We start from the raw sequence: 71,811 nt of genomic DNA on the forward strand, positions 1-71,811 counted from the left end.
AATCCTACAACACTCAGTGAGATAGATATGGTTATTATTATTATTACCTCCATTTTACAGATGACATATGAGAAAACCCAGAGAGGTTAGGTAATTAACTCTATTTTGCACAGCCAGTTTTGGATGAGTCCAGTCATTGAGGCTCTAGGGTCCACCTACTTAATACTGTTTTGTAATTGTCACCTGGTGGAGCATTTATTAGCCAAAAGAGCATGTCATCTAGAATTCTTAAAATTTATCATGACATCCCCCATGTGTGTCGAGTTGTATATTCCCTCCTCTTGGGTGGGGCAAGGAGGGACGTGAAGAGCGCAAAACTGAGGAAGAGAAGCAGCCCAGGTTCCAGAGAGGGCCTCATCTGTGTTCCCGTCCTCACTGTTCTGCGCACTGCTGTGGGACTTTGGGCTGGTGGCCTCACCACTCTGAACGCATTCCATGTCTAAAGTGGAGCAAACACGGATGGACAATGGGGGCTGTTGGGAGAGTGAGCCCCTCGGTGTCAAGTGCCCGCCCGCCCACGGCACTCGCCCATCTGTGGAACTACTTGTGATTCTTAACCAGGCATTGTTTTCCATTGAGGGCAGCAGCTCTATTTTCTTCATGCTAGTTTAGTTCAGGGCGGGAGTCAAGTGGTTCAGGAAGCTTCTCCAATCAGTGCTTGAGGGATGTGAGGAGAAGACCTGCCTAAAATGTAGCTGTGGCTGCCCCTCTGGGGCAGTGAGAGGAGGCAGCAGTCGCATCCTGCCAGGGCACAGGTGGGGCCCCCGGGTGCTGGGCAAGGGGGCGGAGGCCTGGCCACATCCTGGGCTTTCACCGGGAATGTCTTCCTTCTCCTCAGTATAGCTCTCGGCGATCACTACTTGTCCTGTTCACATTGCTTTCCTCCTCAAGACCATAGGGGGAATTATTTCCTAGAATTCACCAAGTACTGGTTTTTAGTGGGAATCTTAGGCTTGAGGGGGCAGTAACTAGCTCAGGTCACCCAACCAGGAGATGGTGAACTGAGTGCTGGAACTCTGCCCCTTCTGCTGTGTGGGGCTGTCACATCTCCCCCCATGACATCCCTCCTCACACACGCTCCCTCCATAGACACAGACACCTGCAAAAGCACACTCTCCCCTCAACATACACACACACACACATACACACACACACAACCCTCATAAATACCCTCAATGACAACATGGACGCCCAGGGCCACACCTCCTGAAAATAGGAAGCATGCATCCACCTCACACAAAAATGTCACATGGACACATGTGACACATATGGACACATTCAAACATATATGTCCACAAATATTTCAGACATTTCAGAGACACCCTCAAAAGTCACACAGCCACCACACATAGGCACAACCCCCCACAAATTCAACACTCAGATGTCTACCATGCATGCCGCATCACAAGCCTGCACACCGAACATCCACGATGTGTACACAGTGCGTATATCTCCCATGCAAACACCAGTCACAAACTCTCCACACACATCACCCACAAACATACTTCATATCCCAAGTATACAGTGAAGACTTTGAATACCCAGACTCCCAAACTCCCTGTGCACACACACAGGACACAGTGCACAGATAAACACACCATATGTGTGTGTGGAGGTGCCCATACACAGACCCAAGCGCCCGCGTGTGCACACACTCATGGGGCAAGACTGTGATCTCAAATTGCTCACAACACTGATTTTCTCAGAAGCAGACCACACACAAGTCGAGTGGCTCACAAGAGCGCTGATTCCCGGGGGTGTGAAAGGGAAGAAGGGGGAAAGGCACAGTGAGACTGCTGTGGCGCCCCAGGGATCCTGTGATTCATCCCTGTGGGCTGCTGTGGCCTCAGGACTTCAGGAACTTGGAGGCTGGGCTGGGGCTCCAGCGTGCAGAAGGCTGGATCCTGCCTCCTGAGGAGGGGATGCCCGGCCCTGTTTCCAAATCCAGCCCCTCTCTCTAGGTCTGGAAACTTGGGAATGGGTGTTCAGCCTTACAGACTCCTGCTCTCTGGCCTTCCTCTGGGCTGTGTGGCTTCTTCCCGTTCGCCATCTCTAGCCAGGGGGCAGGACACTTGGGTTTGAGACCTGAACTAGACCCTAAAAATCAACCTCACTTCTCCTGCATCAGGGCCCACGTGGCCTCCTGGGGGATGGGCTGTGCTCTCTGCTGACGGAGGCTGACTCTTGGGAAATCTGAACAGCCCCTCTCCCTGCAGTTTCTCCCATCAGCATGGACACGCCCTTATTTCACAACTCCCTGTTCCAATCCAAAAGAGGGGCAATGCCAAAGAATGTTCAGACTACCATATATAATTGTGCTTATTTCATATGCTAGCAAGGTAATGCTCAAAATCCTTCAAGCTAGCCTTCAGCAGTACATGAATAGAGAACTTCCAGATGTAGAAGCTGGATTTAGAAAAGGCAGAGGAACCAGAGGTCAAATTGCCAACAACTGTTGGATCATAGAAAAAGCAAGGGAATTCTGGAAAAACATCTGCTTCACAGGCTAAAGACTTTGACTGTGTGGATCACAAGACACTGTGGAAAATTCTTAAATAAATGGTAATACCAGACCACCTTATCTCTCTCCTGAGAAACCTGTATGCAGGTCAAGAAGCAATAGTTAGAACCAGACATGGGACAACAGACTGGTTCAAAATTGGGAAAAGAATACATCAAGGCTATATGTTGTCACCTTGCTTATTTAACTGATATGTAAAGTACATCATGCAAGATGCCAGGCTGGATGAATCACAAGCTGGAATCAAGATTGCCAGAAGAAATATCAACAACCACTGAAATACAAACGATAGCACTCTAGTGGCAGAAAGAAAAGAGGAACTAAAGAGTCTCTTGATGAGGGTGAAAGAGGAGTGAGAAAAAAGCTGTTCGTGTCAATGTATGACAAAACCCACTGAAAAAATAAATAAATAAATTAATTAAAAAATAAAATAAAATAACAAACCTCAAAAAAAAAAAATAAATAAATAAATAAAACTCAGCAGTCAAAAAACTAAGATCATGGCATCCAGTCCCATCACTTCAGGGCAAATAGAAGGGGAAAAAGTGGAAACAGTGACAGATTTTATTTTCTTGGGCTCCAAAATCACTGCAAACAGTGACTGTAGCTATGAAGTTAAAAGATGCTTGCTCCTTGGAAGAAAAGTTATGACAAACCTAGACAGCATATTAAAAAGCAGAGACATCACTTTGCCGACAAAGGTCCATATAGTCAAAGTTTTGTTTTTTCCAGTCGTCATGTATGCATGTGAGAGTTGGACCATAAAGAAGGTTGATGCTTTTGAACTGTGGTGTTGGCGAAGACTCTTGAGAGTCCCTTGGACAGCAAGGAGATCAAACCAGTCAATACTAAAGGAAATCAACCCTGAATATTCATTGGAAGGACTGGTGATGAAGTTGAATCTCCAATACTTTGGTCACTTGATGCAAAGAACGGACTCTTTAGAAAAGACTCTGATGCTGGGAAGATTGAAGACAGGAGCTGAAGGGGACGACAGAGGATGAGATGGTTGGATGGCATCATCGACTCAGTGGACACGAGTTTGAGCAAACTCCAGTAGATAGTGAAGGACAGGGAAGCCTGGCATGCTGCAGTTCATGGGATGGCAGAGTCGGACTCAACTTAGCAACTAAACAACAACAACTACAGGCCTCCCAGATCCCCGCCAGCCCCTGCCCACCCTTCCTCTAGTCTCCTCCTGGCTGAACCTATCAAGGCTGTTATCTACTCTTGTGACCTCCATTTCCCCCACTCACCTCACTGCTTTCTCCACTGTCTCCAGCCCTATCATTCCACCCAGCTTACCCCCAGCCTCCACATCTGGAACTGATATGGACAGACACTCTTCCATCCCTAGCTCCTTTGGTCACTTGACTTCATTCTTCTCTGCTGCTTGCTGAAGTGGCTCCTTGTAACACCCTCTCCTGGTCCTTTTCCCGCCTCCCCATCACCGCCTCCTGTATCTTTTTGTGGCAACTCATCCCCACCCCCTCCTCCCCCTGGTCTTTAAATGGGTCTCCCTCCTCCTTGGCCTCGCTCATTTCTCTTCTCACCCTTCTCTCAGGAGAGCTTCCTGTCCCAGGGTCTCCTTTTCCTGTTCATCCAGCCAGCGGTTCACCCGCCACATGGCGGCCAGATGGAGTCTCTCTAAAACACAGGTTTGACCAGGTCACTCTGCTGCTTGAAACTCTTTGATGGCCCTGGGGGTCCAAGCATATGTCACATTTCCCGTTTTCCTGTCTCTTTCACTACTCATGAGGCCAGAGTCCCTATCAAGCGGCCACATACATCCTCCGTTGTCCTCTCTCTCCTTTCCGGTTTTCCCAACTGTGTGCAGTCATCCGTCAAACTCACTATCCTCGCCTCTGTCTTCTCCCTTCTCCCTCCCACTTCCATTTCTCCCCTCTGTCTCTGTCTCTATCGAAGAGCTGGCAGAGGGGAGGACTGTAAGAACTAGCTAAGGGGCTCCCATACAAAAAGAAGGGGCTTCCCAGGGGCACAGTGGTAAAGAATCTGCCTGTCAGTAAAGGAGACATGGATTCGATCCCTGGGTTGGGAAGATCCCCTGGAGTAGGAAATGGCAACCCACTCCAGTATTCTCACCTGGAAATTCCATAGACAGAGGAGGAGACTGGCGGGCTACAGTCCATGGGGTCACAAAGAGTCAGACACGAATGAGCATGCACACGTGCATACAGAAAGAAAAGGGGGGAAAAAAAAGCTAAGCCTGACTGAAAGGGTGCTTCATGTCCGTGAAATACAAGTCCAGGGGCCAAGAGAGGAGATATTGTGGCTGCAGACGTGAGAAACCCATGCTCTCTTGGGTTGCTCACAAGGGGAGCCTTGAAGACAACCTGTCCAGTGCCCAAACTGGCTCTTTAAAAGGCTTCTGGACAGTCAGAGTGAATTCACTCTCCCTCTGCCCCACTCACACTGCAGATTCCAACCTTGACCTCTGTCCACAAAACACTCAGCTCCTCCATCCACCATCCAGACCCCTGGCTGTTGGTCTTGGCTTCACCCGGGTCCCCAACCTCAATGCCTGCCCCTCTGGACCTCACCCCAGGACTCACACCACTTCCTTTGGTTGGTCTCACCCTGCGGCTGGTGACTGAGGCTGTCACTGTGTGTGCGTCACTTTTTTCCATGTAGTGTGTGGCTGCGGCTGACAAGGAAATCAGGATGGCGTGTGTTCCGGGGGCTTTGGAGTTAAGGTCCAGTCCCACCACTGACTTGCTGGGTGACCTTGGGCTGATTTCAGTAGCTTCATTGAAAATATGAGGGGAATGTGTCTACCTTGCATGACTGCCTCAGGTCCTTCTTTACAGTGAAGTATGGCATATTAAAAAGCAGAGACATTACTTTGCCAACAAAGGTCCATCTAGTCAAAGCTATGGTTTTTCTGGTAGTCATGTCTGGATGTGAGAGTTGGACTATAAAGAAAGCTAAGCGCTGAAGAACTGATGCTTTTGAACTGTGGTGTTAGAGAAGACACTTGAGAGTCCCTTGGACAGTAAAGAGATCCAACCAGTCCATTCTAAAGGAAATCAATCCTGAATATTCATTGGAAGGACTGATGCTGAAGCTGAAACTCCAATACTTTGGCCACCTGATGCAAAGAACTGACTCGTTGGAAAAGATCCTGATGCTGGGAAAGATTGAAGGCGGGAGGAGAAGGGGACGACAGAGGATGAGATGGTTGGATGGCATCACTGACTCAATGGACATGAGTTTGAGTAAGCTCTGGGAGTTGGTGATGGACATGGCATGCTACAGTCCATGGGGGTCACAAAGAGTCAGACACTGAGTGACTTAACTGAACTGAGCTGAAAGACCCTCCTATGGGCTGCCTGCAGGGGAGCCTTGAAGACCTGCCCAGTGTTTAGAAGGCCTGAATCAGCCCTTCAAAAAGGCTCCAGGCTCTGGTCCTTTGATTAATCTTGCAGTTGCTCTTTGGGTAATTACCAGTGGAGCAGGAAGCTGAGACTAGGTGCTGGTTGACTGGGAGCAACAGGGAGGGACAGCGGAAAGAGCGGGCAGCTGCCAAGGAGGGGCCTGGGAGAGAGAACTGAGGTTCAGAGGAGTTCATGAAGCTTGGCTGCATGAAGGGTGAGGACATACTCTCTTCTCTGGCTCCCAGGAAATCTCCAGCAAACTCCACATGTCTCATTGCTGCACTGGGAGGTTTGGCCTGATTTTAGGGCTGTATCAAGTACTGAGTGTGGGCTCAAGGTGGACAAGCAGAAGAACAGAGCCTGTGCCCATGACTTAGTTCCCCCCAGGCCAGGCACCTGAAGACAACTCTGGAAATGGGCCAAGTGGTTGTTGTGATGTTCCTCAGACTGGAAGGGTTTTGCCCCTGGACACAGTGGTGACAGGGCAAGGTTACAGAGTTTCCAAACTATTGATCCCCGGTCTTAGGGGCATTATTATAATGACTAATAGGAATGCATTTACAGTAAAGATCCTTTAGGTTGAAACTGGGGGTCTGAGCAGTTTAAGGCGACAAGACAGGACTGGGCATGGGGGTGGGAAAGTCTGGGCATTGGGGGAGATGGTGGGAGGGTCCCCTGGCAGGAGTGCGAGGAAGAGCCCTGGTCATCAGCGGTGGAGGGCATGCTAAGTAGGAAAGCGACATGGTGCAGGCTGCCCAGGGGGTCAACTGGGGTCGGCACGGGCTAGTGGGAATGGAGGCCAGAGGGTGACGGGGAGGCTGCAGCAGTTGCCAAGGACCCAGATGATGGAGCCTAGACTAAGGCAGACTTCATCATGGTAGGTGGGACAGACTTGAGGATTGATTATGAGGGGTGAGGCAAAGGGTCATGGGAAGGACAGGAAAGTGAGGGTGGTCACCTATGGTCCTGGGCAGGGAACAGAGAAGGGTATAGTCAGAGTGATCTGCAGCTCACTGGGGAGCTGCCTGACAGGTGGCCAGGCACTAAGCTGAAGCCCAGAAGGAAGGCCTAAGTCAGCAGTGGAAGAGAACTGGCAGAATTGCCACTCACTCTCATCTGAGGGCGTGGTAGGCTGCATGAGGCCGCGTCCAACAGAGCCCTGGATGAGGTTAGCATCAGCTTTGTGTTATTTAACAAGAAATGCAAATGGCTAGAGACTAGACAAACCTCTGACACATGCCGACTTGGGCCGGGCCTTTCTGACGGTGACAGATGCTGAGATCAGTTGTCCTGTCCATCCGTCATCAGGGAGATCCTCTAGCACGGCTTCTCCGTGTGGTGGGGTCCTGCCCATCACTCCCTCCTGGGCTGGAGGGCTGAGCCTAGGGACCCTGGGCTTGGGGAAGGGCTAGGGATCTTGGGGTTGCAGCAGGGGCTCTGGTTCTTTTGGGAACAGCTTGCCTGCCCCCTAGTGGACTTCTGAAGAGTCTCGAGGACTCAGGGAAACCGGGAAAGGAGTCTACCATCCATGTCTTGACCGGGAGACTGGAGCCCCAAGTAGGAGTGGCTTCTACAAGCAAGTCTGGAGACAGAGCCGGGACAAGAGGCAGCATGGCCGGCCCGCCAGAAAGCACCCGGGCTTTGTGGTCCCACAGTCCCAGATGAACTCAACAGCCACTGTGGTGAAGGCACCCATTTCCTAGGGCTGCAAGGACAGCTCCTTGAGACAGTGCACACACAACATGCCAAGTACACGTGAGGCCCTTCCCTCTGCTCTTGTCACTTCATCCCCCACCCCCTTGTAAGAGTGTAGACTCATCTCTAGTCTTTGAATGAATATGAATTTCCAGGCAGGTGTATTTCCTTAAAGCAATGCTCACCTGCCATCACTGTGGCCTTCTTTACCTCCCCTGCCCTGTTATATCTCTTCTTCCGCTGAAGTCACAGAAAGGGGGCTTCAACCCAGCCCTGCCCTCAGGAAGCCCCCATGTGCAAGGACAGGGCTGGTGACTTGGGGGATGCTAAGAGGGCAGAGGAGGTGCCCTTCCTACAGTACACAGGGGTGGAAGGGAGGGTTTCAGGGAAGGCTTCCTGGAGGAAGTGGCAGAGGAGCAGAGGCATGGAGGGTACAGAGGAGCTGGCCAGACGGGGTGGGAAGCAGAGGGGCTGGGGAAGAGCATTCAGGCCAGAACTGAGGCTGGAGGTAGGGAAGAGAGACAGGGCAGCCAGGGAAGCCACGGGCTGACACACTGCCCATACCTACATAGTGGGGAGGATCCTGCCTAAGCATTAGACTCAGCAAGCCCAGATGCAGACAGAGCAGAGGAGAAACTAGGCAGGAGACTCGGGAGCTGGTATTGCAGGAACAGAGATTGTTCACTGAAACCTCTGGGCTAACTAGTTCATCAGTTTATTCATTCATCGATTCAGCCTCCCAAAGCACACCTCTGCCTGGGCATTAAAGGAAAGCAGTGAACTAGATAAGGTTCCTACTGACGTGAAGGTCAGGCAAGGCAACTACTAATTAAACACAGAGGGAAGTTAGGAAAAGGTTCTAGTTCTTTTTTTTGCCAGGCCACGCAGCCTGTGGAAACTTACTTCCCCCACCAGGGTTGAACCTGGACCCTCAACAGTGAGAGCATGGATTCTAACCACTGGATAGCCAGGGGATTCCCAGGAGGTAGCTTTTTAGGTGGACACTGAAGGATGTGTTCACCAAATGTTGAAAAAGAGATAAGGTCATTTAGGTAGAGGAAACAACAAGAGGTGGCATCGTGAAGGGTTTGGGGAAGAGTAAGAGGCCTGACGTGGCCAGAGCATCAGAGTACAGGGAGCTGGTACGGTAAAGACAGCCTGAGGAGAGCCTTGAATGCCAGGCTAAAGCATTTGTTGTTTCCAAGGAGACCATCCCAAATTGTGCCTGCCTGAAGGACCACGAACTGAACCACTCCAGACCAGGCCCCGCAAGGACCTTCCAGAGCCCCGTGGCCCCATCTGTCATATCAAGAACCCCAGTCCCCAGAGAGGCCAGGGGTGTCCCATTGCTGGGAACTGACCCCGAGGGACAGAAGGATGGCCCCAGGGTGGTGGGGGAGAGGAGGGGACTTCAGGGGGACCAGCTGGCACTGATTCATCATGAAAGTCATGACTTGGGGCCCCATCTCTGGGGTTCCATCTGAGCTTATGCACGGAAGCCCCATGCAAATGCTAGGCCAGCTCCTCAAGAGGGGAGGGCCAGCTCTGAGCACCTCCTCAGCCTCACCTCATCCACAGAGAAGACAATTGCTTGCCCCTGAGGCCACCCCTTCTGCATGTTCTCCAGGGACCGTTGCTATCTCTCCTGGCTTCTGTAGCAGCTGTTCTGCCGCCTTGAATCAGGAGACAGAGGTGGCCTGAACAGGTCCTTTCACCCCTCTGAGCCTCTGTTTTTACTTCTAGAAAGTGGGTAAACACCTCCTGTCCCAAGAGTGGCTGTGGTTAAGATAATGTGTGTGGAAGCTCCAGGCATAGGGGCTGGCCCACAGCAGGCAGCTCGTGACTGTAAAGTAAATAAGCCCCAAAGCCTCTGGGACAGAGGAAACCAGCCCAGCCCAGGAGGGACCACAGCGCAGGAGCCAGGTGGGTACTGGCTGTCCCCCTGGGTGACCACATCTTCTACTAATGGGGGAGGCTGGGGAGAGATGAGGACCCCAGAGTCACGGGGTCTATTCATAGGCAGTGTGTTGGCTTTAGCACCAGAGTTTCTCCCTGGAGCCCCCAGGTTCTACCCTGGAGCGTCTGAGTAGAGGCCTCCAAGAACAGAGCCACCTTAGCCCTCCTCAGCATGGGCAGCTCTGCTCTTCCCACACTACCATCCTGGAGGGCCCAAGAGCAAGGACACCCACCCAAGGCTGGATCCAGACACCCCCGGACATACACCCACCTACACACAAGGCAACACACACCAGCAGACCCACACATTGTGGGCATGGACACAAATATTGGAAGTTTGGCCGCCATTCCCAGACTTTGGTGCCCAGACAGACAAACGTGGACACGTGATGCACACAGCAAAGGCAGCATGCATGCAGACACACCAAGGCACACACATCATCAGAGTACATGAACACAGATGCACAGCTCACACACACACATCCGTAGACAGGCACACACATGCAGACACAGTCACGTGCATGGAAACACAGTCACCTGCCTGCTCGGGGCCCCCGAGTGCTGACATCCACACAACGTACATGAAGCCACCAGGTCTGTTTGCACAGGTGCACCCTGAGTCACGGCTGCAGCACCCTCCCGGGGACCCCAAGCTTTCACTGCTGCCTCCTTTGACCTTCAGCAGCCTCATAAGGCAGGTGGGGTGATCCCCAATGTGCAGTGAGGAGCTAAGGGCATAGAGGTGCCCACAGACCAGCTTCTGGGAGGAAAGTGGAATGGAATCCTGGTTTGAATTCTGGTCTTGTGTCTCTCCACTGCTAGCCCTCCACTGACCACCTGTGTGCCCATGGGTACGCACAGAGGCTCACACCGAGGGGCCTCATGGCGATTAGGCCAGAAGCTTTTTACATATGAAGAGGCTGAGGCCTGGAGAGAAAACCCACAGGCCTTCTGTGGGCTGTGGAGAGTTCAGTGGAGGAACCCGGCCATGCTTCTGGCCAGGCCACAGGGGCACGGCACGCGGAGACACAGTCATGCACAGAGCCCTGGGCACGTCCCAGGATGGGCACGTGGACACCCTCCCTTCTCAGCCCTCCCGCAGGCTTGCTGGGGCCCAGTTGTGGCGTTTCCAGTCCTTTCCATGAATTCTCACAACAACATGGGAGGTGAGGGTGACCCATCCCGTCTGGCATTTGAGGAAATTGAGGAGTAAAAAGATTAGGCCCAAAGTCGTGCAGGTCAGGATGGCAGGAGCATCTCCCAAAGCGGAGTCTAATACTTTCCACCACACAGCAGCTCATGGCTCCACACACATCACCCACATCCCTCTCACATCTACACACACACACACACTCACACACACTCGGCACAGCCCCCGGCAGAACATTCTCCCCACTACTCCCAGTTCAGTTTTAGTACCAGCTCTGCCCTCCCAAGGGGTCTCTTGAAGAAGGACGAGTTTGTTCAGGGCTTAACCTGTCCCCTGGCCCCCACCCTCTCCCCTCAGTCAAGGAAATGAATTCCATGTGTGTCTGGTCCGGCTGCTCTGAAATCAGCCTCGGGGGTTTGGAAAGTAACCCTTTGATGTTGGAAGCCAGTTTAATGAGCTAGTTGTGGTTTGGTTTTTTTTTTTTTTCCTGTATGACAGAAGTCTCATTTTCCTAAGAGCCCAGGAATTATCACTCTCCTCCTTACCCTTCCCTGAGATCTTGGGAGCCCAAGACCTGGACTCCCAACACAGTGCTCACAGAGGTTAGGCAGGCTAGGGAGGAGAGGCAGGGAAGGAGGCAGCTCGCTCTGAACATTTGCTATGGACGGAGCCCTGTGTTAGGAACGAGCCTCGTGTGGGCCTTCTCCAAACCCATTTTAGAGATGACAAAGCAGAGGCTCTGAGAAGTGATGTGACAGGAGCAGGATGACCTCCTCTCTCTGGGCCTGGGCACCACGACTGTACGACAGTGACAGCGTTCTCGATGGAAGGAATAGTGAGCTCCATAATGAGCTCTGAGAGTCAGAACCGTTTGTCAAGAACAAGGCACAGCATGAAAGGAAGGGACTATTTCTATTTTTTATTGTTTCTGTGTCAAGAGGCAAGCTTACCCATAGGATTCACAGAGGAAAGCATCAGTGGCTATCGCCCTAGGGCACATATTAGTGAGAACCTGTTAGCTGCCAGAGAACTCAGCAAGGGAGTTCGTTGCAGGGAGTGGAGGAAGGAGAGGGCCTGGGGGTGTCCAAGCACAGGAGTCTCTGGGCTGGTGCTGGCCCCTGCCCATCTCCATCCTGCTCCTCAGGGCCGGGTCAAGGCCCTCCCCGCACCCCAGGGTCCCGCTGTGCTCTGGCGGGCTTTGGCAAAGACCACCTTGATCTCTTGGTTTATGAGCTCCTGCCAGGCATCCCTAGGGGAAAAGGATAGACAAGAATAGTAAACCCAGCACCCAGAACAACAGTGGTGGGCATTCAGAGCCCACAGCCGATTACAAGGAGCTCCCTCACTGTCCTTGGCATCTCCTGATCCCTGCAGCAGCCCAGCCACAGGCACACCACTGCTGTCCACACTTCAAACTGTAGGGCACGGGGCCCAGGGAGGTGAAGAGCCGCTCACTCATTTACACGTGGGTCCAGAGGCCTCCCAGGAGCTGGGCAGCTCGTCCCAGCCCTGTGCCCTAATGCTTTGGGGTGAGGAGCTCTTTGGCTCTGGGGTTCTAACACAAGTCAGAGCGGGGACACTGGCTCCCCAGCCTGCTCACACTTTCATTTTCTCACCTGCTTCCCACAAATGCCCAGAGGAGTGTGGAATGGGGTCATTGGCTGTGCACAGAGAAGGGAGCAAGGTGGTGAGTGAGAGCCAGGGCCTCACAGCAGCTTGGCAGAGCTAGTTCTGAGCACAGTTGTCAGGGGCAGAGCAGAAAACAGGTCCCGGTATGGAGTGTCTCTGTGGCAGGTGACAGGTGGCCCTTCTGGGGCTCTGCTGCCTAGGTCATGGCTAAACCAAATCATGAGGTGGGGGGTTCCCCATCCCCTGATCTTGACCAGCTTCCCCAAACAGCCCTCAAAATAAAGATAAGTAACTTAAGCCGATACGGCAAATACAGAAAGTAAGGACAAAAGCATTGTTAGAAAACTTGATTTAAAAATCAAACTATTAAAAAAAAAATCAAGTTATAGCATACAGTTCAAGCAAAGATTTGGTAACTGCCTCATAAACACAAGTCCAAGACAAGTTCTCACCCAGCTGGTCCTTCCTGCAGAGATTCTGTGTGGCTGTCTAAGCATCTCTCCGTGTGTCTATGGGTCTGTCTGTCTGTGATCTCACCCCCCAGTAAACGGAGGGGCACATGGTGGTGTTTCCGCGTGTATACGTGTCTGATGCTCGTGCAGGGTGGAGGGTGTGTGTGCACAGGTGGGTGCACTTGTGTGCTTGGACTCCCGTTCCCCCACCTGCTGTATCCGAATCCGTGGGCCTAAGTGGTGTGGGATTCTTCCCTGCCTCCGAGAGGCCTGGAAGGCTCCCAGGTCAGGTCGAGCTCACTGGGCCTAATCTCTGCTCTCTTTCCTCCCTGAGCCAAGAAGATGAAAACATTGCTGGCACTTTCTAAAGTTTCTGGCCTGGAGTGGAAAAGTCATCAGCTGAGAGAGCTCGGGGTGACACATAGCTGCCAGACATGCTGGCTCCCACTCCCAGGATGAGGCGGCAGGGTCGGGAGAGAGAGATGAGAACTCACCTCCCTGGGAGTCTGTCACCTGCAGACCTGCAGGCGGATCGGCCAGCCAGACAGACCCTCCTGGGGGAAGTTCCATAAATGCATCAGCAAGGAAAATCAAGGAGTAATAAGTGCTTCAGGGACACAAGGCTGGGAGATGGGGATGGGACGGCAGCAGGGCCCTGATTAGAGTGTGTGATGAGAGCCTCTTCGCGAAGGAGGCAGCAACAGAGCTGAAACCTGCAGTAGAGGAAGGGACCAGGCACAGGGCCCAGCAAGAGTGAAGGCCCTGAGGTGGGAAGCTCAGTCAGTGAGTCTTAAGGGGCATGAGGGAGGCCCCGAGGTGGTAACTCACAGACAAGGTGCTAGAAAACTGAGCCCACGGGGCAGGCCCAGGCCCGACAGAGCAGGGCCTCAGAGGCAGCATGAAAGAATTCAGGTAGGAAGACCCGGAGGGTGTCAAACAGGGAAACGCCACATGTATCATATGTGTGTTGTTATTCAACGATCACTCTGGCTACTGGGCAAAGATGGATAAGGGTGAAAGTTGAGAAGCCCCTGCAGCGGCCAAGAGAGAGGAGGTGATGGAGAAGCCGTCAGCTTAGGGCTGCGATGGAGGCAGGGCGGCGGAACTGGCTGACATCTCCGGGACAGGGTCTGGCTTTCTGACTGTGGATGGCGAGGCCACCCACGAGAAGAGAACTCTGGGGGAGGCCAGGCCTCCGGTGGACCTGGCGGGTCTCAGGTCCTGTGACAGCTCCAGAAGGAACTGTTGAGGGGGCAGCAAGAGCTCCACGGGCCTGGAGCTCAGAGAAGTTTGGGGGCTGAGGCCCAGAGGGAATGGGGGTGTCATCAGTGTCAGGAGAGGAAGGGCCACCTTGAGGAGGAGCTCTGTGCAGCCCTAGCGAGGAAGGGCTGGGGAGAGGAGAGGAGCGGCGGGGAGCCTGGGGAGGAGGAGATGGAGATCGGGGTGCACAGACGGGGCTGCCGAGGAGGCCTTGGAGAACCTTTCTAGGAAGAGGGAGGCGGGGGAAACGCTACTGCGCAGTCAGGTTGGGAACTAAAACTGCCCACGGAGCTAGTGACATGGGTGCAAGGTCACCAGTGACCTCACAGAGCCTTCTGGGCCGGTGGGTGGAAGTCAGGCTGCGGGGGCCGGGCTGGAGTGGGCGATGAGGAAGTGAGGTCAGCGTCAGCAGACGGGCCTTCTGAGAAAAGTGTCTGCACGTGGAGGCAGAAGCAGGGCCGGCACTGAGGATAGTAAGCTCAGAGGACGGTGGCTCTTGGAGGCTGGAGAGGTGGCTGGAGTAGAGGGCCAGGGGGCTGCAGCCCTTGCCCATGGGAAGGCCCTGGGAAGTCAAGAGCCTACTCCAGGTCCCAGAGCCTGGCTGGGGCCTGGTCCTCACCCAGGAGGCCTCTGCCAAGCTGAAGGACCCAGGGCTCTATGGAGGCTTCTGTGAACTCAAGCTGGTTTTGCACCCAGCAGTCTGGAGTGTCCTCTTTTTTTTTTTTTTTTTAAGGTGCACCTGTGTGTGTTCTGGACCCTGAGGGCTTCTCCATAGGTCAGTGTGTGTGTCCCCCTCTTCCTTCCTCGCTGGACCCCAGGGATGGAGATGAATGGGGCACTGCCTGCCCCTGGGCACGGCTCTGCCTGGGCTCTCCGGGGTCCCAAGGCCTGGGGCACCCCAACAGCGGGGGTAGGAAATGGCTACTCTGACTGCCCTCAGCCCCTGTCCACACCAGCCCTTACACTGGAGGATGTGCCGCCGAGGCTGCTTCAGCACTGGTCTTTTTCCAGGAAGCCCGTGTCTGCCCCACATGGGGTTTCTCATCTTCGAGAGATAGCTGGGGGTGGGGGTGGGGGGCACAGCCTGGGGTGGGGCCTGTCCTGGAAATGCTGAGAGGAGCCAATTGGAAGATCTAATGAAGGAAAGGCCCTGCTCAGGAAACTCTAATGTGGTTGTGCTGTGGGCCCCTGATGGGGCTCTGTCCATCCCCAGGCCAGCCGCCCACTGGTGGAATGAGCCCATGGGCCCCTGTGGTCCCTAGGTCCTCCTCATTTCTAGGAAACTAATTCTCAACAAGAGACAGCACCTGTGCCCTCTGGTGTCTGCAGACTGCCTGTGGCTCCAGTGGAAGGGAGTAAGGAACAGCATGTCGCTGTAAAATGTACTTGCTACCCCCCTACCGGGCATCCCCGGTGGCTCAGCAGTAAAGAATCTGCCTGCAATGCAGGAGACTGAAGAGATCCAGGTTCAATCCCTAGGTCAGGAAGATCCCCTGGAGGAGGACATGGCAACCCAATCCAGTATTCTTGCCTGGAGAATCCCATGAACAGAGGAGCCTAGTGGGCTATAGTCCATGGGGTTTCAAAGAGTTGGACATGACTAAAGCAACTTATCACTCACTCACTATCATTTATAGGAAGTGCGGGGGCTTCCCTGTTGGCTCAGATGGCAAAGAATCTGTCTACAATGCAGGAAACCCAGGTTCAATCCTTGGGTGGGAGAGATCCCCTGGAGGAGGGCATGGCAACCCACTCCAGTATTCTTGCCTGGAGAATCGCATGCACAGAGGAGCCTGGTGCAGTCCATAGGGTCGCCAAGAGTCGGACGTGATCGAAGCGACTGAGCATAGCACAGCACAGCACCCTCCTACCTCGCCCGCGTTGCCCTCAGAGAGGGACGTGGGGTCACAGAGGGCAGAGGACAAAGGGGAGAGCCCAACTGCAAGGCAGGCACCAGCTCTCCGAGAATCTGCTTCTTTTGACCTCCTAAAACATGAGGACCTTTGATCTGTAAATTCCTCATCTGCAGAAATAGTCTGAATGGTGACAAACGCCCAGTGATATTTATCAACGTATCACCTCGGGCTTCCTTGGTGGCTCAGATGGTAAAGAGTCTGCCTGCAATGCAGGAGACCCAGGTTCGATCCCTGGGTTGGGAAGATCCTCTGGAAAAGGAAATGGCAACCCACTCCAGTATTCTTGCCTGGAGAATTCCATGGCAGAGGAGCCTGGCTGGCTACAGTCCATGGGGTCGCAAAGAGTGGGACACTGAGCAACTAATACTTTCACTTTCACCTCTAACCGGCTCAGAATGAGAAGAGTCTCCATGCTCAGCGACAAGAGGGAGGTTGAGTCAATCGTGGTGCCCATAGGCTGCAATCCGGATGCTATAAGTAAGAGTGTGTATGTAAAGTGCTCTGAATAATACAGGAGGGCGCTCAGGATGCTGAGCAGAGAACACAGACCAGAATGAGAAGTTATGGAGACAGAATGATCTCATTCATGAAAAACCTCCCAGAAACAGGCTGGCAGGAACCATGCTGAAGTACTAACAGCAGCTGTCTCTCAGGAGCGGAAAGATGGAGATTATTTAGTCATGAAACAATCCTGTATTTTCCAAGTTTGCCACACTAGGCAGGTAATACCTTTATAATTAGAAAAATAACAAGTGTCAAATTTCAAACAAAAGAGACCAAGCTTTGGGGGGAAATTCCTCTTACTCACCCTGGTTTGATGTCCAGAGGTGTGGGGAGGGGTCTGAGGAAGCCAGCCTTCCCCAGCAGCCAGTAGGTCTCCTCGAAGCCCTTCCCCTGGAAGAGAGAGGAAAGGAGCTTAGCAAACCTCCTTAAGCAGAGAGCAAGGACAGAGGCGTGCTCCCCACCGCTGGGAGGAGAGCAGCCTAGAGCCTAGAGGCAGACTGGGTCCAAATCCTAGCTCTGCCACTTGCTAGCTGTGTGACTTTGACCAACTTACATCGCCTCTCTGTGCCTCCATTTCCTAAATACTTCAGAGAGTTGTTGTGAGGATTAAATGAATTTATGTTTATCCATTAGAGAAGTAAATAAATAATGAATCTTGAATTCTATGACCAGCAGACATGGAACGCTAAGATCCCAGGATTCTGTGATCTGTGAGTCTCCCAAACAGCCAAAGGTTCCTCTGGTCTTCCCTGGGATGGGGATGCAGCTTCCTGGAGGTTAGGAGCAGAGGGGCCATGAGGGGTACAGGGATCATGGCTGGCTGTCCTAGAAGTTTCATGTCCCACCTGGCCCAGGGATGGGTGTAGCCCCTTGGATCACTCAGGTCAGGCCAAAGAACCTGAGGTTGGCATGCTGCTCTCCCCACTCCCACTCTGCATCCCTGCATGTCATCAGAATCCTCTGTTCCTTGGGACTTCTAGCACCCACTCCCCTGAACAAGACATGCCTGCCCTTACTCCAGCTCACTCTCTCATAACCTCAGCCTCCAGAGCAAAGTGTCCCACCTACACTGGCCCTCTCAGGCTAGGTGACCCTGGGCAAGTTACTGCTCGTCTCTGAGTGGCACTCTCCTGCTCTGACATCACTGTGTGATGAAGTCAGTCCTGTGGGGCACCCGTTGGTGGGGCCCAGTCACAGCCCTGGGCCGTTAAATACCTTGGCTGCTTCAGTCACTCTGTAGGCCTGGCTGTACCTGAGGAGCTGGGGAAATGAAAGGGAGTAAGGTCATTCATAGGATAGTCCCATTATTGAAAAGTCATTCATAGGATAGTCCCATTATTGAATGTGAATATTAAAAAAAAAAAAAAGAATACAGAGGTGACAGACCAATCTCTGCCTTTTCAGGACTGAGGGGCAGGGATACCCCAACATCACTCCGTAACAGCAGAGGGTCAGCCATGGGACTGGTGGGTGCACAGAGAAGACAGGATACTTACTGTTGGGGGAAAGGAAGAAGAGTATTCCTGGGTCAGGGCAGGCTTCAGTGAGAGCTGAGGTCTGTGCTAAGGTTCTGAAGGATGAGTAGGAGCCCGACAGTGCTATGGAGAAGGCACAGGCTTTGGAGCCACCAGGTCTAAGATCAACTCTGTGACTTTGGACAACTCTCTTTATATCTCTTATTTAATTTCCTCAACTATACAGTAGGGACATGGATCCTCCTTTCATCATTTCTGTGGTAATAAATATGTTAATATCTGTTGGACATCAGTATGCTGCCCGGGTGGACCATCAGTAGAAGTAACTTCTCTGCCCTGGCACTTTTCCTCATGAGGAGCCAAATGAGGGTGAGTCTCCCAGGAAGAAACGTTTCCGTGGAACTAGGGGAGTAAGGAGGACATGGAAGGTGATCAGCTCCTGGGTCGGCCTTGCTTCAGCGACATCAGTCAGGTGAGAATCTCTCCCACTGCCCACAGAAACTGGACCCCTGGAGACATTTCCAATCAATCCCAGGAAAGAAAGTCTCTCACCTTTATCTCAGTCTGGCCTCTGATGTCAATTTTGTAGCCTTCATCCAGGCTGAGCAGTGTGTGGACTGTGCTTCTGCTGACACGAATTCTGTATGCTGAGGAGAAAGGCGATAGTCAAGTTACTACCTGATGACTGCGTACCTAGTGTTTGGTAAAATCATTGAGGGTCTGTAACAGTCCCCAGTTCCAGCCAGCAAGGCACACAGTTCTGATTCATGCAATGCCCTTTGCCTGGCCCTCTTGTCCCCCAGTAGATTGTTGGGCACTAAAGCAGCAGTCTCAAGGAAAAGTAAATTACATGGATTGAGTGTTAAGAAGAACACAAGATGAAGTCAGAACTGCAGGGACATAATCTCTACTTGTAGGAAAGTCTTTGAAGGCTGATGAGTGCAGATAAGCAGTTATTTTACTTTTAAGGGCAGGACTCCCCACTAAGGCCACCACATCTGGTTAAGCAAGATGTGTCTGGAGCGACATCAGAGAGCACACAGTCTCTGCAGCCAGAGCGGAGGCTCAGCTTTTGCACTGCTGTAATCAAGCCATCAGAGTGGCTCCTGCTGCCAGCAAGTGGCTAAAATGGCATTTTAAAAAATCAAAAGGGGTCCACTCACTCTGTGTGAGTGTGTGTGTGTGTGTGTGTGTGTGTATGCTCAGTTGTTTCTGACTCTATGTGACCTGTGGACTGTAGCCCACCTGTTCTTCTGTCCATGGGATTTCCCAGGTAAGAATCCTGGAGTGGGTTACCATTTCCTTCTCCAGGGGATCTTCTCCTGCGGTGCAGGCAGATTGTTTACCACTGAGCTACCTGGGAAGCCCATTCATTTTAAAGATGGGGAAACCAAGACCTAGAGGAAGAGCATTTTGGCTCAAGGACACTGTGCACCCTGGGTCCAGCTGAGGACCCAGGTTTCCTGCCCCTCAAGTCATTGTTTTTCCTGCTAATTCTCTCATGAGATCATCACAAAAGCCCTGTGCTAAGTTATATTAAAAAAAAAACGACACACATCATCTCCTTATGCTGTAGTGGCTTTGCTGGTAACTAGAGTACGCTGCCACCAGCTGGTGGCTTGGTTACTAAGCACTGTTTCAAACAGCCAGGCTGTAGTAGGAGTTATTGAGTTCCTCCCTGGGCAGGATAGAAGTATGAGACATTCACGCGGTCCTGTAGACTCCATCCGGGATGCGGTGTTAACAGTGTCCCCAAAGAGGCAATACCGAGGCATTGTGAGACCCGCGACCCCCGCACGCAGGGCCCTGAAACTCAAATGTGCCCAGTGAGCTCCTGGACCCAAGAGAAGTCCCTACAACAGTCTTGTCCTTCTCACCCTTACCCCTAAACTTCTGTCCCCACCCTACATTTTGGGCTCCAGCTAGAGGGTAAGGATGAAGCTGTATGGCATCTCCAACAACACCCTGAGAGGAGATGACATCTGTTCCTGGCTCTGGCTTGTGGGTAGGAGGGCACAGAAAAATCTAGGCTCTGCTTTTAGGGAGCCCTCAGCCTGGTAGGGGGAGACGTGTAAACTATAATCAATGTCATGAAGAGGGAAGCACCAGACCTGTGCCAGTCCAGAAGGGGGATTCTGACCTAGCCCTGAGGACTTCCTGGAGGAGGCAGTATATAACTGTGTCTTGAAGGATAAGAAAATGAGTGAGCAGGGAACGGCAGGTGCAAAAGCCACAGAAGCACAGAGCCCACAGGCCTGTGGGAAACTGCAAGTGGCTGAGTATGGATGGAATACCAAGTGGGAGATGAGGCTGCAGAGATTAGCAAGTGTCTTGGAGGCCATGTTGGGCTGGGAAGTTTGGACTTTATGGGGTAGGGGCGTGAAAAAGATATACTATAGTAGAGACACTGAGGCATCTCCTAGTCCCCACCCCGCAGATATTTAGTTGTCTGCCTGACCACAGAAGGTCTCTGTCCTGCCTCTTCTATCAGCTTCTCAGCAGGGACTTAAACGTCCTTGACAGATGCTGAGATAAATATATATATATATATGTGTATATATATATATATGCACGAATCTAAGCAAAACAGATTCTTTGATTTATAATATCTTAGAAGCTTAAAATAATAGAAGAACACTGCAAAAAAATTATATTATGGAGTTTTAGAATCTCAGAATTTCAGAACCCTTTGGGTTGGGTTGCCCCAGCCAGCACCCCAGGCAGGACTGGGAGGCTCCCACAGTCCCATGTGCATACCTGAGTGCAGGCCAGCCCTGATATGAATGGGCACAGTGGGCGCATGCCTCATTCGGAAGTCACCCACAGAGCTGAGGATGTCTAGGGCCATGTTGGTAATCTCGGCCGCATGCTGGCTCCCGTTGCGCCTGGGCAGTCCCGAGGCCACCATGTAGGCATCCCCAATGGTCTCCACCTAGAAGTCACAGCCTTCATGCTCCAGTACAAGCACTCCCCTCCCTGGACTGACCCACATCCCACACAAGGCCACCTCTCAGGCACCCCTGGCCCACCCCTCGAGTCTCTGGCCTACAGTGGCATCTTTCCCAGCCTCTCTAGCAAAGATTAAATCTGCATGTTTCAGATCACCTTTATCTGAATTGGAGGTGACCGTGCCTGTCTCATCTCCTTTGAGCCCAGGCCATGAGCATCTTGGCAACAGAGCTGGGAGCCCCAGCTGCACAATGCTGAGCAGCAGATCAGGGCTTCATCTGGAGAGGAGCACGTGTATATTGGATACATAGCCTACTTCTCCAACCTTTGATTTTCCAAGGTGTAATCCAAGAATGTAGAGTTTGAAATCCGATAGATGGATATAAACCCTGGGTCTGCCATTTACCTTGGTCTGGCCACTTCACCTGTGCAAGCCCCGTTCCTCTTATATGAAATGCATATTAAAGTTAAAGTAGTAAAGAGCCAGTTTCATTATAGATGTTCAATAAGCAGAGACTTCAGTCTTTACCATCATCACCATCACCATCATCTCCTGCACTAACAGTTTTGGAGACAATAGAATCCCAGAGTCTTAGAACCAGGAGGGACTTTAAAAGACCATCCATATGCTTTCCAGTGGCTGTCTGGTCCTGTTCATGTCTCCTCCTTGACATGGCTGCTTCTCCCTCTAGGCAGCTCTGATTTACAAAAGTTGAGTTGAAAGCAACCTGCCTTTCACCTGCTGGCTCCAGCTCTACCTTCTGAACTCATGCCACAAACCTTTCCTATTCTCAAGCTCATTCTCTATTCTGAAGACACCATTCCAGTTCCTGGGGACACAGATATGTGTCATGGCCTTCTCCCGTGTCACAGGCCAAGCCAGCCAAGGTTGAAGATAGCGACTCTACTTCTCGAGTCTTCCCATTTGCAGGTTAAAGAGCCCCACTCCTGCACTGCCCCTCCTTCAGTGGGCACCTGCCAGCATCACTGGGCCTGAAGAGCAGAGCCTTCTCTCTAGCCAAGCATGTGCACTCTCCCTTAGCACCTGGGACATGGAACAACAGACTGGTTCCAAATTGGGAAAGGAGTACATCAAGGCTGTACATTGTCACCCTACTTATTTAACTTATATGCAGAGTACATCATGTGAAATGCTGGGCTGGATGAAGCACAAGCTGGAATCAAGATTGCTGGAGAAATGTCAATAACCCCAGATATGTAGATGACACCACTCTTATGGCAGAAAGTGAAGAAGAACTAAAGAGCCGCTTGATGAAACTGAAAGAGGAGAGTGTAAAAGTTGGCTTAAAACTCAACATTCATAAAACTAAGATCATGGCATCCAGTCCCATCACTTCATGGCAAATAGATGGGGAAACAATGAAAACAGTGAGAGGCTTTATTTTGGGGGGCTCCAAAATCACTGCAGATGGTGATTGCAGCCATGAAATTAAAAGACACTCCTTGGAAGGAAAGTTATGACCAACCTAGATAGCATATTGAAAAGCAGAGACATTACTTTGTCAACAAAGATCCACCTAATCAAAGCTATGGTTTTTTCGGTAGTCATGTATGGATATGAGAGTTGGACTATAAAGAAAGCTGAGCGCCAAAGAATTGATGCTTTTGAACTGTGGTGTTGGAGAAGATTCTTGAGAGTCCCTTGGATTGCAAAGAGATCCAATCAGTCCATCCTAAAGGAAATCAGTCCTGAATATTCTTTGGAAGGACTGATGTTGAAGCTGAAACTCTAATACTTTGGGCACCTGATGCAAAGAACTGACTCATTTGAAAAGACCCTGATGCTGGGAAAGAGTGAAGGCGGGAGGAGAAGGGGATGACAGAGGATGAGATGGTTGGATGGCATCACTGACTCAACGGACATGAGTTTGAGTAAACTCCAGGAGTTGGTGATAGACAGGGAGGCCTGGTGTGCTTCAGTCCATGGGGTCACAAAGAGTCTGACAAGACTGAAAGACTGAACTGAACTGAACTGAGACAGTGATAATAATGATGATGCTTCTCATGTCCACAGGGAGTGCTGTAACTGAATACATCTCCTTCCCCATCATTAGCTGTGGACTGTGCCCTCCTAGCTCTGTCCCCCAACTCTCCCTCTCCCTCACTCGGGATATCCCTGCCCCAGTACCCAGAAGTGATCTGGCCTAATCACAACCTATTGAGCTCAGATACTTAAATTTGCTCCCTATAGCCAATGGCTTAAAATTCACTCCCCATGGAGCTAGCGATCAGGGACTCCCATGATTTGTAGAATTTCCTGACTTACTCCTAACAATTGCTCCTTGTTTTCCATGCTTCAGCCAAATGGGAACCTTTCTGCTCTCCACAGAGACACTCAGTGCTTGCTCACCTCCAGGCCCCTGGTCGCCCCTGAAATGTTCTCTATCTGTTGAGATTTGGGCCCTCCATCAGCCCAGTTCACATCATATTGAGACCATAAAATCTCCCTCATCATCAGCTGGGAAACACGTTTCCTTCCTCAGGGCTGTGCCCTCCACCTCCCTTCCATCATTCACTGTCACCCACATAGCACTCACTTGAGGGCTGGCGTGAATGCGGCAGGGACAGGACACAGCTGCCTGCCTACTGTGTACATTTCCACAGAGGAGAGACGGCCCACCACACAGCCCAAAGGGAAGAATATGAGCAAGCCCTGGCTTTCCCTCTGCCCACACTCTTCTTCTTCACAAGAAGATGAATGCATTATCTGACTGGCAAGATGGGAAGACGCACTAAGTAAGTGCTCCTTTAAATACTTATATGGTAGTCATTACATGCCAGACACAATTCCAAACACTTTACAGATATTAATGCTTTCAATCTTCACAAGAATTCTGTGAGGCAGATACTATCGCCATTTTGCATACAGAAAACTGGGCCAGAGAGATTAAGTCACTCGCCAACATCACACAACACAGATGTGAACTTGTTCAGTGCAAGTTCTCCAGAGTCCATATGCTATGCTGCCTCTTGATGCACATGGCTTGGGCCCTTTCTCTCTCTCTTGTGGGGAGAATCTGCCTGCTATGTGGGGTTCCCTCTTTCCTGCTCTGCACGTTGTTAGCATGTATGTCTGGGCCAAGTCCTGCCTCCTAGAGGCAGCCCAAGAGTCCTACTGCTCGTTGGCCCCACTCCCAGCCCGCCAGTTGTGCAGGTACAATTCAGGAACAGTACACTGGCTCTAGGGACCCAGCACTGCCTCAGATGGGTGACCCAAGGTCCAAACTGGCACAGAGGAGCCGTAGAAAGCCCCGAGGTGACCACACATCCAAACTACATTCTCTAAGCCGCTAAGGTGAATTCTAGCCCTCCACCTACCTGCCACCTGAGCTAGAAGGGAGAGTTTGATGTAATTAATAACCATCTTACAACCCTAGCAGCAGAAAGGTGACCAGGCACAGGCTCTGCTCTCTAGGAGCTCAGACTCCCAAAGACGATCACCAGAGACTTTTGTCGCAGGGGGCGCTCAGCTGCAACTGAGAGATGCAGCTCCTTGTACGCAGGTGTGGTCCTTTAGCAGAAGAGAGAACGCAGCCAGAGGAGAGGTGGGTGCAAAGGCTTCCATACTAACAGACACAGAGGTGAATTGCTATGTGACCTTGGATGAGTCACCTACCTCTCTGAGCCTGTATCCTCACCTGTACAGTAGAGATAATAATCCATCCCTCTGAGGGACACTTCGAACGTTAAATGAGATATCCTTGACAATCCCTAAGCCAGGTCAGTCCTCTGTAGACGCTTAACTGGTGCGTCTGCGTGAGTTCAGTTGCTCAGTCATGTCTGACTCTTTGCGACTCCATGGATTGTAGTCCACCTATCTCCTCTGCCCATGGAATTTTCTAGGCAAGAATACTGGAGTGGGTTGCCATGCCCTCCTCCACAAGATCTTCCCAATCCAGGGTTAGAATCCGCATCTCTTGCATGCCCTGCATTGGCAGGCAGATTCCTTACCACTAGCGCCACCTCCCCCTATTCTGTACTTTCAGGACAAGGCCTCAATGCCAGTACATGCTGTGCCCATCATCCTGTTGGCGTGAACGACAGCACTTCCTCTCACATTCTGCTCAATCTGCAGGACCACCCGAAGCCAGAGTCACTCTCACCTCTGTTTTACAAATGGAAGTTTGAGGCTCAGAGAGGTGAAGTGAGGTGCCTAGAGTGGCTCAGCCATGTGGGTGGGGCCAGGCTCACCCTCTGGGCTGAGGACTGGAGTAAAAGCCCTCTCCTCCCCACCCCCCTCCATACCTCCGCACACAACCCTCCCACCCCCCAGCACCCCCCAACCCGGCAGCCCGCACGGCCCTGCTGTGGAGTTCTGTCCATGAGACTGCTCTCTCAGTACCTGCTGGGAGGGAATCGCAGACCCCTGGGGAACCAGGAAATGATCGCCTGGCTGCCTCCCAGCCCAGACCGGATTAAAGAGCAGTAACCAGATCCTGCTGGAATGGAGGGGAACCCAAGGCGGCTGAGTGAGCGATGAGAGACGCGCCTGCACTTGGGAAGGACCCAGCCTCCCGTTTCCCCACATCTGGATGGGTGTGCAGGCCTTGTTTTATTTCATTCCGCTCTGCCAGAAAGATGCAGACCTCCTGGCCAGAGTTCAGAGCAGATCAGAAAGCGTGATTCAGAGCTGAGAGGGACACATGTGTGAGAAAAGACTAGCAGGAAAGGAAGAGACAAGGCCAGGGGTGACTCAGGGCACATCAAAGCTGCAGGGCTCAGCAAGACGAGATGAGGAATCTTTTCCTAAGCTCTGGAGACAAGAGGGGAACACAGCCAGCATGACAGAGAATGCCTCAGGCTGTGGGATAGGGCAGGAACGTGGGGTCCTGAATGGGAAACAGGAGGGAAGCTGTGTGCTAGGAATGTCAGCGGCTCAGGTCTCTGCTGGTCACTGTGGGGCAGTGAACAGATCTGGGCATTGGTCGTGGACTTGCAGGCTCCTGTCCTGGCTCTGTCACCTATCAGCTGTGTGATCTCGGGCAAGTCATTTTCCTTTCTGGGCCTTAGTGAGCTCCTCATTTAGTCAACACATATTTTCTGAGAACCCACCACACGTTGGACATTGCCAAGCACTGGGGACAGAGTGGTTTAAGTTGGAACCAACATGTCCAGGGGTTGTTATGAGAGCATCACACAAGAGCTCCTAACCATGTGTGGGAGGGCAGGCAAGCTAACCTGACACCAGGAGGGTGACCAGGAGGGAGCCGAAGAAGAGGTTGAGCAGGGTTCCAGGAGGAGGGAATAGCATGTGTGAAGACCTCGTGGCTAGAGAGAGCAAGACAGCAAAGCCTGTGTGAAGAATGCAGAGGGTGCAGAGGCAGAGCAAAAGAATCACTGGGGAAGGAGACGGGGCCCACTCCTGGAGGGCTGGCTGTGAACCTGTGGCTTTATCCTGAGGAGGTCTGGGTCCTGGAAGGACCATGAGCCCTGAGGAAGCTGGGTTTCAGGACCAGAATGTCCAAGTTCAAGTCTCAGCTGCACGTCCTGCTGAGGCCAGCTGCTCAACTCCTTATTTCTTCATCTGTAAATTAGGGGTGCTAGTACCTACCTCACAGCTTGTTATGTTGTTATGATGACCAAATGGTACAATACAAATAAGGCATCTAAACTGCATACCAGTGTGTGGTATACAGTAAGCACTCAATAAATACTGGTGAATACTACTGCCTGGATACTGTGTGTAGTACTATCAGCAGGTTACCTGGCACCTCAGAAACTCACCTCTGAAGCTTCCCGCCCATGCACCCTTCCCTTCCTGGCTTCAGCTGAGCCCAGGGCCTGGTCATCTCCAGCCCCAGTCTTCCTGGAGGGCTGTGGCAGGAAGGGGGCTGGCAGGTCACAAATGAAGGCGAAGGGCAGGGGAGCCAGTGTATGGCTGTCTCCTGGGAGCTCCTCCGCACCTCCTCCACCATGTCTGAGGCTGATCTGGGACCCCCAACAATGGGATCAGAATAGGGGAAGGGTTGGGGTGGGAAGGCCCCCATGGCAGGCAGAGAGGGCAGAAGGCTATTCACTTTCACAGGCTCACAGCTTTACACAGAATTTCTACCAGGGGGAGACAATCTGCCCATCGTCTATGAACCCACTGGGACAGGAATCATCATTCATGTTTTATATTAACAGGTAAGGAAACAGAGGCCCAGAGAGTGGAAACCAAAAGGACACAGAAGCTGGTGTCCAGGGTGGGACTCAAACCCAGGATTGAGAGGTACATAGGGACTAGATCATGGAGAGGGTTGATGGCTCTGCCAAGGCCCCTGCTGCCCCCCATCCATTGTCTCCCACCCACTTCCACTGATGGCCCACTTCATGTCCAGCCATCAAAGCCCATTTAGCATTTCTTACACTTCTCGGGCCACCCTCTCAAGCCTCAAAGTTTAGTACATTATTAGCCCATTGCTTGCCCGGGGCAACCACACCCAGGATGGACAATACTAGGAAGACAGCATCTCTTCCAGGAAGCCTTCCTTGCTCTTTACTCTACACATGTACTCCTAGCTGGATTAGAGGCCCTCTCAGCCTCCTCTGCCTCCCCAGATCATCAATTTCATAGTGGGTTGTCTTCCTCTTTTACCGACAGCACTGAGAGCTCCCTGTGGGCAGACACAGAAGCTGATTCATCTGTCGACCCTCACCTGGAACAAGTAGAATTTATTTTCCTACCTCTTGAATCTGGGCTGGGCTTTTGACTTATTTTGACCAATAGAATATGTCAGAAATAATAATGTGCCCAATTTCAGCTTAGACTTCAAGAGACTTCTGGACTTCTGTCTTCTCTCTCATAACCCCGGCACACCTTTTAAATAATACCAACTCATCTGCTGGAGGGTGCGGTACCATGTGGACCAGAACTGAGTTGTCTCAGCGAAGGCTCCAGAGTCCAGCCAAAATCAGCAGAGCTTCCTCTCACCTACACTGACCACAGAGGTATGAGTGAGCCCAGCCGAATCCAGAGAATTTTCTAGCTGGACCTATAGGCTTGTGAGCAAGAAGAGAGGTGTATTGTTTTACACTATTGGGTTTGGGAGTTGTTTGTTACACAACAATAGCTTACTGATAAAAGGTGCATAAGTAAATGACTGGAAATATAGGTATGATGCAAACACAGTGTAGAAGAGAGAGAGATGGAATGCCTGCCTCCTAGTCCTCTTACCTTATACACGTCATGGTTGCCCAGAACCTCATCAGACAGTGTGTAGAGGTCATTGAGCAAGCCTACCATCTCAATGGGCTCACTCAGGGCTGCAACAGTGGTAAAGCCCAAAATGTCACTGAAGTATATGGTAACCTGATCAAAGTACTCTGGCTCCACGGCTACCCCCATTTTCAGAGCTTCAGTCACAGACCTGAAGGGATAGGAAGGGCCAGAGTCACAAGGTGGGAGGACCCTCTTTCCACAGTTGGAAGTGAGCGAGGGATATCTGTGGGAAAGTCCTGGGATGAGTGTCAGGGGTCTGGGATAGGTCTACTGTGTGCTGGTTCCCCTCCAGCGAATACCTGCCCCTCTCTGGACATTACTTCCTCTGAAGTCAGATGGGGGACTCTGCACCTTGTCCTTGTTCTCAAAGGAAAGAGGCAGCAGAAATTCAATACTCATGTGGACAGCACAGTGCCTAATGCATGCAAGGGCTCTATGAAAATATGATGGATAAACAACAAATGAATTGAATCAATTCATGGAGCCCAGCTTTACTGAGCACCTGCTATGTCCCAGCTCCCAGGTCCCATGCTCAGAGGCACTGAGGCTAGAGGCAGAATCAAGTCCACTCACAGGGGGAGCATCTGAGAGAGCAACCTTTCTGTCCTCTGTCTCTCCAGCTCTAGCTCCTCAGTCCGCTCCTAGATCAGGTCCTCCAGGTTTTGGGAATACCTCTCCAGCATCCGTAGCATAGAGTCAGCAACACTGGTCTTCTTGCCTTGGTTGATGCTTTTGAACTGAAAATGGAATGAAAAATCCCAATTTATCCATGAAGATCAGCATAGCACTTGGCCCTCAGGTTGAGAATCTAGGCCACGAGAATGAACCAGATATAGTCCCTGCCAGGAAGAGTTGGATGGTGGAGAGCAGGTAGGTAATAGGCAAGGGGTAGCAGCTCTGACAAGGGAAAGCAGAGACAGCAGGGAGGAAAAATGGGTTAGTTCTCTGTGAGGCAGACAGGCATGGGGAGGACATTGCAAAGAACCCATGCCCAGCGTTATATCACCATTAACAAACACTTTGGTTCTTACAAAAACACTGTGGAATAGGCATTTTTTGTTCTCAAAGATAAGTTGGTTGGGTGAATGGATAGATGGGTAGATACACAGAAGCATTTTATGTAGATTGTTCATGTATATAATCTATTTCTACCTCTTTATTTCTCTCTTTGTTCAAAAAATTTTTTTACAAAACAAAATTATAAATATGTAAGGGTACTGAGACCAAAAGAAAGTAAAAGCTAAAGAAGTTAATCCAGGAGTGAGGTCTATATGTAAAATGCAGGCTACGATTCGGTCACAATTTTGGATATGAGCTCCCTAGCAACAAAGCAAAGAGGGAAACAGCGATTACATAATATATGGAGTCCATGAGACATTGGAGCATTAAACTAGTTTCCCAGAAGGAACACAATTACTGCTGGTGCTGAACAGAGATAAGTACCTCTCCTAGGTCTTTGTAAGATGATGTTATAAATTGTACCTTCAACAAGAACCTTAGAGGAAACCTTGTTTCCTAAGGAGACTTGCTAGAACTTTTCCCAGTGTGGTTTGTACCTTACCAAAGGGCAATCAGTAGGAAAACCAAATTAATGATGATCAAAGTGGAGGAGTTTATTCCTGTCTAAATCCAGCATCTTGACCTCTGTGTGTGTGTGTGTGTGTGTGTGTGTGTGTGTAGGTGTTTATATCCAACCTTCATTAATACTGCTTTTCTCAGGCAAATGTCTGTAAGGTGGGGAGTGTCAGCAGCCCCTGAAGAGCACATATTTTATACTGTGCATTAGAAGCAGAGGCACAAGCTTTAGGTCAGTTGCCATGGGTGTGACAGCTGCTGACCCTGAGACAGCAACATGGACAAGAAGCTGACTGTAAGATCAACTCTGCAAGGAGGGATCCCACTTTATAATGAAGAAACAAAGGATCTGAGAAGTACAACTTGCTGAGAACAACATAATGGTGGAACTGAGTTTCAAACAGAGATCTATTATATATTAATTGTATCACCAGCCACCCCACAGAATTATTTTATCATTTGGAGTGTGTTTTCCATTGTTTCCCTTGCATTGCCCAGGAACAAAATCATAGGATATGCAAACACAATTATTTTTTTCTTTGTTGTTGTCGTTTAGTTTCTCAGTCATGTTGGGTTCTTGCGACCCCATGGACTGTAACCTGCCAGGCTCCTCTGCCCATGGGACTTCCCAGGCAAGAATACTGGAGTGGGTTGCCATTTCCTTCTCCAAGGGATCTTCTTGACCCAGGGATCGAACCTGAGTCTCCTGCATTGGCAGGCGGATTCTTTACCACTAAATCACCAGCGAAGCCCATTTTCTTCTTCTTTTACAACATTCATTTTCTTGCTTAATTGCATTGGATGATACTCCCAGAACAATCTCACATGAACATAGTTTCAGTCTTTCAACTTCAGGGTCAGTGCTCTTTCTCCTCATTCTCTCCTCAGAAAAATACTTTTTTTATTTGCTTAGTTATTTCACTTGATGGTCACACTAGTGTGTCCAGTTGGACCAGAGTTAGTCCTTTTAGACATCACCTAAGGAGATCTGAGGCTCAACAGTGGAATTGATTTGGCCAAGGTGAAGTAGTAGGTAAGTGGAAGCATAGATCTGAATGCAGGCTCTCTGACTCTTAGCCTCCCCACAGTGTGATAAAGTTCTCATCTTCTGCATGTGGAGTATATCATGTGCCAGTCTCTGCCTTCTCTGCCACTGAACCTGAAGCAGGCTTTCCCCACAGTCACCCCTCACTCAGGGCAAGATCCTTCTTCCTTGCCTTGCTAGCCATGGCAATCTCTAACCCCTGGAAAGATTCTAGGCTGGTGTCTTAAGAACTGTCTTTCTGGCCTAGCTCTGCCACCCACTCTCAGAGTGGCCACTGAGAGCTCATTCACTCTGAGGTCCAGATTTCCCATGGGATGCCTGTATGTTTCTCCTGTCTTCCTAACTCTCGCTCCCTCATCACCTGTCTGGATGCCCCTCTGTCTCACTGAACCTCTCCTTGGCAAAATTCCACTGTGGCTGGGGAGTGGAGGGCAGGAAACAGGAGGCACAAAAGCTGTCACCTCAGGCTTGATGAGTTGGCCCTGTGAGAGCCATTAGCCGGCTCAGTCAGGTCCACACACACAACCTCCGCCCAGCAACTCGTCCAGGCTTGCCTCACCCCTCCCGGTGCAGTCCCCAAGGCCGGCCGGGGGTGGGAGGGGCAGTCCCCCTCATACCTTCCGCTCCCTGATGCAGGAACCAGGGCTGCCTCCATGACCACAAATGGCCCCTCTGCTCTGGTGCCAAGAGGCCTGGCACAGGGTCAGGGTTCCTAGCATCAATGCTGCAGAGGCAAACCAGGGTCTGTGTTCCAGCCCCATCTTTCACTTCCTTGGTTACCTTTGGCAAGTCCCATCACCTCGCCGTGCCTCAGTTTCTCTCTTGTAAAGCCCAGATAATAGCAATGCTTCCTTGGAGGGCTATCAGGAGGGTTAAATATAAGCACAGGCCTTAGCATGGAGCTTGGCACTCAGGAATGAAGTGTCTATGAACCTGGAGTTCTGAGAAAGATTCCCTCAGATGGTAGACCTCAGGTTCCACCCTCAGGGGTGATGATGCTGGCCCATTGCCTCCTCTATGCACAGGATTTCCAGGACCCCGGCATGGGGGGTCCCCACTGGGCAAAGTGAGGTGAACTGATTTGCTGTTTCTTGTGAGCAGCCAGCTCCTCTGGGGGCACTGACCTGGCTGTAGATCTGGTCCAGATTGGGTCTGTCCTCTGGAGCCTCCTCCCAGCACTGCTTCATCAGCTGGATGCACTCAGGTGGCCCACGGTCAGGGGACACCAGGGGCTGGCACCGGGGAGGGGGAGATACCACCTTCCTGATGATTTCTGCAATAAACACAGACCAGCCAGTGGGGCTGAGGTCCCAAGGACAGCTGGAGCTAAGGCATGGGCCTGGGATCCTGAGATGGAGAGCAGGGTGGGCCTGTGGGGTGTGGACACCAGGCCATGAGAGTGTTCCTTGGCCTCTTGTTCTCTGCTCCAGGGCATTCTGGCCAGTGGTCCAGGATTGCTGTTTTCCTGGGCCCATTCCACAGTGTGGCGGGGGAAAGGGTCTCAGCTTGGAGAATGGAGCTTGAATTCTGGATCCACCACCACGTCTCTATGAGATGGTGAACAACACAGCCATCTCTCTGAGCCTTGGTCTCCCAGTCTATGAAGTGAGCTTAATAAACTGCCTTCCCGAGATGAGTGCTGAGGAAGGAAATGACAGATGCTAGATATTGGGGTGCTAGGTTCACCCCAGCCCGTGAACCCTGCACAACTTGCCGCTGCGCTGTTGCCAGCAATGTCTAAGAATGTGCTCACGACCTGGGCACTGCAGCTGTCTGGCAGCCCCACCACCCGGAGGCCATCTGGTGTCGACTCTGCACAACTGTGAGGCAAGACTCTCTGCTTTGCCTGTTCGCCATCGTCACGGCTCTTTTCCCAGGACAATCCCTTCTGTGAATCTTCCTGTCCCTGTGCCACATGATAAAGACCACAGACTAAGTCAAGCTCTCACGGATCAGCGATCCAGCTCTGTCTCTGCCACTTGCTATCACTCCGTGCCTTGATTTTCCTGCCTCGGGCAGCCCTGGGATGCCTCAGGGAGCTGAGAGATTCATGGGCACCCCGAGAGAAGGTGAGGCTGGGTACAAAGCTCAGGCCTTCAGCGGCACTGGAGGAGATGTCAAGATTATCCTTCTAATCCTCGGCAAGCTATGCTATGTCTCTGAACCTGAGTCTCCCTCACCGGGCTGTTAGGGGTGGAACAGGGTCATTTCTGAGGAGGGTTGGGACCCTGCCCAGAGGAGGCGAAGAGGTGGGTTCCTTGGAGAGAAAGTTCCTTGGAGAGTCAAGAGAAGCTTCTCTCTGGACTTCCCTTTGCTGGCCTCCTTATTGGGGGAAGCCCATGATTCATTGTTCCATTGTACAGACAGGGAAACTGAGGTTCCGAGGAGGTGGTAACATCGGTCAACTGAGCCACAGGGCCAGTAAAAAGTAGATGCTAGAACTGGGCCTAATAGCCTCCCAGCCTGCACTTTTTTCTCTGCCCAGAGGTTCCCAGTCTACAGGCGTCAGACCCTGAGGGCCTCTGAGTAGAGGATCAAGGAAGCTGTATATGCTCATAAAGGAGTGTGCACAGATGGAACCCATAATGTATCACACACACACATGTCCAGCTCTTTTTCAAAAGCATTCGAATGGTGTTGTGATGAATGAAATACAGATCCATTTCAAAGTGTTGCTGATTTCAGAGCAGATTTTTGTCTCTGGGCATTTTCTCAGTCACCAGATATTAAAAGTCAGATAGTAGCATGTGAGTCTCCTAACTGTTTTGTCATTAAAGTTGAGTTCTCACAGGCAGTCATTTTGGGAACCCCTAGCCCAGGCCAGGCCAGATCTTGTGTTCCCTCCCCAGGCTGAGCCCACTGTCCACATCTAGCCCATCACTGGGATGGATCAGTCCTGCTGGCTGCTGGCCAAAAGGCCGTACATCCAGCTCCATGGAGAAGATGCTCCCTGGATGACTCCAGGAGATTTTAGGGCAACACCACGAGCCTGCTGGGATCCCAGACCCACAGCTTCCTGCTGGGGAGTCCTGCCCCTCTCTGAGCCTCACCACATTCATCTCTGAAAAGAGTGCACTAGCCACCTCACGGCATTGTCCAATGGCATAACACATATGAGAGTGCTTAGGAAACCACAAGTGACCCCCCACACACAGGATCTTAAAAAGATGCTATTTCTGGGACTTCCTTGGTGGTCCAGTGGTTAAGAATTTGCCTGCCAATGCAGGGGATAGGGGTTCCATCCCTGGTCAGGGAAGATTCCACATGCTGCAGAGCAACTAAGCCCAAACGCCATGACTGCTAAGTCCAAATTCTAGAGCCCATGAGTCACAATTACTGAGCCCGTGCTCCGCCGCAAGAGAAGCCACTGCAATTAGAAGCCCATGCACTACCACAAAGAGTAGTCCCCCACTCACTGCAGCTACTGCAAGCCCATTCATAGCAATGAAGACCCAGCACAGCCAAAAATAAATAAAATTTAAAAATTAATTAAATTTTTTTTCAAAGATGCTTTTTCTAAGAGCAAGGAGGTCCCCTTCTAAGTAGGAGACTGGAAAGAACCTGGGATATTCCCCACTCGCACACCCCTAAAACCACCCAGGGTCTATCATGTGCAAGGCTCTTGTCTAAAGCATTTCACTGAATCCTCACAAATACTCTTGGAGCCAGGCAGCATGGTCCCTATTTTACAAATGAAAAAAACTGAAGCTCAGAGTCTGAAAGAGATTTACTCAGAGTCATGAGGTGAATTGGTATAGAGCTGTGCTCAAGTCCATGTCCCCCAAAGGCTGCTCTGGACATTTCACTCCCTGAGACCAGGAAAAGTGAGCCAGGAAGTAGCAGGTCCGGGATTGACAGCCCAATGCAGGGGCGACCCTGGGGTCCCTGAAGTCTGAAGAGCACTGGCCTGAAGGCCCCTGCATGGCAGCATGACTCACAGACCCCATCTGGCTGTTTGCCTCTCCCACCCCCGCAGCAGGCAGATGTCAGCAAGTTGAGGAGGGGGGCAGCCAAGGAGAGGTGAACAAATGGTGTGACCAAGCCCTCCCCCTTCCCACTCCTCCACCCCATAAATTTGGGGTCTGGAATGCTCATGATTCATGGAGCCATACTTTGGTGGAGAAAGGAAGTGAGGCCAGGCCTCCCTGTGAGTTACAATTCTCCATCTGGGGTGGGAGGGAAGTGGGCTCCATCACTGCATTACTGCCTGTGCTGAGGGCTGAAATGCAGGGTATCCGTGGGACAGGTCCCCGGGATTGGACAGAGGCAGCTGGGGGTGGAGGGGCGGGGCACAGGCTACTGAAAGAGCAGCGCAGAGTCCAGGGAGCCCTGACAGAGAACAGAGAAGCAGAGGTGTTGTTTCTGAAGTTGGGCCCTGGCACTGGGGTCTGAAGAGAAAAAAATGTGTAAGACCAGGTGATGATGGGGAAGGTGTGAGTGATTACCCCAGAAGCACCAAGATGTGCTTCAAGGAGCCCCACTCAGGCAGAAGACCAAGTCCCCAAACACCCAGCAGACAGGTGACATCAGACAGGCATTGGATGCCTGACACATTTTAAAATTTGATCCCCACTCTAAAGGTGGGAAAACTGAGGCTGAGAGAGGGTAAGCAATTAGTGTAAGGTCATGCAGTAAGTGATCCAGGGGAAGAACAGAGGTCTCCATAGACACAAAGTCTGTGCTGGGCAGCTGGATGGTTAGGGCATAACCACCTCTGGACATGGCAATAACATTGGGAGAGGAAGAAAGGGGTTGGGCTTTTACCCAGAAACCAATGTTTTTGGTTCTAGAGATGGTGAGCTGCCATTTTGGTAGTTGCTAAAGGCTGCTTGGCTTAAGCCAAAGAAACCCATTTCTCATCATCAAATCAGGCACGTGTGTCTCTGTGGTTATTTTCAGGCCCTGATTTCCTCATGCTCACAGAGCTACCCAACTACGTGGGGACTCTGCCAGAGACAGGCTGAGGAAGGAGGAGGAGGATAATGTACCTTCTGCTGGGAGCCCCGGGGAACCGTAGGGCGGGCCTCCGGTCAGCACCTCCTGCAGGATAATGCCGATGCTGAAGGTGTCTCCTCTGAGGGTGCCCCGCCCGGGTGCTCCAGGCCCCCACAGCAGCTCCGGAGCCATCCGCAGCAGCTCTGCAATCACAAGGCAGGGCCACATGGCCATCACTGGCGGACCACCCAAGCTGGCCAAGCTGGGTGGGTGCTTCATACAAGTTGTGTCATTGCCCTGTCCCTACAGTCCCAGAGGAGGGAGGTGCTTCTGCCCTCCTCCATTCACAGGTAAGGGTCCTGGGGCTCAGAGAGAAAAAGCCGTCCACTCCAGGTCACACCACAGGAAGTGCTGGAGGACTGGACATCTGTCCCTCTCCTCTTCCCTCCAAAAGTCTGGTTTAAACAGAGGCCTCAGCACCTTCTGGCAGCCCCCTGCCCACCCCTGAGCTGACCTTCTGGGGCTGGCTCTGAGCATCCAGGAGCTCCGCATAACCATGGTCAGCGACCTTCAGCACAAAGCTCCCATCCACCACGCAGTTTCGGGACTTGAGGTGGCCATGAGGGAAACACCGATGGTGTAGATACTGCACCCCCTAGTAGAGTGGAATCATGAGGGCCTGTGGTGAATGAGAAGGACTCCTGCTTCTCTCAGAATTCCCACAGACCCCAGGAAATCTCCCTGCCTCCCTTCACCCTTTGCCGCACTGTTCAGATTTTTCTCAATAAGACAAAGTGGAAAATGAGGCCTGGGAAATGAGCCTCTCTTGTCTCCCTTCCCTCCCTGTTGCCCTCACAGCTCCAGGCCTGGGAAGGGTTCTCACATGGATCAAATCCAGCAGCAGGGAGGCCTTGAAGGTCCAGTCCAGCCGCAGAGCCTCATTCCTTAGCAGGTCCTCCAGGCTGCTCCTAGCACAGTGCTCCAACACCAGAGCACTAACCCCACCGGCCACGAAGAAGCCCAGGAAGGTGGTGATGTTCTTATGCCACAGCTCCCGCATCTGCCAGCACAAAGGCACCTTAGCAGCCCCTGGGGACTCTCAAAAGTTGGACGTCTGGCCCCCTGTACTTAGAACCCAGCACAAGGCTGAACACAGAGAGGCATCAGAAACATTGGATGGATGTGATGGGTGGACGGATGGATGAATGGATGGGGTAGATAAAGGATGAGTGGATGGATGGATATATGAGTGGATGGATGGATGGATGGATGATGGATGAATGACAAATGTGTGGATGGATGATGGATGGAGAGAAGGACAGATGGGTGAGCCAGTGAAATGAGGGCATGGAAGCATCATGGATGAAAAAGTCACTACACTGTAGCCAACACCACAGAATATGCATCTACACCTATTCTCCACCTAAGTGACACCATGGATGCGGAAACTGTAAAATCTCTCTCCAAGACTCAGAGACAGGTGAGGAGTAGATCAGAAGGGATCAGGGACAAGCAGAAAGTAGCCCAGCAGGTCAGAGAACTTGGACCCCACCAGCGATGCTAGCATTTGCCCAAAGGAAAGAGGGGAACATTGTCTGGCATGGCTTTCCTCTGAAATACAGTTCAGGGGTCAACTAAGTGAGGGAAACCTACATACTCTCCCCACTTCCTTAGAGAGCTGCATGCTTATTAGTATATGTGGTGAGGTAAGAATGGCCTCAAATCCTTTAACCCTGCTGCCATCAAGAGGTTGGGCTGCTGACCCCTCCCTTTGAATCTGAGCAGGCCAGTAGAACATGGCAGAAGTGAACTTGTGTGTTCTGGGTCTAGGTCTTAAGAGACTGACATCTTCCATTTCCTGTTTCTTGGAGCCCTCTTTGTTGGAGGCCTGAATGGTCATAAGAATTCCCTCCATCCCAAGTCACCACACTGGTGAGATCACATGGAGAGGCCCTGAGATTATACTGAGTGGAAAAGCAGGTTCTGTTGAGTACACTTTTCCAACCGCCCAGCCAAGGCATCAAGCAGGCAAGTAAAGTCATTTGAGGCCCTCTGGACAAGGGGTCAGCAAACTTTTCTGTTAAAATCCAGATAGTAAATATTTAGGTTTTGAAGGCCTAGCAGTTTCTGTTACAAATACTTCTGGCATTGCAGTGTAAAGGCAGTCACAGACGGTTACATACACGAACTTGTGTTCCAATCAAATTTTTTCTACACAAACAAGAAGTGGGCTTGTTTGACCTGAGAACCAACTACTGACAGTCCATTTAAAGCTGAAAACCACCGAGTAACCCCCAATCAAGGCCAAGTGGAACAGAAGAACTGCTTGGCTGAGCCCTGTTCAAATTTCCTACCACAAAATTGTAAGATATTATAAAATGGTTGTTTTAAGCCACTAATTTTGGGATAAGTTTTTACACAGTCATAGATAACCAAAACAGAATATTAAATGTTCTGAGAAGTCCTGTGCCTAAGCCAAGCAATTTCTAAACTCATTTGACCACACATAGGACCTTCTCTTTTAAGAAACATCTACATGCCTCAGTTGTAAGATGCCCACTGCGGAATGTCTAACCTAATCGTTCATCACTTAATCTTTCTGAATCTGATTTCAGATGACATGATGTTGGAAGTAATAATAAAATTCACCATTTGCTAAAGGCACTCTTCTTGCCAGAGACGGTTCTAGGTTATTTTATATACTCTCTCTGTGAACACTAAGTCACTTCAGTTGTGTCCAACTCTTTGTGACCCCAAGGACTGTAGCCTGCCAGGCTCCACTGTCCATGGATTCTCCAGGCAAGAATATTGGAGTGGGTTGCCATTCCCTTCTCCAGGGGATCTTCTCGACCCAGGGATTGAACCCAGGTCTCCTACATTGCAGACAGATTCTTTACTGTCTGAATCAGCAGGGAAGCCCTCCTAATTCCCATTTCATTAGCTCCATTTTACAGGAAAACTAAGTGTCCTAGGGAGGCAGAATTCCATCTGGGATCTTCCTGACTCAAATCTTAATGCTCTGCCCTCCATCCCACAGTGCTTCTCAAGATGGTGATAATCTCAGAGGTGAAGGGGCTTATGTGAGTAGTGATGACAAGTGGCTGGAAGTTCCCCGAGAGAAGGGATCCTATCTCTCTTCTCCACTGCTGTGTTCCCAAAACCCAGAGCATAGAAGATGCTCAGAAAACAGTGGATGAATGAATGGGTGTGTGGAGGGATGAAGGGTACAAGATGAGGTCTTTCAGCGGTGCTGATCGTACCCTGTGATGATAGTGGTGGAGATGTCTGTGCCCCTGGTAGTCTCGGTGATGATCATATGGGCTGGGGGGGGTGACATGGGGGATGCTGGTGTGGGATGGTGACAGTGATGGTGCATATCTGTCATGACAATGGGCCAGTGATCATGGTAATACTAAGCCCTTCCTTTTTGGAGGCTAGAAGCTTCTGCATTGAGTAGGGGCCAATCCAGATCTGTAGGGGTCTCCTGATAGCACCCCTCCACAGCCCACCCTCCATGCCCTCTGCCCTACCTTTCTCAGGACACTAAGGCAGCTTGGCCACAGCTCAGGGGCTGTTTCACCTTCAAATCTCTTCAGCCACACCCACTCTCCCTGTTTAAGAAAAGACGGCAAGAGTTTACCCGCTGCTGGTCCCCAACTGGAGTCAACTCCTCCACCTCTCTCAGCCTCAGCTTCTTCCCCATACGTGTGCTCTTTCTGTGTGCTCCAAGCCAGGAAGAACCTGGCCATTGGAAACAAAGAGTTAGACTTTGTCTCCTTCAGCTGACAGACCTGAGATCCACCACTTTCTAACTCTGTGACCTTGGACAAGGGACTTCAGTTCTCTGAGCCTCATGTCCCAGTTCTGTAAAGCCAGGATGATATCCTCACCCACATGGAGAAGGCTAACAAGAAAGCATGTTAGCTCCTGGCCTCGGGCACCTACAACATCCCAAACCCAGCGAAGTGAGGGGGGCTCTGTGACCCAGAGACCCTAGGGGAGGAGAGAGGGGAGGGTGAGAGAGACAGAGGCCTCAAGCTGGGGCTCAGCCCTTGCCCAGAGCTTTCTGTAACCTTCGCCCTCTCTCCTCTCATCACTGGTGGATTCCTGCCTCCTCAGCCTGGCCCAAAGTGCTTTCAGCGGAGTAGACAAAACATGTTTTGTATATCTTTAAAGCCTCCTTTCAGCAGAAGAGAAAAAAAGATGGGATTCTTCAAAGGAGAAGGTGGAAAGAAGGAGCATGAGCCTCATGTGGCTTCCCATAGAAACCATTAACCTGGTACATCGACCATGAGACGCACAACAGGAGACTCAGAGATCAGTCAGTTGCTGGATTTGAGATGCCAGCTCTGGAGACATCACAGTGTCCTCAGCAACTTTAGTATCTGACTGGTCTCACCTCTGTCCTGTCAGCCGGTGACCCAGGCTCTGTCCAGAAGCTGTCCTGGGCCTGGGTGCTGCCCCACACTCAGGGCCTTGGGGACTCCAGACCTCACCACCCCTTTCCAAAGCCAGCAATAGAGTGACCTAGGTTGGCCCAGTGCTGAGAGGTCCCGGGCTGGACTCACACCAGCAATGCCCGGGTCCAAGTGGCCGGGGACCGGTTTTTTCCCAAGTCAGATCACAAAACATGGGTGACTGTGAGTTGGGAGTCCTGCTTCCCACTTCTAGCCCTGCCACCGACTTGCTGTGGGGCCCAGAAAAGTCACTGTCTGTCCCTCAGCCTCGGTTTCCTCTGCCATAGCAGGAGGGGGGCATACAGAGACGCTCTGGGTTCCCTCAGCTTCTCCCAAACTGACAAGAGCTCTCAAAACCTGGGCCTGGGGGGGGCAGGGGCCCTCACCTGGTACAGAGCCATGTTGGCGGGCTCCTGGGGGGCCGGTAGGCTCCTTGCTGACCCCTGGGCCACAGACCTCAGGCTCCCGCTGTCTGCCACACTTCTTGATCCACTCACACTGTCCACGTGCAGCTTCTGGAGGTGGTAGGTGTGGTCAAGAGCTAGACCAGCTCTGTCCACGCTCTGCCCACCCCCCCCAGCCTGGCGTCTGCCCCCCGCAAGCCTGTGCCTGCCATCGCAGCCTGGTGCCTGCCCACCCACCTGTCTGCTCAGGGGCCGCTGGATGAAGGTGAGCTCCTAGGCCATCAGCAGGATCCGGTGGGGGCCTGCAGCTGCCGGATGCTCCATTTGGAGGTGAGCAAAGTGAAGGACAGAGAAGATGGAGTTGTCACCACCACCACCCACCCACCTGGCTCCTCAGAGATGCCTCTGACCCAGAGCTCTCCTGGTCCTCCCCGTTTTCCTGCCTGTCTCCCCCATCAGTCCCCGCTGGGCCAAGAGGGCACCACTGAGCACTGCCCCTCAGAGCCCCTTGGTCCGGCTCAGGGCTGGATGGACCCCAGGCCTGATGTGTCTTCTGGTCCCCAGCCTCGGTGTTTCCAACTCGCCTGGGGGCAGAGGGCTGTCCCTCTTGGATGTTGCTGAGGTTCAGGGGGCACAGAGGACTTCAGACCCAGGAATGATTGTTTGCAAAGCTGAGGAGCTCTGGGGTCATCCTGACCAAGCCCTCAATGCACAGGTGTGTAGACTGAGCTTCAGGAAGGACGGAGTCTTGTCCGAGGTCCGGGCTTCTTCCTCAGGTCTCTAAGGACCTCCCAAGAGGCATGCCCACCTTGACAGGGCCCTGACCCAGGCTCTAGGATGGACAGGAGGGCAGAAGGGCAGTCTTGAGGTTGGGATGGAGGGTGGGAAAGCTCCCTGCAGATGCTAGGGCTGTATACACAGCAGGGAGGCCCAGCAGGGTGGGGGGCACAGAGGGCAGAGCAAGGCTCAGGAGACCAGGATCTCACCTGATGAGGCAAATGAGGGCCCCGCCGGCCAGCACCAGGACACAGGCCAGGGCCAGAGCGAGGAGGCCTCGGGGGGCTGCTCACCTGTGCAGAAAGCAGGGGCGGCATGAGTCCCCGCGGTAATTAACAACCACACAGGAGCTCAGCCCCTGCACTCCGCTCCCGCACCTGTTGGCACATGGGGACACAAAGTCCTGCCCAGTGCCACCTCTACCAGGGGAAGGCACAGAATGGCCCCGGACTGTGGACTGGTCATCATACACACATCTGATTCCCAGCGCTGCTCTTAGGGTTCTCACTTCAGGCTCCTGGTCTCAGGGGCCCCACAGACCCTGCACAGACCCCGTGACTGTCCTAACCACACTCTGGCCCTTATCTGCCAGCATGCCAGCATATCAGCCCACTAGACTGAGAGCGGCTGGACAGCAAGACCTGTTTCTTATTCAACTCGGGGCCCCCGGGCACCTTAAACAGGGGCTAGACAGGCAAGATGCTGAATAAAAATGGTAGATCCCTATCAATGATTATTCTACTTCTTTTTTTTTTTCTTATTTTTTATTTTGTCATACATTGATATGAATCAGCCATAGATTTACACGTATTCCCCATCCCGATCCCCCCTCCCACCTCCCTCTCCCCCCACCATGGGCTGCTCATTACCTATTTCAGCAGTCAATTTCAGTGTCATTCACTTTGACTGTTAGAAGAGCCTGAATCTTACACTGAATCTTAATCTCTCTAGCTGTCATATCAGGATTGGGTGTGTAAAGTCTTCTTGGGACTGCTGGGCAAGGTGGGGGGAGGGCCATTTGGGCAACTCCAGCATCAGCCTGGGCTGGCAAGGTGGCAAAATGCCAGGCCCTGTTCTGGAGAGAGGACAATGATCTCCTCTGTCACACAAGTTGGGGGACCATCTCTTCTTCCTTCCTTGCCTCCCTCCCTTCCTTCCTTTTGCTGAAGGACAGCACTGTCCATCTGCCCTCTGATGAGCCTCCTTCAATTTTAGTCCTGATAATAATAACAGCAGCAAATAGCTTGTAGCACTTATTATTCTGTTGCTTAGTCGCTAAGTTTTGTCCAACACTTTTGCAACCCAATGGACTGTAGCCTGTCAGGCTCTTCTGTCCATGGGATTCTCCAGGCAAGAATACTGAAGTGGGTTGCCATTTCCTTGTCCAGGAGAATCTTCCTGACCCAGGGATTGAACCCAAGTCTCCAGTATTAACAGGTGGATTCTTTACCACTGAGCCACCAGGGAAGCCCATTTATGGTACTCCTGTTTATCATATTGCACTAAACACCTGTTCTAAGGATGTCACATATCTCAACCCAGTTATTCTGCACAGTGACCTCTGGAAGTAGGTATGATCATGATCATGATTCCATGGAAGAGGAAACAGAAAGACAGGCAACTGTCTCTGAGTGGCAGAGACTAGGTTCCCAACCACCGCCCGCCCTGCCCCTCACCCAGGAAGGAAGCTTGACTCCTGATCTGGAGGAGATAAGAGAGGAAGCATAGACAGGAAAGCAGTCCAGGTCCAGGGAGCAGCAAACACAAAGAAACAGGAGCGTGGCTGGTGTGTTCAATGGGAGGAAGACAGAGGGAGCTGAGGGTGGCAAGGGTTCTGGCCATACTCTAGGCGAGGCGAGCCTCTGCAGGCTCTGAGCAGGGGAAAGCCAGATCTATTAAAATATGTTCCAAGGATCCTCCAACTGCCATGGTGAGGTCCAGCGACAAGGGTAGAAGCACAGAGGCCTGTTGGGAGGCTGCTGTGGTAATCCAGCAAGAGATAATGGGGTCTGGACCAGGAAGGAGGCAGGGGAGTGGTGAGCAGGGCTCTGCTTCTGGACAAATTCTAAAGATGGAGTCCCCAGGGTTTTCTGATAGGTTGGGCCTTGGGTGTGGGGAGACAAGGGTACCTGAGCCTTAGGGAGGATGGGGTTGCCATTATCTGCAGTGGGAAATGCTGGGGAGGAAAATGGGAGGAGGCTGGGGGCAGGTCAGGAGTTCAGTTTCAGACAGTGTCAAGTTGAAGACACCATCTAGGCATCCAAGTAAGAGGGACTGCTGAGCAGTGGCAGAAGCCTGAATGAAGCATCGAGCTTCATTCAGAAGCTGATAGAGCTTTTATCATAGAACCGATGTTCTTGAAGACCAGCCCCAGGCTACACTCTCTGGGGGTTTCTGTCTGGTGGCAGAGAGAGGGACAGCAGAGATAACACCACACAGTGTGGTCAAAATTGTGACAGGGGCAGCCAGAGGCTGATGGAGATCTTCATAAACACCTCCACCAGCTCTGGCTCACAGACTTTACCCTCTGACAGGAGTTTGCTCATTCATTCAATAAATCCCTCAGCAAACATTTCTAGAGCACTGTGTGATGAGTTCAGTGCCGAGAACTGAAGATACAACCGCAGATAAGATTCAGAGTCACTGCCAGCACCATGATGGAGCTCACCGTGTACTGGGGTTGGAGGGCAGGTGCTCTAAGCCAGTGCAGGGACAATGTTTCATTCATTCCTCCTTCCCCGGGGCTGAAAACAGTGCATCATGCCCAGTAAACCCTCAGTCAATATTTGTAGATGAAAAGAGAGCCAAAGAAACAACTGGGTGAAAGTTTCTTTGTATGACCTCCTATTATTAGTCTGGGCACAGGTGGCACTGGTCTTCCCCAACACAGGACACATACCCTAAGAAGCTATGCCCCCAGAGACTGTGTGGAGCACAGTGGTAGCACCACCCTCCCATGATTCAGATTGGAGAGTTATTCTGGAAGGAAAAAAAGGATTTAGCCAGGCAAGGCCAGAGCACTCCAGGATGAGGAAAACACACGTGCTAAGGGAGGCTAGAAAGGGTGGCATGTGTTTGGGGAAAGACAAAGAGGAACAGTATCAGAAGATGGGGCAGGAAGGATAGCAGGGTCTGGGTTATGGGATAGGGGAGTGGATGCTGAAGGCTTAGGGCAGGCAGGGATGAAAGCAAGCCTGGCCAGATCTGAATTTACCCCCCAACAGCAGTCACTGCAAGTAGGTGTGCATCAGGAAATGTGGGTGCACTTGGTATACATGTAGGAGTGAGCTCATCTCTACGTACATGCTTGTATGTCAGTGAAATTTCATCAGGGATCAAAGTCTGGGTGGATGAATGTCAGAAAAGAGAATGTATGAGTCTCATGTCTCATACTGGAGAAGGCAATGGCACCCCACTCCAGTACTCTTGCCTGGAAAATCCCAAGGACAGAGGAGCCTGGTGGGCTGCAGTCCATGGGGTCGCTAAGAGTCAGATACAACTGAGCGAATTCACTTTCACTTTTCACTTTCATGCACTGGAGACGGAAATGGCAACCCACTCCAGTGTTTCTGCCTGGAGAATCCCAGGGACAGGGGAGCCTGGTGGGCTGCCGTCTATGGGGTTGCATAGAGTCAGACACGACTGAAGCGACTTAGCAGCAGCAGCAGCATGTCTCATACTCCCCAGTGGTCATAAGGTAAAGGGAATCTTGCCCTTGCAGTAGATAGACTTGGGGCCTCCTGTGTAACTGTAGGCAAGTTACCTAAACTTTCTGAGCTTCAGTTCTCCATTGGGGCCCATAGAGGATAGTATCCTTATCACAAAGCTGTTTAGGAAGTTTAGCGAAGTTCAGGAGAGCCGAGAGGTGGAAATGTGCTCTACAAATGGGTTAGCTTGCTGGGCTGAGGGAAGGCCTTCCTAGGCTTCCCTGGAGCTTCACAACCCTTGGTGCAGTCTAGTGGAGGGTCAAGTCTCTTCCTTGCTCTGCTCTTCTATAATTGTCCACATGGAGAGCCTTAATGAATGATGGATGGATGGATGAGTGAATGAATGATGGATGGATAAATTGATGGATGGAGAGATGGATGGATGAATGAATGGATGGATAGATGGATGGGTGGATGGGTGGATGGACAGATGAATCGATAAATGATGAATTACCTCTTATGCATAGTGTATTAGGGTCAAACCAGCAGTTGGAGTCACGAGCTGGAGGGACTCCTCCTGGAAAGTGGATAGCCCTATTCAGGGGCTGTACTTGCCATGTGTCTGCGTCCAGGGTGTGGGTGGGAACCAGCTGGCTTCCCCGACCATCTGTGTCCAAAATGACGTACTGAGCCAGCCTCCTTCCCTTCTTATCTGTCCGGATCCTCTGGTTAAAGCCAGCCACATCCAGAGACCCTGTGTTGTCCCCCAAGTGGGCCCCTGAGAGTCCTGCCCCATGGCTCTCAGAGAGGTTCAGGGCTTGGGCCAGCAGGACAACAGCATCATAGATGGTTCCAAAGAGCAGGGACACCTGAGGAAGAGAGAGTCTTTTAGCTCCATAACCCCATCATAGGCTCCCAGACATTTCTGAGTCCTGGCCCTCCTGCCCTCAGCAACTGTTTGAATTACCATCCCCTTTCCCCATCCACAACACAGTCCTCTCTTTAGTCCCACCATTACCTCAGTCCCCACTCAGAAGCTTCACTGTCTCCATGGCTACCACCATCATGCCGGCCACCACCACCACCCTCACCACTTACCTAATACTTCTAAAACAAAACTCCCAATTCTGTAAGGTTCTTCACGGTTCTACTGCACCAAACCCCATTCCTCCCAAATCTGAAGAACTGGAACTACCACCTGTCCAGTCTCAAGCCTAGGCTTGATTCCCAATTCCTGTCTCTCTCCAGTTCACCATCAAATCTTTTTAGGTTTATATCAGAATTTGTTCCCAATCTAACTGACTTTTCATCACCTTTACTCCTGCCACCTGGGTCCAAACCCCCTTCACTGTTTACCTGAACCATACAGGAGCCTCCTAAGGGCCTCCCAAGGCCTCCCTGCTTCATCCAGCCCTCTTTAGACCACTCGCCACAAAGCAACCAAACCATGTTTTTAAAACAACATAAATCATTTCTTATTTAAACCTTGCTGGTTGTCTCCCATTTCACTTATGATAACTTCAGATGCCTTACCCGGTTTTCAAAGCCTCACATGATTGGGCCCCAGGCTCATCTCGGAGCCCTCGCCCCATCACTCATGACAGTCCTGCCACCCCACACTCCCGCAGCTGTTCCTCTGGCCACTGATGTTCACTCTGCCTCTGGGCCTTTGCACTTGCTGTTTCCCCTGCTTGGTTGCTCACCATTCATATCTTCACCCAACTGCCTCCTTATCATTCAAAACTCAGCTCGAGTGCCACCTCCTCCAAGTGAACTTCTCTGCCTGTCCTGTCTCTTGTTGGCACTGCTCCATCCCAATTACTCTCTGTTGCTTTATCCTGTTTTACTTTTTTGATGACACAGTCACTACTTGAATTTGTCTATTAAGTTGTTTGGTTATTGTCAGTCTCACCCTAATAGAATGGGAGCTTCTTGAAGGCCAAGTCTGTCTACCCATCCCCATATCCTTGATGCCTGGCACACAGCCAAGTGAAAGGGACTCAACCCACATTTGTCAGATGAATGACTACTTGAATGACCCTCCATCATCATTATGGAGGTTCCATGATGGTTCCATGATGATGATTCCATCATCATCCACATTCCCATCACCAGCTCCAGACACTGCTGTCTTCTTACCACCAGGAAGTAGCCATCCTGGGAGAGACTCAGGCAGCTGAGTCCTATGAAGCAAAACTGAGCCGGCAGCCGCATCCCCAACCACCCATGTTGTGTGTGTGTGTGCTCACACACATATTCACACACATATATGCTCTCACACATACACACACACACGCTCACACACAAACATACACACACACTGCTCATACACACATGCATGCTCACACACGTGCATGCTCTCACACACACATGCTCACACACACACATGCTCACACACACACATGCTCACACACACACACACCCAGAAACAGATCTGTAGATCTTCAGATCCACAGCAGTGACTTCAGAAAACCTTCCCGCTCTCCCACACTTCCATCACTCCCTCTTTCTGACCTCCGCAGCGTGTTAGAGAAATGTGGGGAAAGGAGAGGAAGAATGTATGTGAGAGAAAGAGCAGAAGGGTTGGAGATGGGAATCAGAGGAACTGAGTTGAAGACAGAAAAATGGAGGCAAAAGAGACACAAGAGAAGGAGAATCAACAAAGTGGCCAAGAGAGTGAGAGACATGAGAAAGAAGTGAGATGGACAGACAGACAGACACACACACACACGCTCACACACACACTCAAGCTCACACACACACACGCTCACACACATACATATGCTGTTACACACACACACATACTCACACACACATGCTCACACACACACGGCTCACACACACACATGCTCACACACACACATACTCACACACACACTGCTCATACACACATACATGCTCACAGACACACATGCTCACACACACATGCTCACATGCACACGCTCACATACACACATGCTCACACACATATTCACACACATATATGCTCTCACACATACTCACACACACACACGCTCACACACAAACATACACACACACTGCTCATACACACATGCATGCTCACACACGTGCATGCTCTCACACACACATGCTCACACACACACATGCTCACACACACACACATCTATAAGAGATAGAAAGAGACAGACAGACCAAGACACTGTCAGATAAGGCACAGGCCATGTGCCCACAGTGGAGAAGGAACCGGTTGCCAGGGGGGTGAGGAACGCTCACACCTGCCTGCACCCTTGCCCCTTGGGTCCCGTGAGGGTCTGCGCTGACCTACCTGCTCTGGCTCCAGGTGCACACTCACCTCTCCATCAGCCCTGGCAGCTTCAAAGCCCATGTCTCTGAGGCTGAACTCCAAGCTGATGGTCAGCACTGCATCGTATGCCTCCCACAGGGGCCCGCTGGTGCCCAGGCCCGATAGGAGCAGTTACGGTAGGGCAAGGCGAAGAGCAGCGTGTCATAGGGCAGGAAGACCAGCCTCCCATCTGTCAGGCCCTGGGCCCATGCCTTGCTCAGCAGGGCGGTCTGCTCGGAGCCGCCCAGGAGTGCTGAGGGCATGCACAGCACCACAACTGGGGGAGAGGCCGGGGCTCACCCTCCAGGCCTTCCCCAGGCTTCTGTGGCCCTGGAGAGCAACTGCAACTTGCGGTCCACCCGGCCCCCTTTGCTGTCCCTCTCTTCCTCCCACCCCCTCAGTCTGGTGCTTAGTTGCACAGTCATGTCCAACTCTGCGACTTTATGGACTGCAGCCCGCCAGGCTCTTCTGTCCATGGGATTCTCCAGGCAAGAATACCGGAGTGAGTTGCCATGCCCTCCTCCAGGGGAATCTTCCCAACCCAGGGATCGAGCCCAGGTCTCCTACATTGCAGGCAGATTCTTTACCGTCTGAGCTACCCGGGAAGCCTCAGTCTGAGGGAAAGAGGAATTTCCCCTTTATCTGATGCTCTCGCAACAATCACAGCCAAGGCTGATAAATCCGGGTTTAACCTGGTGAAAAAAAAATCCCCTCAGCTGAAGACAAATTTATATTAATATGTCCCTTCCAATCTTCCCACCAAGTAATTCTGACCAAATTTTCACCCTTCCTGTGCCCCACTGGCTCTGAAAATTGCTAATATTTACTGACATCTTGTTATGTGTTGTCCTAAAGTACTTTAACAAACATTTACGTGTTCAGTTAACAACAATATGAAGAAGTATATTCAGGACTTCCCTGGTGGTCCAGTGCCTAAGACTCTGTGGTCCCAGTGCAGGCGACCCAAGTTCTTATAGGCCACAACTAAAGATCCTGCATGCCACAACTAAGACCCAGCACAGCCAAATAAATAAATAAAAATAAATATTAAAGAAAAGAAGTATGTTCATCATTATCTCTACTTCCAGATGAGTAAACCAAGGCACAGAGAGGTTAAGGAGTTGCCCCAGGATACACAGCTACCAGGGTGAGAGAACCAGTCCTGGAACTCAGGAAGGCTGGCTCCCAACTTGTAATCTTTTTATGGTTTAACATTTAAAAAAATTTTAGATAATTCATATATCATAAAATTCACCTTTTAAAAAGGGTATAACTCAATAGTTTTATATACAAGGTTATGAAACTACTACCACTATTTAATTCTAGAACCTTTTCATCAACCCAGAAAGAAATCCTATACCCAATACTGGTCACTCCCTATTTCTCTTTCCTCCTAACCCCAGGCAACCACTAATCTACTTTCTATCTCTATGAATATGCCTCTTCTGGACATTTCATGTAAATAGAATTGTACAATATGCAGCCTTTTAAGTCTGGCCTCTTTCAGTTAGCATAATGTTTTCTAGGCTCACCCATGTAATAGCCTATGTCAGTACTTTATTCATTTTTACCGTTGCACAATATTCCATTGTATAAACAGTTTGTTTATCCATTTATCATTGGCTTGTAACCTCAACTGTGGTTCTGAGAGGCATCCTCGAGGTCTGAGCAGACATGAATACATTCCCCTTGGCCTGTGTAACAGAAATGAAGCCCATGATCATAAAGCAGGTAATTCCATCCCCAAGCACCCAGGACAGAAGAGAATCCTGCCCAAAATAAGGGCCCCATGTAGCTACCCAAGTAAAGGTTTTTGTATCTTGGGTTCCTGACAAGGGTTATAACCCCTGCCAAAAAAGGGCCACCACTTGTTTTGGCTAGGGCCAGGTTCCTACTGAAATTGCTTCTCCAGAAAAATCCAGGAATATGGAGCCATCAAGAAAGGCCAAGGTTCTCCATGCTAAGGAGGGATTCTTATCCAGGAATAGGGGGCCTTTGTGTAGAAGACGGAGCCAGGAACCCTGGACTCTGCTGACTCCTGGGTGGCCATGATATGTGGACTATGGCCTCAAGCCACCCCTCTCTGGCCCCCAAATAGTGGGTAGGGCCCTGGGAGAAATATCCACCAAGACTGAATGGAAACAAAACCGGGACTATCTTGGTCCCCTCTCCTCTTCCCTGCTTCTCCTTTCAGCTTCTCCTTTCTCTTGAGGCACTTTTCTTCATGTGGCCACAAGGGAGAGCTACTCCACACAACAGGTTAAAAAGGTTGAAAAGATCAAAGTCCACATTGATTACAGTCAAACCCTTTATCTGCAATAGTCCATCTCATCTTCACAACCCCATGAAGTAAGGGCTTTCATTAAGGTCATGTCCCTGACAAGGAAACTACTGCACAGAGAGGTTTAGTGACTTGCTTGAGGCCACACAGCTGGTAGGAAACGGGTCCAGGAGCGGGATCTCGGTAATCTGATTTCAGAGAATGTGCCCCTAACCACTCTGCCTTCTGGTCACCACCATGGCTGGAACTCAACCCCTACAACAGGAGTGGAGCAAGAGTCTACTGAGGCTTCCCCATCCACTTCCACCGTGCTCCAGCCACACAGAAAAGAACATGTTCATCCTCGTAATCCTGCTACCAGGCTCCCTCCATTCCTTTGCTTTAGCTGACCTCTCTGTCAGTAGTTCCTCCCCCTGGTTTCCATCTGCCATCAGCTTCCATTTTCAGGCCCTCCCCTGGCGTCACCTCCTCTGCAGATCATGCCCCGCAGGCTCTGGGCCGTATCCGCATCTATCTCCCGCCAGACTCAGCTCGCCCTGCTGGTGCCCGGCCAGCTCCTCTCTGTGTCCCCAGAGCCCAGCGAGGATTATGCACAGGATAGTGCTCAGTGACTGTGTTTGAGTGAAGTGGGTACAGAGCCCTCGAGCCTGCGAAATAGGTCTCATTAGCCCATTTCCCCTCTTGTCAAACTGGGCTCAGAGAAGCCTGTCTTGAGGGGCGGCGGGCACATCTGGGCCAGGCCTCCCCCTCCACTCAGCTCTAACTCACTGCAGGTCTCACGAGCTCAGAGGCTGCCCACCCTGGCCCTCCTCGCTGGCACCGGCCTCGCATTCCAAAAAGATAGAACACAGCGCCTGGTCTTTGTGGCTCTCAAACTGTTGCCAGCGCCACAGAGAGAAGCACATTTTAGCTTGGTGTGCTCTCAAAGCTGGGAATAGGAAAGGAGTAGCTCAGGAAACTGGAAGTTTCGCAGAGTGACACTTTCCCCAGCTGTCTGCCCTCCATCCTCACGTTCACCACTTTATCCTGTCCTAGTCAGTTCCATTCTTGTCCCTCTCTTTCTGTTTCAGTCGCTTCCTTTTTTTTTTATTTGTAATGTTTGTCTTTTTTTTTTAGATTTTAATTAATTTCTATTAGATTCATTTTGTACAATATATTTTTTTAAATTATTTTTTTTATTTTTTGGTGATGCCACGTGACCTGCGGTACTAGGGATCAATCCTTCATCCCCTGCATTGGAAGCACAATTCTTAACCACTGGACCACGAGGGAAGTCTCCGGCAATGCTAGGCTTGATTCACTAAACTGGTTTCTTGACCAAATGGCCATGACCCACAGCTTGTAAAAGCTCTAGTTCAGATGAACACTAAGCATCTTCTGTCTTTCAGAGGCTACCACTCCCCTACACCCCACCCCACCATGGCTCTCTGTGCCCAGCTACTTACTTAAAGACAGGCCAAGTGCCACCTCCTCCAAGAAGCCTCCTTCCTCCAGGGCCCAGCCCCATACTCCTGTTGTTCGCCAAGCCTCCACTCCCTGGGGTGTCCGTGACGTCTATCATAATCTCCTGCTTATACACCTGTGTCTCCATCACTCAGTTGTCCCCTAGAGAAGCCACTGTCTATCCCATTCATCAGGCAACCCAGCTCCCAGCAGAGCAGGGACTTGATGAATGCAGGAAGTCTTCCATCAGTCAACAAATCCATGAAGGTTCTGACTCTAATTTCAAGAAACTAAGAATGGCTTTAACACCCTTCCTGGGGCTCAGGTCCTACTACACTCTCTTTTTCTTCGTTCTACCAGGGAAGAACCAAGAAAGCCCTTGGCTCCCACTCCACAAGTGACACATACACTGGAACTCAAACTCCAGCTGTGCTGCTTGCCAACTGTGTGACTTGGGTCTGCTACATACCTTTTCTGAGCTGCAAAGTGCAGACAGCAGCAGAACTTTTAATAGCTCACAGGGCTGCTCTGGGGTTAAATGTGAGCCTGTTGTCAAGGGCTCAGCCTAGTGTCTGATACAAGAAAACTCCCCATCACCAGCCATGTGAAGTCTGGGCTAGGGTAGGAGGAAGGCACCCACATACACTTACTTTTCAGGCCATCCACACTGCAAAGGGCTTCAGGACCTCCGTGGCCCCCTGCTCCCCAGGTCCCAGAGAGGTCACCAGCCCCACAGGGAGCCCATGTGTCCTGAGAGTCATGGCCGGGCAGTAGCCAGCCAGAAGTCCTGGTGGGAGAACACAATGGCCACGTGAGCCCAGTCAAAGTGTCTCATGACAGACAGCAGCACGCAGACTGCCGAAGGCAAGGTGGGCACCAGCTCACCTCCTCCCCCTGCATCCCCACAAGCCCAGGAAAAGAGGGTCTTGCCCTGGCCTTGGGCCAGCACAGCTGCAGCTGGGCAGTAACCAGGATTGACAGGGCCCACGAAAGCAGCCACGGTGTACTTGTGGGCCAGGAATGTGGCCAGGGCACTAGGGCTGTCACAGCCTGTGGGAAGAACCACGGAAGCCAGGCGTGAGCCCAGCATTAGTGAGGGGTTCTGGGTGGCTTGGTCTACAGCCAGCTGGGCAGCCACACTGGGGTGGGCCTGGGCAAAGATGGAGTCACAGTCCCAGGGACCCAGCACCCCCAGAGTGAAGGTCTCTGTGCCCCAGGCCAGATCAGGGAGGGAGCCAGCCCACAGGAGAGCACCCCAAAGCAGCAGAGAGAGAAGTGGCGGGGAAGGGACTGTGCTCGGATGGCTGAGCATGGACCCCCATAGGCCCGGGCGGAGTTGGCAGGCCTTTCCTTGCAGCAGTGTCTGGGACCGATCTTCAGGATATAAGCCCTCCCACAGTCCTGGGAAACAGGGGTAAAGACAAGGCTTGCTTTCCAGCATTCCTGGCCGGTGCTTCCTGCATGACTTTGAGGCAGACACCCCTCCTGCCCCCAGAACCTCAGCCTCTTCATTGACTGAAAAAATGAGGGATTCAGATCCTTGATGCCCAAAGACCCCCAGATCTGGGGACCTAAACCTCCTTCCCAGAACTGGCTCACAGCCTGCGATGCTCCCACTCAGTCCTAGACTGGAGTGTGGACTCTGGAGTCAGAGCCAGCCAGACCCGCTCACTGCTTCCCATCCTTGTGGCCCTAGGCCAATCTCTGAAGTTCCTGAGGTTTATTTTTCTCTTCTGTAGAATGCAGATGATGGAACCTACCTTGTGGAGTTATTGTGATGGTTAAATGACACACGGTGAAGCACGTAGCACAGTCCCTGGTACTTCTATGTTCAATAAATCTTACCTCTTTCAACCTATTATTATTTCTTCCTTCACCCGTCCTCCAAAGTGGGCCAAGTTCTCCCTCTGAACCTCCCCTGCCTCTCACTTCTCAAACCCAGCACCATCCAGAGCACTTAACTCTGCAGGACTCTGAGGGCCACACGGCACAAGCAGTGCCTGGGTCTGGGTAGCATCCCCTTGTGTGTTTGTGGCTCGAGGGGCTACAGTGGGGATGGTCATTGCAGTGAGTAGATAAGTGAGTAGGCACTTATTAGATGGAATAGTTATCATTATCACCACCACTGTCATCACTGTCGTTGGATCTCTGAGGGAGGCAAATGTACCATGGGGTAGAGACAGATGGATAGGGGAGTGAAGGCCTGTGTTGCAGTCCTGCCCCTGCCCCATTCATAACCTCAGCCTCCCCATCTGTAGAAGAAGACAGCTTGCCAGGCTGGCCAGCTCTGAGCCCTCCTGGCTTGTGATGCTACATTTCTTCATCTCAGAGGCCGGTGACTCGGGGAGGGCTGTTTGTCCACCAGTCTCTGAGGGACCCTCTGTACACTCCCTCCTCTTCTGCGGTGATGCTCTAAGTGGTCTCTCTCCTAGCATCCTGCCCCAAGGGATGAACCCCTCGGAGCAGCTGGGTTTGTCCTGGGCTCACAAACAGTGAATCACTTCCGGGTGGGAACATAGGCATATGCTTCCAATACTGATGACAGGCACCTCTCCCTTCAACCTCTACCTCCCGAAGCACCTGTGATCCACTGCTTTACCTGGTGCTTCTAGAGGCCCTGAGGAGAGATCGCTCATCTTCCTTTTGGGGTGAGGGGTGGGGGGACTGACTCTGGGCAGGGCAGCAACTTGCCCAAGTTCTCACCAAAAGTTAAGGCTGAGTGGAGACGAGCCAGGCTCCCACCTCCCAGTCAAAGACAAAAATCACCTCTTTTATTGAACACTTAGAACATCAGAGCTGAAGAATCCTGGAGATCTAAGCATCTGAAGCAGCTCCTCTGTGCACAGACAGGAAACTGGCTACAGAAGGGGTGTGGACTTCTCCATCCCATAAAGCAGCAGCAGGCTCCCCTGGCCGCTCGGCCCTGCTGGTCCTGCTCAGTGTCATGGAAATCCTGCAGCCAGTGGCCTGCAGGGGGTCACTGAAGGCTCAGGTCCTTAGCGAGGCCAGCTTCTGACCACGGCAGAGGCTGAATTTAGCCCCAGCTCCGCCTCTGACTCATGAGACAGAATTCACATCCTTTTCTGTACCATCTGTACAGGGAGGGCTTAGTTAAATATTTAGGTCTCCAAAGATCCTTCATCTCCAATGTTTTAGTTGTCAATAGAAACCAGGAAACAGGTGACTTTCATCTCTGAAGGTGGCCGCATCCCCTCTCCAGCCCTTACCCCTGGAGTGTGTGAGCTGCCAGTGCTCCCACCTCTAACACAATAGGTTCATATGCCACCCTCCTAGGGGAGACCATTTGTAGTTTTAGTCTCAAGGAGGTGGACACCAAGGATTAGCCACAGACAGTGTGGCTCATAGGGCCAAGCGTATGAAGCTAGTCGACTCCGTACTACCATAACCTAAAAAGATGAAGATGCCTTTAGCTACATTAACAGACAAGTGACCAAGTGACCAAGATATTCCAGGGAACGGGGGTGGATGATTCCTGTCAGAGCCAGGGCTTCTTAGACCCCAATATCCAAAGGTCACCCTCCTGCCTCCCAACCTGGTCTTTCTTGCCCTCATTCAGGGAAACTTCCCCAAAGACCCACCTGCCGTGCTGTGCTGTTGGGCACGGCTCACTGTCTCTTTACAGATCCTAAGGCTCTTGCATGAGGTCCTCAGATGTCAAGCTCTCCAAGAGGCTCTACCCTGGGACACCTCCCCCCAATCCCCTCCATTCCCACCTTGGCCTGCATGGTCACACAGTCACCACTCCTGCTTCCTGTCATCTTTCCAAGACTTCTGCCAGTGGAGAGGGCCTCGTATATGGTTCATTCCCTCCTGTCCCCTCTCAGGGGCTTGAAGAAGCCACTTGGAAAATTCGATCTGTTCAGGCCCTGGGGCTCTGGGGAGCCAAGCACAGACAGGAAGGAAGGAATGCAGGAGAGAGGACCTGAGGGAGGGAGGCAGGGAAGGAGGCAAGGAGGGAGGGAGGATGTCTTCAGCACTCCGGACAGCTCCACACCTGGCCGGGACTCCCAGGAGGGAAAAAGGATGGGCGAGCACTACAGAAACTGGTCTTATTGAGCATCTACCATGTGCCAAACCCTGTACTGGGCACTATTTATACAACCTACTCAGACAGGTATTGTCATTATTATTCCCACTTTGTATACAAGGAAAGGACAGCCTGGAGAGGTTAAGTAATTTGATCAAGGGCACAGAGTTAGTAAGAGGTAGTGTTGCCTATGGGTCCAGGTTTCTGCTTATCACACCACATGGATTCTTTGGAAATTATAATAGAGGTTTTTCTATCTTCTCTTTTAATGTGGACCTTATGAGGAGATTCTTTACCAACTGAGCTATCAGAGAAGTCCTTGAGAATCTCCAAATAAGGTCTACATTAAAAGAAAAGATAGAAAAATCTCTATTATAATTCGGGGCTTCCTTCATAGCTCAGTTGGTAAAGAATCCACCTGCAAGGCAGGAGGCCCGGGTTCAATTCCTGGGTCAGGAAGATCCCCTGGAGAAGGGAAAAGCTACCCACTCCAGTATTCTAGCCTGGATCATTCCATGGACTGTATAGTCCATGGGGTCTCAAAGAGTCGGACACGACTGAACGATTTTCACTTTCACTTCTGTGGAGATAGACACCAGAGTCCAATGGACTTTTAGCCCTTCCTCTGCCACCTGCTTTCTTCTACCAAGGCAAAGTGGACCTTTATTAAGTACACCAAATATCTACCTCATGCTAGGGATTGAACATACCCCATAACAACCTCTCTGGGCTGTATATGGTGGGATGCTCAGTAATGTTGATTTCCCTGGTGCTCATCTGCTGGGGTTCAGCCTTGGCAGGATCCAGGGGGTACCCTCAGGATGAATGGCGTCAGAGAGAGAAGACATGTGAGAGCAGCCTTGGTAAGGCCAAGTCTGTGTTTTACTTTTTGACAACAGTTTTTATACCCTCACTCAGAAAGTATCCAAGGTACAAGATGCTTACTCATGCTTACACAGGATTAATATTACATCAGTTTGTTTTTTAGGAAGAGCAGGATGTTTTTTGCTCTAATTCTATAGTAAATCTTAGCACATTATCTTCTGGCCTTGGGGCCCATTAACATTTTATGCAGGTCAGGTGGATGTAAACCTATTTTCTGTATCTGTGGTGACCTTAACTGAAAGGTAGCATTCTCATAGGGCAACAGTACAGAGTAGAAGCATAACCTTGTTAACACAAAAATTAATCCTTCTGCAGAAGTTGTCAGTTGCGTTTATCTAAGATTACCCCACATTGACTCTGCGACTTTGGTGAGGCAGCCCCTGCCTAGCACTCCTGGCTAATAATTAACAACCGTTTCATTGTTACCACACTAGGGCTAAGCTCTTATTTTTCTAGATCTATAACTATATTAACAATGGTCTCTATAACACAATCTTAGCACATTAAGAGCAAAAACACAGCAAGCAAATGTTAACCCAATAACCACCTTTAGAATAATTTTTCTTATGTTTTCCGATAGGACTCCTTCACCCCGCAAAAAGGCTCTATGTCATTAGGGCCTTTATATGATCAGGTTCTTTATGCTGTTTTATGATTAGGGTATTATGAGCATATTAGTACCAAGGGCGTAGACACATTTGCCAAACAAACTAAAGTACCAGCAAAGGAGTTTAAATTAAAACACTCCTTTCCCCCTGGATAATCTCATAAAATACCACCACCCGGGGAACTTATTGATTAAAGTTCTAAATTGATTCTTATTTGGGAAGAGATCGGGGAAGGCCTTCTGCCTGTGTCACAGAAATTAGGAAGTAGTCTATTGAAGCAAGCATCAGAAAGGCAGATATCATCTTTAAGGTGAGCGCCGGGGGCAGCTTTTCGGAATCCCTGAAAACCTGATCTGCCTTGCCTGTCAGGTTTTCTCCTCATGACCTTGTCATGGGTGGGATCTCGTGAGCTGGCCTTTTCGAAACCCCTGAAAACCTGATCCGCCTTGCCCATCAGGTTTTCTCCCTCATGACCTTGTCATGGGTAGGATCTCGTGTGTTGGCTCTCGGCACTCATCCATTCTTTTTTCCTCTCGAGAGTCCCAGAAATCATTGTCTCTGTGGTTACGTGCTGCCATCTACCTGGCCTCCCATTATCCATCCCCCCCATCCCATGGCCGTCTCTGGCCTACAAAGGACAACAAACATAGAGGTCTTCAAGGATGGCGAGGTCCCCACTCCTGTGAATGCATTCCTTAATTCTTGAGTAAAGAGAGTGTCCTCCATGGAGAAGAATGACAATCCACTCCAGTATTCTTGCCTGGGAAATCCCATGGACAGAGGAGCTGGCGAGCTACAGTCCATGGGGTCACAAAAGAGTTGTACACAACCTAGCGACTAAACAACAACAATGCTGAAATATTTAGGAGTGAAGTGTACTGATAATGAAAATTTCTTTGAAATGTATTAGAAAATTAAATGGACTAGCAGAAAGATGGATGATTAGTGATAAAGAATAGTAAAGAATAGAACAGTAAAATGATCATGGATAGAATCTCAATGATAAGCATATAGATGTTCACTGAAAAATTCTTTCAAAGTGATATCTGAAAACTTTAAAAGTAAAACCTTGGGAGGAAACAAGAAAGAGAAGCAAGCTGGATATTGCCTAGATAAAACATGATTAACCATTTTAACATATACAGTTAGATGGCATCTAGTGCATTCAAAATGTACAGCCACCCCTCTCTAGTTTCAAAACTTCATCACCGGTGGGATTTTGATAGAGTTACATCTATTCCTAAGTGTTTTAGCCTTTTTAATGCTATTGTAAATGGAATTGTTTTCTCAATTATCTTTCTGGTTTGTTCATTGCTAGTATATAGAAATGCAACTGATTTTTGTTTGTTGATTTTGCCTTGGAAAGTCACTGAATCATTTATTAGCTCTAACTTTGTGTGTGTGGGGGGGTAATCGTTAGGGTTGTCTACATATGAGATCATATCATCTCTGAATAGAGATAATTTTACTTCTTCCTTTCTAATTTGAATGTCTTATTTCTTTTTCTTGCCTACTCACTCTGGCTAGAACCACCAAGATATTATTGACTAGAAGTGGCAAAATGGGCATTGTTCCTAATTCTAGGGGGAAAGCTTTCAGTCTTTCACTATTGAATATGCTTGCTGTTAGTTATGGGTTTTTTATATATGGCCTTTATCATAGTAAGCCTCCTTCTATTTCTAGCATTAAGTGTTTTTATCATGAAAGTATGTGGGATTTTGTCAAATTCATTTATTGCATCAACTGAGATGATTTTGGTTTTATTTTTTCCCCTTAATTCTATGGTGATACATCATGATGATTAATTTTTGTCTGTTGACCCACTCTTTAATACCAGGAATAAATCCCACTTGGTCATAGTGTATAACACTTTTAAAGGGTTTGCTTTTAATACAAGCCTTGGGTTGCTCATATTTTATTCAGGATTATGATGTCAATATTCATAAAGGTATTTGTAATTGTCTTGTAATGTCGTTGCCTGACTTTGGTATCAGTGTAAAAGTTTTCAAAATATATTCGGGATGCAAATTCCTACTCAGATCTATGAATTGCAAATATTTCTCCTGTTTTGTGGATTGTTTTCTCACTGTCTTCACAGTGTCCTTTGAAGCACAAAGTGGTTTTTAGTATTTTTTTTGGCCAAGCCGCCTGGCATGTGGGATCTTAGCTCCCCAACCAGGGACAGAACCCAGGCCACAGCAGTGAAAGCACAAGTCCAAGCCACTGGCCCACCAGAAAACACCTCCAAAAGTTTTGATTCTGATGGAATCAATTTATCAATTTTTTTCTTTTATCAATTTTTTTCTTTTTTCACTTGTGCTTTTGGCGTCATAGCTTAGTCTGTTCAGTTCAGTTGCTCAGTCGTGTCCGACTCTTTGCAACCCCATGAATCACAGCACGCCAGGCCTCCCTGTCCATCACCAACTCCCAGAGTTTGCTCAAACTCATGTCCATCAAGTCGGTGATGCCATCCAACCATCTCATTCTCTGTCGTCCCCTTCTCCTCCTGCCCCCAATCCCTCCCAGCATCAGGGTCTTTTCCAATGAGTCAACTCTTCACATGAGGTCGCCAAAGTATTGGAGTTTCAGCTTCAGCATCAGTCCTTCCAATGAACACCCAGGACTGATCTCCTTTAGGATGGACTGGTTGGATCTCCTTGCAGTCCAAGGGACTCTCAAGAGTCTTCTCCAACACCACAGTTCCAAAGCATCAATTCTTCAGCATTCAGCTTTCTTCACAGTCCAACTCTCACATCCATACATGACCACTGGAAAAACCATAGCCTTGACAAGACAGACCTTTGTTGACAAAGTCATGTCTCTGCTTTTTAATATGCTATCTAGGTTGGTCATAACTTTCCTTCCAAGGAGTAAGCGTCTTTTAATTTCATGGATGCAATCACCATCTGCAGTGATTTTGGAGCCCAAAAAAATAGTCATAGCTTAGTAATAACCATTGCCTAATCCAAGATCACAAACAATTATGCTTATGTTTTAAGTTTTATAGCTTTAGATTTTACATTTAGTTCTGTAGTTCATTTCATTTTGAAATAATTTTTTATATAATTAAAGGTAGAGGTCCAACTTCTTTCTTAAAAATAAGAGAGAGAGAGTGTCCTCTGGCTTCTCCTAGGTGTATGAGCAGGTTGCATATAATAGATCTACTCCAACGTGCCCAGTTTCCTGAGGCCTCAGACTTTCCTACACAGTACTCCAAGGAAGTTCTGGCTTCCTTCAGTGAGGCCATCATTGTTTCCAGGCTTCAGTTAGTCAAATGACTAAAACCACTCCTGGGTGATAAAGTCAAAATATTAAACTCCATATCCTAGGCTAGAGCACCCATGTCCGTGAGTGTGGCCCAGTCAAATCCTAATCTTCCCCTTGGTCTAATGCCTTTGGAATCCACTCCCGCAGGCTCTGGCTGATACAGACTGACAGACTCTTAGAAGTATTTCACTATCTAGATGATCTTCTCATAGTTCAGGTTTCGCACTTCACCTCCAGGCTATACTGTAACTGAGCACTGGTCATGGGCTTGTAGGCAAAGAAGCTGATGAGTGTTCTGTAGAGCATAGATATTAACTTACAGAGTTACTGCTCCCAGAGTGACCACCGAAAGGCTGCTGGTGAAGGAGGTTTAGGGGAGTCAGCAGATCAAAATTCTCAGCCCCATCCATGTCTCCCCAAGTCTCCACCGTCTGTCTTGGAGTCCCAATCCTTCCCTATTAGTGTCCCTTCTTCAATATAAGAGATTTGGGGCAGAAATTCAGCAACCTTGCAACTTTTGCCATCAGACCCCAAGTTTGGTTCTCAGTTAGACCTTCCCAGCATTCAAAGGACATGAGGAAAAAAAAGAAAAGAAAAGAAAAAAACAAAGGACACAAGGGACTCCTTCAAGTTCTCGTGGACAGCTTCTGTTGTTCACACACGTTTTTCAATTTTATGATCATAATTTTTAATTTATTGCATATATATGTGTGTGTGTGTGTGTATACATACACATACATTCTCTCTCTCTGTCTCTCTCTCTCTTTCTCTCGCAGGCTATAGGAAGAAGCCAAGTGCCTCCACTGTCTTTATAATCATTACTGTTGCCACCGAGCAAAGCACCACAGCCATTTGATGTACCAGAGTACGGCCTTCCAACCTGCCCTGCATCCCACGCTGCTACCCGTTGATCAGCTGAGTAACTGCTAACTGTGCTACTACTAGATGCCATGAAGTACTTGCATCCTGCTTCCCCCAGCAGGAGATTATCCCCATGTTGCTCAAATACAGGACCAACCCAATTCCAGAATCCTATTTGGAGGATCAGGTTCCTAAGGCCACTCCTCGTAGCAGACAGAGTCCCAGCAGGAAACTGAGGGCAGACTCAAATTACAGTAACTCTGGAGGAGGGGGGAAGCTGGGAAGTTTGAGGGGGTTGTTTACAAAGGCCTGTCCTAAAGGTGGGAGCAGCGGTATCTAAGAATATTGTAGCAACTTGAGAGTAATGATAGCAGAACTATTGCCTCCCCAGGCCCAAAGAGATGAGGAAAAGAGTATTCTGGAGCCCAGAAGGCAGCTGGCTGTCTTGAAAGACGAAAGGACACATCCAGACTATGGGGTCCCTACAAGGAGGAATCCAGGGAAGTAGAAACCCCATCCCATGTGTCTTACTCTCTGACTGCTGCTAGGGCTTCTCTGGGGCCAAACCCAACCAGAATCCAGGCTCTCTCCAGGGATGCTAGATGTTTCTCTGCCCCCCAGAGAAACAGAAGCTCCTAGTGAAGAAGGAGATTTAAGTTGGTTCTGTTCCACCTCTCAGACAGGACAGGAACTCCACGTACCTCCAACCACGTTTGCACACCTCCAGTCGTTATTGGCCACTCACTGCTCCCTGGGCCGCTGCTGTGAGCCACTCAGCTGCTAAATCTCCTGTCCTGTTGCATTGAGAAACCCATGTCCCTCTGACTTCCACTTCCCTGTTCTACACTCTCTGCCAACAGGGCAAGCCTGCTCCCTCTGGTGGTCATCAAACCCAGGCAGTCAAGTTGTTCAGTAGATAAGTTCTGTCTGACTCTGTGATTCCTTGAACTGCAGCATAACAGTCTTCCTTGTCCTTCACTATCTCCTGGAGACAGTCAAGGGGCATCATCAAACACAAAATACTGGTAAATATCATTCACAGAGCTTTTGCAACAACTTAAGATAGTCATAATAGCAAGCACATTATGCTTGGACCATTATAGGTGTCTGGCATGTAATGATTCATTTCATCATCATGTTCCTAAGAAATAGGACAGGCCTTCCTTGTCTTGTTCATTTCTGGGCCCTTAAGACCCTCCCCAGCACTTATTAGACACACAATAAGTATGTGCTGTATTACTATCTCCATTTTGCTGCTGCAGGTCACAAAGCTCAAAGGGGCAGAGCTGGGATTTAGAACCAGGTGATGAAGCTCCAGACCTTCTGTCCTCAACCCTAGTATGTGCAGCTTTTTTTTTTTTTTAATATGATGTCAAGGATTTCCTCATCTTTACTTTTCCCAAGAAAGCATCTCCAAATCTTTTCACATTTCTCCCATAGGCAATGACAAGAAATGACATAAAGGGCACTTAGGTGGCACTGTGGTATATTCTCACCTCATTTAAGCCTCTTTATAACTTCACAGTGTAAAGCTTGAAGGGGCAGATGCCCCTTCAGTCTAATTTGTTGCTGCAGCCCCAAAGCCAAGACTGGCACAGAGCATATGCACATTGAATATCAGTTGGGTGGGTTAACTTTACAGAGAAGGAATTGAGGTTCATAAAGCTTAATATACCTTCTGAAGGTGATGCTTCCAGACATTGGTGAAACTGAGATGGTTGGGGGTGGGTACGTGGGTGGATGGGTGAATGAAAAAAATAAATGCCCTTTTGGAAAAGATGTTAATGTAACAGTGTGGACTTGGGCTGGTCTTCTGGTCTTTACCCAGCAGAGGGCACCAAGGCTCCAATAACTGGCCTAGACAATACTTGGGCCACCTGGTGCGAAGAACTGACTCTTTAGAAAAGACCCTGATGCTGGGAAAGATTGAAGGCAAGAGGAGAAGGGGACAACAGAGGATGAGGTGGTTGGATGACATCACTGACTCCATGGACATGAATTTGAGCAAGCTCCAGGAGTTGGTGATGGACAGGGAAGCCTGGCATGCTGCAGTCCATGAGGTCACAAAGAGTCGGATACGACTGAACGACTGGACTGAACTGAACTGAGAGCTTCCAGGCAATAAAAAGCCTCTTGTGGGGTCGGCGGGGGTGGACTGTAGCCAACCCTGGTCGTGGTCTGTACATCTTGGCAGCTCTGGCAGGTGAAAGAATAGAGATACAGAAGACCAGGTCAGAGACCATGGGGTTCAGGGTGAGGCACTAGGCGCTCAGGCTTAGAGACAAATGCTCACACCTGCAGCCAGTAATAGCGGGCTTGGGGAGAACACTTCACAAAGAGCCCAGTTGCCTTTTGTGAAAATGGGAAATAAGTGTACCTTTCAGATTTGTCATGAGGATTAAATGAGGTATAGCAGAGAGCGCTCAGTATGCTGGACGCCCGCAACACTTACAAAGCATGTATTCATTGCCCAGAGTGGTTGTTTCACTTACCCAAGTCCACCCAGCAAGTACAAAATGGGAAACAAACATGATCTTTAAGGACCTTGGGCTTCCCTGGTGGCTCAGAAAGTAAAGAATGTGCCTGCAGTGCAGGAGACCCAGATTCAATCCCGGGTCAGGAAGATCCCCTGGAGGAGGACATGGCAACCCACTCCAGTATTCTTGCCTGGAGAATCCCACGGACAGTGGACACCGGCAGACTATAGTCCGTGGGTTCACAAAGAGTCTGATATGACTGAGCAACTAACACCAAGGACCCTAATGTGACTAGAGAAATTTCTGTTAGGATCAATGTCGTTCTGGGGATGGAGACAGTTCTAGTTGAGAGTGGAAGACTTGAGGGCGGAAGCAGCTCTGAGGCTGAGGAAGATTCTCAGAGACAAGGGCTGAGTTAAGTGAACTCATACTGCCACCTGGGGTGGATACCAAATAACCACTTACCAGCCTGCCCAGGAACTCCTGGTGCACCTCTGTCATGTAGGAAATTAGCATTTTAATGTGGAACTTGACTTGCATCTCCTCAGGCTGCTGGGTGTAAATGTGCCATCTGTTTCAGAAGGCTGAATTTTTCCCTAGGCATTTATTTTATGTGTTGTTGTCATCTGTGATCCTTGCCAGGGATTTATCGCAGGGGCCAGGCCTGGCTTGAATCACCCTGGAATGAGCTTGTCGGCTGGCGGCAACCTGCAGAAAGCCAAGACCTTCAAAAAATGAACAGAAAACCAATGTCGTGTTTCATTGGAGCAAGTGGAGAGTCCTGCATGGAGCACAAAAGAGTGAGAGGTCTTTGATCATGAACTGGTCCCCTGACCCTGACCCTAAGGAGGAAGGTCTAAAGCAGTGCTCCTGTTTTAGAAAGTGACTTGTAAAGGGTGGGGCTTCCTTGAGACTGGGCAAGGACCCCAAGGAAAAGAGGGGGTGCTTTATTTGCCCTTTTCCTTCCCATAAAACAATATCTAGAACCTGCCAAGGTGCTGCAGGCCAGTGTAGACTTGACTGGGACCATACTGAGACAGTCAATTCCTAGGTAGGTTGATAAGAAGTCCGGAGTCCCAAGGAGGAAAGGGGGGTCTGGAATTCTTAAGGAGGAGAAAAAGACAAATATTTGTTTCTACATTGCTTTGTCTTAGTCAGTATAGGAATGTATCTTGCTATACATTGAGGACATGTTTCTCCTTCTTAAAACCCTTCTGACTAATCCTATCATCTTAAAATGTAAATTGTGGGAGTGGGTCTGGTAAGACCTTTACAACCTTTTGATTTACTGTACTAACCAATTGAAAAAGTATATAATGCCCTTGCTAAGACTAGCAAGGGGGGCACTCTCCGTCCCCCTTCTGATGTCTATGACAGAAATTTTCTCTGTCATATTTTACCTTAATAAAACTCTGCTACACAAAAACTCTTGAGTGATCAAGACTGCTCCCTAGTCCCAAAGCAAAATCTTCTTCAGAGATCACGAATCCAACATCATTCACTGTAAGCTGTCAATACCCACCCTGGTCTAAACCCACTTCTGCAGCCTCCATAGCTGCTCGCCAGGATAAGTGACAGGCTCTGCCACCTGAGTGTCTGCCTCTTCCACCAGCAACTCATGGCCCCACTCCTCGTCCTGGTTCATGCAGGATCTTTTGCATTTGTTCTTGATAAAGCTCCTCTCATTCATGAATTCATCTTGTTCAGATTCACCCCTTCATCCTTCTGTGACTTCAACTTTTTCTGAGCCCTTACTCTATGTCAGCTCTGTCCTTGGTACCAAGGGGAATTAGGCTACTAAGTCAGGGCCCTTGCTGTAACGTAGTGGGGAAGGCAGAGGTTTGCAACCTAGTGGAGGATGTGTGTGGAGATGGGTATGGCAACCCATTCCATTATTCTTGCCTAGAGGATCCCATGGACAGAGGAGCCTGGTGGGCCACAGTCCATGGGGTCCCACAGAATCAGAGACGACTGAAGCAACTGAGCATGCATGCATGCAAAGGGTGTGTCCTAGGGAAGAACAAATCTGACTCCATATTAGATCTGTTTCTTTGACCTGAACCTTGTATTCCATCGCTTTTGCTTCAAATGAATATAGCCTGAAATAAGCATGACAGCCCATTCTTAAGGCTCTGACTTTTAAAGGTATAACTCTTTCCCATTCACGTAGAAACAGAAAGTTGTAGTACAGAGAATAATGTTTGTCTTGTTGTGGTTTACAGGAACATTATGTCCTGACCTACACGGACAGCTGTGAACAAAGAATTCTGGCACCAAGAAGTTTGCAACAACCAACCATGCCCCTCCCTCACCTTGCCTTTAAAAGTGCTTTGCTGAAACCTTTCAGGGAGTTCAGTGTCTTGGGGGGTTCTCCTTGTATGGCCCTGCAATGTACTTTTCCCTCCTCCCAACTCTGAAGTTTCGGGTTGTTTGGCCTCACTGTGCTTCAGGCACACAAACTTGTGTTTGGTAACAAGTGGAGGCACAAAAGGAGGTGGAAACAACCCTCTCTGGTATGGATCCTATGGTCTGGTGAATCTCAGCCCCCCTGTCACACGTGTGCAGGTTGACCCCAATCTCCAGCAAAATGATTGAGCAAGACAGAGGCAACAGAGGGCGGGGTGGCAGAGAGGTATCAACTGATGAAGAGCCAGCAGCAAATAGCAAAGGGTAGATGGGAGAAGCCAGAAAACGTGAGCAGCAGCCTGATGAAAAACTGAGCCACGCTTGTCAGATGCCCTGGCAGCAAGCACCCTGAGAGTCTGCCGTCTGAAGTGCTGTCAAAGTCTTCTGCATGGCCCCAAGACCCCAGACAGGGCCAGCTGGGTGCAGTGTCTGCAGAGCTAGCCACATTCTGGGAGTGGGGCTGAATGCGCAGGGCTGACACCAGGCCGTGGAGGCTGCCTCCATGCCGAGGGTCCTGGTAGTGAGTCGGGGGAGGAGGCGGCCCCTCCTTGTGCTACCAGACCACCAGCCAGCACCTCCAAACAGGCAGCCTGCCACTTCCGACTCTGACATTTGAGGCCACCCTGTGGGGACGTCTTGCTTTCTTTAAGATTGTGCTATTAATATGGCCTTTCCCTCAACTCTTTCTGCCATGCGCCCTCCCCACAAAATGCAGACCTCGAGCCTCTGGTCAGAAATCTGGCTATAACATGACACCTCCTGGGATAGAAGATCTGAAACTATTGTGCCTTTTCCAGAGCTGGAACCAGCTGCCAGTGGTCTGCTCCGGCAGGATCTCTCAGCTCCTCCTCCCACTGTCAAATTTTCATCATCGGGTTGTTACAGTGGGTGGAAGACATTGTAGACAGGTCAGACTCATGCTGGGCTTAAAACTCTGCCTCTGAACTGACCTGCGATCTTGGGAACCAGTCTCCTCATCTATGGAATGAAGGACGATTGTGCCTGCCCCCCAAAATTGCTGTGAGGCTTATGTGGGGTGACTGGTATGCCTAGCAAGGGTTGGGTGGTGGGAGGTGTCCAGCAAATGTCTGTTAGGTAGGGGTAATGGAAAGCATGGGGCCAGACTGCAAGGTGCAGAACCCGTGGGTCTGATAGGATGGAAGCCAGATCCTAAACCCTGGATGGGTCAGAACTCTCTCTCCCTACAGAGCCTTGATCTGTGTCTCCCTGGGGAACATTCCAAAGGCTGAAAACTTGCAAATAAGGCCAGAGTGAAACTGCTAAGAGTGTTTCCGGGGCTCGGAGGAGCACTTGTCCTTTCTGATAAGAGTTCAAAGAGAGGCAAAGTGATAGATAAGAAGTGATTGATTAGAATAAGATGCTTGTGAGGCTTACAAATGGGCAGACAAGTGGGTACCACACCCTGAGAACTTAGTGGGCTACAGTTCTATAATCAAAGGAAAAGTGGAGAGGGAGGAAAGACCACCTTCTTCCTCATTTTTGAGTAGACGTCACATTTCCATCTTCAGTTCCTTGTCTGGACTATCATGGCACTGTGGAAAAATTACTTTAGATCTCAATACAATGAAAGTCTTTAAAATTTCACCTTTCCATAAATTACTGTTTTTTATGTGTGCAGAGAGCACATCCTGGGGTCATTAACTTACTGAGCTCACTGGGCAGGATGTGGGTCTCACACCACCATTATTTTATCGTTTTGAGGCATGTCTCCTACTTCTGCTGCATGGTTCTGTTGCTAAGCAAGCCTGCTTGGTTTTGTGGTTAAGCAAACCTGCTTTCTCGAGTGATCATTAACTTACTTTGGTCTCCCAATGCCCAGTAAAGTTCCCTCTCCATTTACAGTCCCCTAAATGGGGTTTCTGAGCTATTGATTATCCAATTCTATCCCTATCAAGAGTAGACTCCAAGGAGAGGGACACTCTTTAGGCAAACCTGAATGCCCGCTCAGTGAGAGATGACTGCCTGTGCTTATGCCCCAGGTGTGTGTGTGTGTGTGAGTGTGTGTGTGTGTGAGTGTGCATGCATGTGCATGCACTTGCATAAACACGAGATGGGACTGCTCATGCAGTCGATACCTACTCTCCAGGTTTGGGCCGTGGCAGGACCTGACACCGCATCTGAGCGCTGTGCCTGACTTTGGGAGCCTCCCTTCAAACAGAGGCAGCCAGCTGGACCCAATGTGCCTGCTGGGGCCAGCCTCACAGCTGCTGCTTCCACTACAGGGAGGCGCCTGGCTCCAGTAGGGACCTCGTGGCATCAGCTCCCAGGTCCCAGCCCCAGGCCAGGACATGAATGGGAAAAGGGATTCTGGGTGGAGATAGGAGGGGAGGTGGACCCAGAAACACTGGTCTAGGGATAGGCTGAGAAAACAACACTGGGCAGGAAGTCATGGAGCGGTGATCAAGCAGCGATGGGGTAAGAAGGAGAAACAGTTCAGAACAAAGTTGTCATGGACAGGGAAGAGGTAGAACGCCAGGGAGAAGGGAGAGAGGGAATGGAGACCACAGCGTTGAAAGCAATAGAAACAGAGGAAGGGAGAGAGGGAGAAAGTCACAAAGAAATTCAAGAAAGAAAAATTAAGGTAGGAAGTAGATGTTCAGAGATGGAAATAAAGTCATAGAAAGAGGAAGTAGATAAACCAAAAGAATCAGAGGCGAATAGGGAAATAGTGTGTCACAAATAAACAAGGAGCAAAGAGTGGTGGCAAATGAAACAATGTGTGCCAGAGATGGGGTAAGGAGGGGGAGAGCTGGGAAGGATCTTAAGACCTACCACATTCAACCCTCACCCCTGTTTTCCAGATGAGAAAACTGAGGCCCAGCACATCAGTGGCAGAATCAGGTTTCAAATATATAGGTGACAGAGATAGTGAAAGGGGAAAGAAACCTAAAGAAAAGCAGAGAGCCCAGCAGAAAGCCCCAAAGAGAGAGGATCAAGCAGAGAAGGGGAGAAGATCTGGTGCCTGGGGAGACCTGAGCACCCAAAGCAATGAATACCTGGCCTCTCCTTCAGTTGAGGGGTTGGTATTGGCCCACAGACCCAAGGACTTCCTACCTGACCCAGGTCGCAGCTGAAGGCAGAGAAACGTGGTGGGGGTGGTGTGGGCTGAACAAGCACTAACACGGTGAATCCACTTCCACACCTTCTCATCTAGCCCAGTGATTTGGCTCCTCAGACCTCTTCAGAGTAAACCAATAAATCTGAAGGAAGCACCCTGCAGGTGGGCACATGGGCAGGCCTATGGAACATCAGCTGACAACCAAGAAGGACATGGAATAATCGTGAACAATCGATACCAGAGGCCACCTTTTCTCAGGGACCAGTCAGAGCAGGAGCATAAGAACAGTAACACTGAGGGTGCTTAACAGAGAACCATAGTTTTCATGATTGTGTAACTTCACTAGTGAATGCTGCTTACAAAGGTGCAGAAGTATAACACAATTTAAGAAAAATGGTCTCAAATCCGTAGGCCAGCAATGAATTCTGAGGGTCCAAGAATTCTCTGAAACTTTTTAACCATGTGTTTTCCTTGTTGCTGCTGTTCAGTCACCCAGTCGTGTCAGACTCTTCGCAACCCCATGGACTGCAGCACGCCAGGCCTCCCTGCCCCTCACCGTCTCCCGAAGTTTGCCCAAGTTCATGTCCATTGCATTGGTGATGCCATCCAGCCATCTCATCCTCTGGCACGCCCTCTTCTCCTTCTGCCCTCAATCTTTCCCTTACTTGACATTACTTTTAAAATTATCTTCCCAGTTACAAAAGCAAACGATTTCCTTTTCAGTGACAATTCAAAGTTAAAAGAGGTTTTCATAGAATAAGATTTGAATGTATTGGTCAGTGTTAAGGGCCGACCATTGAGTGGGTCAGCTCAACAAGTATTGACCTTGACTTCCCCTTTGCCAGGCCTGGAGCCCACATGGCGGCTGGCCTAGCCAAGGGTATTAGAGGACAGAAAGGGTTAGGAAGTTACCCACATGAAGGAGCAGGGCAGCGCCTGTGATGAGAGACCGGTTATATATGATCAACTAAGTAAATATATTCAGCATAATGAAAGCCAGTTTTCTCACTGTGGGATGAGGGAGTTACAAATATGGAAAGAGAAAAATAGAATATTCTGTGTGGTATTGTAGCAGAATTTGAGGTAGTGAGATGAACGCCTGGTGTTCCGGATAGATAATGCTCTCTAGCTCTCCCCACTGAGAGGAGATGGGAGGAGCAGTAGCATTTCTATAGCACTGAGAGCACCTTTAACACTTAGCTTCTAAAAGGAACCAGGGCTCCTTGTAGAAAAGGCTGATTCCAAGCCTGGGACAAAGAAGGAACAAGACGAGCCCGGAACAGCTTGTTATTCTGCAAAGTAGGGATGTGCTCAAAGAATGATGGAGATATATCAAAAGGACACGGAAGTCACTGGTCAAATCTGGAATACTCTGCATGTCAAAATAAGTCATAAGAATAACAGATTATAATTCACTGAATAAAATAAGAAACCAGAAGTCTAGTTTGGGAGAGAGGGAAAGGAGGAGGAGGGAGAGAGAATTTGATGCCGAATGGGATACTGATATAGTTTCATAATACCTCCCCACAAAATACTTTTTCATCACAAATGGAAAGGGAATCACTTTCTGCAGTAATTTTCCTGTGGAGAAACTTGAAGCACCATCAGAATGATCAAAGTGAACATCACCAGTAATGGAGTAAATGAAATCCACCTGATGGAAGGCACTGAGAAGAACGCAGCGTCACTTCTGTGATGTTCCTGCTCAAAATTCTAACCATGAGGGAGCATCAGATGAACCCAAGTTGAAGGGCATCCATCCTACAGAATAACTGGCCTGTAATCCTCAGAATATCAAGATCATGAAAGTCAAGGAAGAGCTGGGGGTCCATTTAACCCCAAAGGAGACAAAGAGTCACAGCACAGCACAGGAGTTTGAACTGGATCCCTTGGCTCTAAAGGACATTATTGGTACAATTAGGACTTACCTTGTGGTCCAGTGGTTAAGAATCCACCTGCCGAAGCAGGGGACATAAATTCAGCCTCTGGCCCAGAGGATTCCACATGCTGGAGAGGGAGGGGACAGGGGACAACTAAGCCCACACGCTGCAACTAGAGCCCACGTGCCCTAGAGCCTGAGCACCATAGCAAGAGAAGCCACCGCAACAAGAAGCCAGTGCACGGCAACTAGAGAGTCACCCCTGATCCTGCCAACTAGAGAAAGCCTGAGTGCAGTAACCAAGATCCT

At 50.2% G+C, this 71,811-nt stretch overlaps 1 protein-coding gene across 1 annotated transcript; it reads right to left on the minus strand.

Annotated features, from left to right (window-relative positions):
* Positions 1–11,849: 11,849 nt before the first annotated feature.
* On the minus strand, positions 11,850–53,304 carry LOC122449330 (guanylate cyclase D-like). The gene is given in 22 exon segments (XM_043480850.1): positions 11,850–11,966; positions 16,783–16,868; positions 18,506–18,600; positions 19,662–19,751; positions 19,754–19,759; positions 20,711–20,885; positions 28,080–28,272; positions 28,698–28,861; positions 31,869–32,017; positions 35,733–35,882; positions 36,160–36,334; positions 36,563–36,739; positions 39,210–39,290; positions 40,523–40,651; positions 40,778–40,848; positions 41,527–41,610; positions 45,479–45,833; positions 48,251–48,387; positions 48,390–48,545; positions 52,643–52,669; positions 52,672–52,758; positions 52,761–53,304. Coding segments are annotated over 22 exon segments (3,240 nt in total). The 3' UTR covers positions 11,850–11,857.
* Between the last annotated feature and the right edge of the window lie 18,507 nt (positions 53,305–71,811).

The sequence above is a fragment of the Cervus canadensis genome, chromosome 11 (assembly GCF_019320065.1).
Source record: "Cervus canadensis isolate Bull #8, Minnesota chromosome 11, ASM1932006v1, whole genome shotgun sequence".
In the NCBI taxonomy this organism is placed as follows: domain Eukaryota; kingdom Metazoa; phylum Chordata; class Mammalia; order Artiodactyla; family Cervidae; genus Cervus; species Cervus canadensis.